The sequence below is a fragment of the Toxotes jaculatrix genome, chromosome 15 (genome assembly GCF_017976425.1).
Source record: "Toxotes jaculatrix isolate fToxJac2 chromosome 15, fToxJac2.pri, whole genome shotgun sequence".
NCBI lineage: Eukaryota > Metazoa > Chordata > Actinopteri > Toxotidae > Toxotes > Toxotes jaculatrix.
This window is the reverse complement of record NC_054408.1, coordinates 9962189-10017550: the sequence shown is the minus strand read 5'-3', so window position 1 is coordinate 10017550 and position 55362 is coordinate 9962189. Positions and strand designations below refer to the sequence as shown.

The following is a 55362-nucleotide window of genomic DNA, read 5'->3' as shown; positions in this document are numbered from 1 at the left end:
TTCATGAACAACACGACCAGCCTCCGCTGCTATAGGCCAACACAAGAGCCCTGTAAACCTAACCCACCACAGCCCCTAGTTCTCCCCCAGCCACTGGTCTGAGAGTAGCTGTTTGTCTGTTTATAGTATTTTGTTAATGTTCTACATATTCATTTGCCAGAGTAATTGTCTTTATTCATAAAATGTATTGTGCCTCCAACCCATCACCTCATCCTTCCTCTCTGTGTCTACAGTGTATCTCACCAGCATAAGACTGTTTATCGAAGCTTTAAATAATGCAGATGGTAATATGATAAGTGAACAGTCAATGTTGGTGTCCTGCTTAAACACACACTCACACATAGATGATGCATGCACACCCACGCATGCAGGAGGTGGATGGGCGAATGTGCGCGCACACACACACACACACACACACACACACACACACACACACACACACACACACACACACACACACACACACACACACACACACACACACAGCATACACAGTACAATAAATATGATTCCGTTTTTCCATTTGTTTTAAAGTAACATTGGGCAGAATCTGGATTTTGTTTTCCCGTTTCCAAAGTATTCTGCGTTAGTCATGCCAGAGAGTTGCAGTGCTGGAGAGCCAGAACATCGACCTGAAGAGCTTTGCTAGTGTGCATGTCTAATGCAACCCAGTCTGGGAATACTGCCAGTCTACTGTTACTCCACCAGTGGGGTTTATCATACACACATGCACACACCCACACACTTACACATACACACACACACCCAGATCCAGAGAGGGAGGGAGGGAGTGTATATGTGTGTGTGAGAAAGAGAGACAGAAAGCGAGACAGAGCTTTGTGTTGTGTCACTGATCTCTGCTAGCATGCACAAACACGTCCAATGTAGCCACGGCCTGCTTGTCAAAAGTCACAAATATGCAACTCTCATCCCATGATTTTGTGTCCTGTGTACAGTACGTCATCCTACAATGCTCATTGCCGTAAAAGGCTTCAGTGTAGCTGATGCTCAACAGCCATGTACAATAAATGCAGAGAGGCATTTGGTATGTTAACACGAATGACAAGAAAGAACAAAAGATAGAAAGAAAGAAAGAGTCTCAAACTAAATAACTAATTAGGTTCATGTGGACATAAAGTATGTCCACATAAATGTAGATTCCTGTAAGTTCAAACTGATAATGACATTAGAGGGGAAACAAGAAGTCAACTAATCAATTTGTTGATCAACATAAAACAAATTGGGAATACTTTAGATATTGAATTAATTAAGTCATTCTTAGGCAAGAATGACCAAAATTCACAGGCTCTAGCTTCTAAAATGTCAGTATTCCCTGTTTTTTCTTGGTCCTCGATGACTGCAAATTGAATATCTTTGGATTTTGCACTGACAAAACAAGCTTTTTAAATATGACAATTTGAGCCTTGGGAAATTGCAATGGACATTTAACACTGTTTTCTGAAGTTTTATAGACCAAATGATTGATCAAAAGAAAACGGTTGGCATGTTTAGTCAATAATGGAAAATACTAGTTAGTTGCATATCTAAATGATCCATGGCCCTGTTGCTAACTCAAATCCAGTGGCAAAAGTCCTCTAAACTGTTGTATACACATAAAACTGTGCTCTCATCCTCCAGACTGTTCTCAGTTTGTAAAAACAACTTCACTTTGAGGGTCTAAATCAGCTATCACTGAGAGAGAAGTACAGGAAAACACACACACACACATGCACGCACACAAACACACACACACAATCAGGCCAGCTAATAATGTGCACACTTAAACACCAATTCATTCAAACCCCAGTTGTCCTGATTATACATTTGGGCTAGATTTGAAATGTATCTTGATTAAATATTGAGAAGGACCACTCTCACATTGCATGTCCTTAATGTTTCACTCTTCCTCTGAGGCATGTGATATTCACTCTCTGAGAAGTGTTTGTATGTTTGTGTGTGTGTGTGTGTGTGTGTGTGTGTGTGTGTGTGTGTGTGTGTGTGTGTGTGTGTGTGTGTGCGTGTGTGCGCGTGTGTGTGTATAGCCAAACATAATTTTAAATATCAAGTGAAATCAATCTATTTTTTAATGTCTTTGCTCATCGTGGACACTATCATACCAACAGTGTACTGAATGACACCAGCTCGAAGAAGACTGAGAAATCCCCCAAGATAATTTTTGTCCTCTTATGTTTTTCCTCTTGCAATATTAAATAAGCAAATAATGTGCATCACCAATGATGACCAACCCCCACTAACATGAACTGGGTGGACAAAATATTGGAAACAGTGTTCAGGACAATGCAATAAAATTCAGTAGCACCACAAACTACAAACTGGAAATCACAAATTCCTAATGTACAAAGGTACATCTTTTAATGAATAAATATTTTGAATAAATATTTTTTTTTCAAAACCTTAAAAATCATTTTGAGACATGTTGAAGACATGAATATACTAAAAGAAAAATATGGAAAGCTCAATGACCTTGTTACAAATTCATACAAACATAATTTTAATTTGAAAAGTGTAACTGCTGGAAATGTCTCTTACGTCACTGAAAAGTCTATTCTTGGTGTAATTGTGCATGTGAAAGTTGTATATTGAACCATAATTTGCAACCAAGCTAGTTTTCTTTATGTCACAAAGAAGCTGGAACTAGAGATAACTGGTGTTTTTGGCTGAAGATTACTTCAAATGACTAACTGATGATCAAAATAATCAGCTGACTAATTAATAAACCAACTACCCAGCTCTTAACACCTGTAATGCTGTTTTAAAATGATTGGACTGATAATAAGAATGGATTATATGAAAATGGGCCCCTGGGCACAAGATAGGTAAAAGGACCCCCATCCCTTAGTGACATCTTTGCAGTCATTTTGTCTCTTTATGGTCGTTTTGAGTCTCTGTGATTGTTTTGCATTTCTCTATCATCTTTTTGCGTCCCTTTATGTCTCTTTGTGGTCCTTTTGAGTCTTAAAGATTGCTTTGCATTCCTCTGAGATTGTTTTGCATCTCTGTAGTCATTTTGAGTCCCTATGTGATCATTTTTCATCTCTCTCTAGTTGTTTTCTGTCTCTTCTTAGTGTCTCTTTGTAGTCATTTTGTGTCTCCTTGTGGTTGTTTTGTGCCTCTTTACCTCTCTATGAGATAGTTCAGCATCTTTTTTTTTTTTTTTTTTTTAGGTCATTTTGTGTCTTATATCTTAGCTCTATTACTTTCAAACAATAAATATTGGCCCAGCCCCCCCCCCCCCCCCCCCCTCCCCGACCTCTCAGACCCCTGGGCCTGTTCCCGGTAGGCCGGTTCGGTGATCCATCCATGACTGATACCGACGTGTAACAGTATCCTGTGAAAAACTTCCACAAGTTTGGTGCTTAACTACTCCCGAGTTCTTTCAAATGGCGAAGTTCAGTGTCACCAAAATAAAAGCAGGTGAATTTTAAACCACAGTTGAGGGGTGCTTTTATATAAGCATATATATATATATATATATATATATATATATGTTTGCCGTGCCACACGGCTGAGGACTCTTGCCGTCTCTCGGCTGTCCGACAGTAACGTTCTCACTGGCACACAGACCTGACCTAGAATTGCTACTTAGAATTCGGGCTAAACCATCGCGCTGAAACGGAGGGGGGGGGGGGAGACGACAGGAAATCTTAACTGGGATGTAATGGAGTAGGACCACTGGAAAGCTCGGGCGAAAGGGGGGAGACACATTTCTATTTTATAATGTTACCGTGATAATGTTGTGATTTGATAGGTGTGCGGTATATATCCGTCGTTTGAGGAAAACGGAAATTAAGCTAACATTCCAGGTGAGTGCTGTTTTTTTTTTCAAATCCAGGTGGAAAGTGTCGGTACCACAGCTCGCCTCCTGGCAACGGGCACACGCGGGTCCTCCTCCCGGGGACATCTCACTCCGGTATCCGTTCTTCTCTGCCTCTGTCCCCGAAGGCTGGCTAGCAAACCCACGTCGTGTCTGGCCTGGCAGACAGTGAGCGCCCTTTCAACCGTAAACGCCGATTTTTTCCAGCGCAACAAAAGCGGATTATTCACGATGTTTTCGGCATGGTGTAAAACCCGCGGAGAAATATTGGTTTTTACCCCATTATACTGGAGGACCGCCCGTGCTTCGTGAAAATGAAAAAAGGATACAATGCAGCATGCATGTTCTGCATTCTTCGGGAGTACCACACCGTCGGTATTGTATTTCCTTTATTAAAAATGAGCTTGATATGATTTATAAACGCGTAGCGAGATTATAGGCCTCGGCTGCTGATTGTGTCGGCCAGCCCTATCATCTGCCGAGCGATTTAATTGTTACATTGTTAACGGAGCTAGCAGAACTTGAAAATGAACGTTTGCCTGAGGAGGGCCTGGATTGTTTTTTTTTTTTTATCGAGAGACAAAGCCTTAAATTTTCACATTTTCTGTGTGGTTTTTTTTTGTGTGTGCTTGTGACCGACGTCGTTGTTCTCGCTCTTAGCCGCCGTCCAGTGCCTCCCTCTTCGGGGAAGACTTTGTTTGCGCTGGCCGAGGCTCCATGAATGCAAGTGCTGAAGTCCTCCCTTCCCCCCCAGTTCTCTGGCGAAACAGGAACAACTTCTTTTAGGAAAAAGAAAAAAAAAAAGTTCCTGGAGTTTCAAGCGCCATGGAATTACTTTGTCCGCCAAGAGTTGTCCAGTGAGGCGCTGAGATTTCAGGGGGGAAGTCTAGTCTCTGTAGTTGTTGAGTGCTTTACGTTTATTTGCAGAGTTTTAGCTTTGTAGATGTCTGTGTATATTTTAGGACGACTTCCTCGAGTAGGCCCGTTTGTGAGAAACTTGTGTGGCATTGTGCTGTGCTACCTTGGCAAGACCAAAGAGCTAAACATGGCAAAGAATGTGTCCAGTCTTTTAGTTTTAGCAATCTTGTGAAACTTGACTTGTGAGTGGAAAAAAATCCACAGGTCCTACAGTGTAAAAAATGTTTAGTAAAAGACATCTGATACCTGGGAATTTTATGAATTTACTCCCCTAATGAATTAAGTCTGGTCTTGTTGCCTTTCATGGGGTTATTTGACAATTGGTCCTAAGTAATTTGTTTAGCTTCTTTTTACATTTTGCAAGGGCTCATCAAATTTACAATGAATGTGTGCCCACCATTATATTGGCTTGATGCTATGTTGTCTCCCCCATAAGTGTAAAGAGAAAATCTCAGCAGCTTTTGTGCTTTGTTGCACTTTGCATTTTAGTCCTTTAGCGGATTCTGTTTTTGAGAGCCACTTCTGGGTTAGCAGGTAGGGGTTCACCATCTTGTCCAAAGACAGTTTTGAAGGCACACATGCCAGTTGCTGAGACTGAACTGCAGACCTTCCTGTTACAGGACTCTGGTCTCTTCAATTGCTAGGCAACACTGCTGTCTGCCATGAACGTGCATCTGTTGCATAGTCTTGAGACTGATTCATATTTATCCTTTGAATACTCACTAGTTTTTTACCTTATTTTCTTTGCATTGTCGACTTCTAAAAAAGGTTTTCAGCTCCCACAGTTGATAATTAGAGGAGAGAGGAAGTCCTCTAGGATGCAAAGAAACAAGGACGCTCTTGATAGAGTATCATATGCTGTCTTGTAGTCCCTTATGTGCACATTGGTCGATAACTGAAGTATAAATGAGTGTCTGGGTTTTAAAAAAAAAGCGAGTGTACACTGTTACTGTACCCCCTAATGACCTAAGCTTTGCACTGGTTATGTGTTTGCTACATGTTGGTCTTGTCAACACGAGCGACTGAGTGCTTTTTCTTGCCATTTGCTTGTTTTTGTTTCACCCTATGAGCAAAGTTCTCTCCCTCTGTTCCAGGTGTGAATGACTTGTGGCTGTAGGGTGTCGTGAGTGGGCCAGGTTCCTGCACAGCCTCCGTGGCTGACTGGGAGGAGTCGAGTGGAGAGCAGACATCAGTGCCCAGGGGACCTGAGGCCTGGTTCTCCATATGAGGCCCTGCTGAAAGGGCAGGGGGGCTTCTGAGGTAACCCAGCTCAGCTCTGGCTCTCTCTCTCTTTTTTTTTTTGTTTCACACTTTATCACACAATTTGTTTCACGCATACATCCAAGACACACTGCAAGTAAATACATTTTGGTCATCCTCATTTCTTTCTTTGCATTACTTCTCTGTAAGTATAACTGTAGAAATGCAAGAAGGAGGTATCATATCATATTGCAGGAACTTATGGGCTGTCTAATATATCTCCCTACTCACTATATATAAAAAATGTATGCACCTTACAGTGGCCTTAAAAATTTCCACAATGCATCCCATTTTATATATTAAAAAATTACCAGTCATGTGACGCTATACTTGTCAGAGATGATGGAAAATGCCACTGCCATGGTGTATCAGTTAAGTATTTGTTTTCTTCCTGCCTAGGAATAAAAAAAAAAAAATCAAATGAGAAAGAATGAGACGTGCGTGTTTTCCAGCTTCTACTCACTAGCATTTCATGCATTTTCAACTTTGGTTACAATATCAAACATGGCAGTAAACACTCCTTTATTGCACTCAAAGACAAACCAGTGCCATAACATGATAGCTTAACACTGCTATGATGCAACAGTAACAAGCCAGGCGCAGGCTCTTCCTAACATCGGTCACTATCTATTTGACATTTATCTATGGAGGTGCCTACATTGATAGCTACACTTTGATGAGAGAGGCCTTGAATTGTGGAGTGGTTATCCTGTTATGTTGATGCTCAGGATATGGGCTTGAGGGATAGAACCTCAGAGCCGCACTGCTCTGGACTATCAGTGCAGCGTTTGGTCTTATTCTCAGATCTGCACATGCTGAGGACACAACAGGGTCAGGGCGCTCTTCCTGAGAACGCTGTGCACACTGTTTATTTATCTGCTATCTAATCCGAAGTGTGTTAACCAAAAACCACAGTGAGGTGAAGGATGCAGGGAAATGGATATTGATGTAAAGCGGCAAAGGATTTATTTTCTCCTCTGTGTATTGGCCTCTCATGTTTCTGTGCATTTGTTTGCTTCATGGGTTTTCTAATTAAAACGCTCAGGGCTTGTGTTGTGTATGACACGGAGGGATGTGTTGGAGGGGCGTTTTGTCTCATCGCCTGTGTAGTGGGTGGCAGGGGGGCTCCCCCCTCCCATTCATAAAGTAGATTAGACCCAAGTATTTTTTTTTGTTGTTGTTGTTGTTGTTGCTTGAAATGTTTATTTTTACTCTGTAGGCTCCTTTCAATATCTTTTGTGATTGTTTGCACCTAACCTAAGTATTTACATTAATGAAACAGCTATTTTCCATTTACCTGGTGTTCAGATTAAGAGATCCATTCACAATTCATTAAGGAATTTATTTTGTCCCCCGAATGACTCTTAAAATAATCGGTCCTCCAAAGTACAGTAATTATGTAGTGTTCCCCAGGGAGCAGGAAAAATACTACTTGGTTTTTTAACGTGTATTTGTGCAATTTTGTGCCTTGAACTACCATTGTAGGTCTGCAAGGTTGCATGCAACTTGTTTGGGAGTTTAAGTGGTGTTGAGTTATTGCTACAGTGCAATAAAGATGTAATCCAAGTGCTTGATCTGCCACTACTGGGGCCTTCAGGGGAATTAAAACTCTTAAACATTACTGAACAACTGGACATAAAATCGTGATGTACAGTTACGTATACACTATTTTGACATCCCCCGCAGAACATGAAAACAGGTTAGTGTAATACCCTAAAAAAGATTTAATTGAAAATTTTATCCATAGAGAATATTTTGCAGTTTTTGAAAAAACAAGAAAAAAAAAAAGAAATAATTTAAAGTCATTTGTTACCAGCTTCCATGATGCAATGGTTTGATAGAAAACTCGGCTTATAAACGATGAAGATTTAACAAAACAAAGTAAGAGTGTAGAATTTGATAGCAGATGAGGGTTAAAATTAAGATTATTAAATAAGCACACATTTCTGGAATGTTCCCCACTAGCAGACATAGTGGACACTTGTCATTCTTTCCTTGTCATTAGAAATAAATAGCGATATGATCTGATACATCGGATCAGAAATGTGCCTATAGTGACTTTATTTGCCTAATGTGACTGATCCATATTTAATACTGGTTATGTCACAAAGTGCTTCACGTGGCAGAAGCAAATTAGGACCCGTAACAAGATAAAATGGGAGACAATAATACACTAAAGTATAAGACATAGACGGATGGATAATCACATGGTGTTATTAGAATAATACAACAAATGTGTTCAGTGGAGTGCTCAATAAATAAGGCTCTGCTGTTTGTAGGAGCACAACACCAGTTACTGAAAACCAAAACTAATGTTAAGTGCTTTAAATGGATCAAATGACAAAAGATTGTTTAGTCTGTTTATTCATTTGATCAGTTTATGTGCTGAGCGTTTTAGAGCAGTCATCACTTAAAAACATTGTAAAGAAAATGATAGGAGGACATAATGTCAAAACAAATCTTTTAGGACTTTTGGGCGGCAGCTCGGAGTATTAAGTCCTAGTGTGTCTTTCCAAACAGTTACAGTTATGGATATGAATTTGTATTTCTAATAGCTGCATTTCATCTCTTTTTAGTGTAGGAGGTCTTGGTCTTATATGTGTTGATCTGTGGTGGGATTGTTGCCCATTCAGGATCCTCTGGGATATGTCTGGCTGAGTCAGAATGTACCTATCAATCTGCTTTCATGTTCCTCCGCTGTGATTGACAGTTATGGCACAGACGGGCTGCTCCTCCTGCTCTGAGGGGAGGGGTCCTCGCAAACAGAGCTGCTCTCAGGTGGAACCTGGGGGCCGCTGTGACCTGCAGTCAGCTCAACCGTTTGTGCTGAAAGCCGCCAGCTCGGCTGAGATCCTCTCCAGTCAGTTGTTACAAAATAGCCTAGTTTAACACAGCACCACGGCACAATGTTAACCAGAAATGGTTTAAAGAGAATACCACATTTTTTTAAGGTTTTCAAAAGCCACTAAACTAGATGCAAACACTGGATGGCTCTCAAGAAAAATCTGTATCCCTCTACCACATTTTGGCCACTACACCTCCTGGAATCTTTATGTTTTCTGTTTTCATTGATTTATTTTTGTCCATGTGGTTTTCCAAAAGGAAGAAAATGAAATTCTTGATATTCTCCACTTTGTCAGTTTACCATAAAACTTGGGGCATGTGACACAATTCAAAGGGCCTGTTTTTAATTTGATATCAGTCTGCTAATTTTATGAGCCAGTGATAAGCATCAATCAGCTGTGTCAAATCTTCATTATAAAGTGTTCTTTGACTAAAATGTCAGCATAAATGAGAGGAAGCCTCTGGTATGTTAAATCGGTGATGGTGTGTATGTATCAGCGCTTTGTAGAACAACTTCTGTCATCTTTTATATTGGTTTTGTGAAAAAATTAGAAAAGCTTTATAGAGCTGAATATTGATTGTAGAGCTGAAATTATTAGTAGTCTACTAATCAACGAGTAGCTAAAATGTTAATTGTTTTAAGTAATTTTAAAGCAATACTGTAGCGTGCCTAGTTTAAGATAAGATGAACTTTATTAATCCCACAGGGTGAAATTTGCATCAATACAGCAGCAGCAGGATATAGACAAGGGTAGGTGTCAAACATAGTTGAGAGAAAAAAAGCTTCATTAGAGGTTTGCTTCTTTGTCTAATGTGATAATAAACTAAATATCTTTGTATTTTGCAATTAGGCATTTAATGAATTCTCTGACAGTCTATTGACCTAATGATTTATTAATTGAGAAAATAGAAGGTGGATTAACCAATAGTGAAAATAATTATTAATTGGAGCCCTATTTTTTGTACACTGTCTCTTAAATATGAACTTTTATGCTTTTTAACTAGAGTTCAGGAGAGGTTCAGTTTGAAACTTTGGAGACAGAGCTTTGCTTGTTAATAGCCCAGTGTCATTGAAAATTGGGGAAAAATGGAAAAACCTCCTGTTATTCCAGCTTAAAGCTTTATTTCAAGATGGCTACTCCCATTGCTAGTCTTGCTGTCACCCCACATAAATAGCCAAAATTAGCTAAATTTATTTTTGCATATTGTTAGTGGTTTGGGAATGAGTGAAATCAGATACAAGCAGTATATCGCTCCTTTTGATGAAGAGTGATGCATGAAAAGAGGAGGCGTTTTGTCAAAATTGTGTCATACAGAACTGGCATGTGTCTGAAGTCTGTAGGAAGGGCAAATCAACAGGTTCCTTCCTTTCTGCTTCTACAGTGTTTAGTTCCGGTACTGAGTTGGATGTGCCGTTGCCACTGTTTTTGTGTGGAAGTCACTGTAATCTTATAAAGATCACTTCATTTTTAAAAATTGTGCCACACAAACTCATTTTTTCTCACTATATAGTAATTTGAGTGGCTGCATATCGTCATAAACAAAGGAGTTGAACGTTTTTTGTTTTTTGCTTCGATTGATCAGTTCTTCCCCCTTGAATGTAGTGAAAAAAGAAAATTATATGCCTCAAACATACAGTGTAATAAATACAAATTCTAGAGTCATTTGAGAGCAGCTACTATAGCTATAAAACCATACTGAGGTGTGACAGTAGGGTGTGTAACAACATTATCGTCTCTTCTTTCCTGAAAAGATAAGGTGTTAAGAGTAAGGGAGGAAGTTCATTGTCTCCAACATTGGGATTAATTGGTATCAGGATTAAGTGGCAGACTGCATTTTTGCCTGGGTTACATGGGGAATATGCTGTATGCTTTCAGCACATTATCCTGGGGCTATTAGCATGGTCAAAATGTCTGGTTGTGAAGCATTCATAGTTTCAGAGTAACCTAAAAGAGGCGCACACAGAAATGCACGCAACTCTGACTCATGGGAACAGTAGATGCCATAAAGTAGCGCAGTTTTCAGTGCATCTTGGACATTATTAGGACAGCTAAGTACTGCCGCATGTGGATAGTTCTATGTGCAATCGTATGAGTATGTGTGTGTATAGTGCTCAGTGCCTGTATATTTAATTGGGCAGGTCTTAGCCAGTGTGTTTAAAATTCCATGGAAATGACACACCAGTGCAAACTGGGGTAATTCAGGGACGCAATCTGGCTCATATTCTCTCCAGGGTGCTAATTTTGTTGTTTGATAGCAGAGAGAAGTTGACACGTGTATTGTATACTACAGTGTTCTGCTCTGAGTTAAATATATTTGTGTTTGTCTGTTGTTATGCCAGGTCAGTAGAGATGCCTGAGCTGTGTCACATGGTCTGACAGGTTACGAAGCCAGTTGTTTCTGTTGCTTAGTGATTTTTAATGTACAAAAAGAACATCTTAACATTTAATTCCTTTCCTGCCTAATATTCTAACTGCTCTAGGTTTTGCACAGCGTGGGTTGCATTGACAGCGGCTTGAAATGTGGATATGTAGTGTTTCTGTGATGTTTGTTGTGAGGTTCAGTATCAAGACATTAATGACACTTGTCTTAGTTTTTTTGCTTGTGGCGCGTGGGTAATATATTGGTATGCGGCTTGCGAAAAGAGCCTGTTGACCGGCAAGCGATTAACACCAGTCTCCCGTACACTTTCCCTCAGTGGGCTGCATGGCCTCTGAAGGGCCTGGCAGTTGGGATTTCCCACAATGCTTTTGGCCACAGGGAGACGTCCTCCCAGCATGAGCAAGGGAGGAATGTGGCCCGAGTGTGGGAGCGACTGTCTGGATGGAAGGAGGGAGTCACGGACCAGAGAGCACGGTCAAGGGAAGGCAGGAAAGAAGGGGTCTGCAGAGAGGGCAGCAGAGTTTCTCTTAAGCAAATGGTGTCTGTGTTTGGCTTGTCATTTGATCCACAAATGAGTGAAACCTACTGTATGCAAAAACTTTGCATACTTTGCATATATGTATGCATTTGCACGAGGAGTGTGTTTTACTGTATACTGATAATATCACTGTACCGTTTATTACGGTGGGCACTATTAACACAACACAGCACTCCTGCCTTATTTAGCCCAATCCAAAAGGGATCTGAACAGTTCAGACCCAGGTCTGAAATAGACCGGAGGATAATTAAGACTGGATTCAAAACATGGTTCATCTAAACAGGCCCAAACAGAGACCACCAACAGTTAATTGGTTGTGCAGCATGATGTGCCACCAATTAACAAGCAGTCGTAGTCCAAAACAGTAGCGATATATAATTATAATTTTCCCCTGTGCTTCAGTTTTCTCTCACCTCAAGAAAACAAATTTTCCTCTGCAGTGTCACACATCCCACAATCAGAGATGATGGCAAATTTGCTAGAATCCATTTGTGTATTCGTCATATTCATTCATAGGCCCAAGACCCTACCCAGACCTGGGAGAATATGTATAATTTGGACCTGGCACAACATGGTCTCGCCTATTAGTGTCTGAGTTGGCCCATGGCGACCTCTGCTTTCTGCCGGTCAGTTACAGGTAGGAAAACCTGCTGCTTCACAGTAGGACAGTGAAGCAGCATCCTTTTCCTATCTAGCTGTAGCTACTGTATCATGGCTTGCTTTTCTAATGTTTCCTAATTAACCTACTGAAATGCAACCAGTTTGTGGGTGCTAAGTTGTGATGTCAAGCAAAAGAGTAGGATTTTATGTGCCTGGCGAGGAAAAAGATATCTTACTGCCTCAGGATGGTGCACACTGAGTAGGAGTTTGTCGCCACTGTTCGCTCTGCCCCTACTAGCAGAGGAGAGTGAGACCAATAACTTACTTGTTGCATGTTTCTAGTGGCAGAGGTGTGGGCAGTGTGAGTGGCTTATAAGAGCCCAGTGCAACTGTGCTATTGTCTGTCATGATTTCATGTTGTGTATGTTTACTGGTGTCATTAAAACTGTCAACACCCAAAAGAAAGTATAACACACAGAGACAAAGACGGAGACAAACGGAGTTTGCTGAATTTAAAGTAACTTCTCGTCAACTGTCTGCTTGTAAGCGTTTACCCCCAATGTTAATGTTCATGCTTCACATCTAATATCTAAAGTACAATGTGGCGTGGGAGAATTGTAACTGTACTGTACAGTATTTCAGGAAAGTGTGAAATGTCATGAAATACTTTTTACCATGATATTTTTGGCCAGAGTTATCCTACTGTAAGCAGTTGATAGTGGCACACCCCTAATTTGCACCCACTCTTGTTGTGTCAGAGAAATAATGGCACATTGTTACGAGTTACCCAGTTTCTTTGTCTGGTATTGAGTGGAAAGGTGTGTGTGTGTGTGTGTGTGTGTGTGTGTGTGTGTGTGTGTGTAAGCAAGACACACCCACTTAGCCAGAGATGCAGAGACAGAGGGCAGATGGACAGAGATGGAAGTGCAGGGTGAAGTGTGTGAGACGGAGATCAGAGCAGGCGGGAGTGCTGAGTGCCAGTCCTGCTGCTGGAGCTGGCCGCCACACATGGCACCGTGCCCAGGCTACGCCAGCAGATGTGTCACTAGTGAGTCAGCTGCGTGTGTGTGAGTCTATGTGTGTTTGTGTCTGCGCGTGCGTGTGTCTCAGACACAGACACTCACACATACTCACTGTGAAGAGATCTACTTGTGTAATAAACCCCCCTCCTCCTACGGGTATATCTGTATCACACCCCTTTCCCATCTTCCTGTTCTCATTGCCTCTTCCATCATTGTGATGGACACGGCAAGGCTTCTGTCACCACGATATGATATGACAAAATGTGACATTACACACATGTCGCCTCCCTGGGGATGGAGGGGCATCGTCTGCCAACCAGAGGAAAGGATGAACTCACGAGGGTGGAGTGGTGAGGCTTGTTGTAGAAATGCAGGACAGTCCAACCAGCGGAGAGACAGCTGAGACTGGGGGTAACAGAGTGAGAGGGAAAGATTTACACAGACTTCAGTGAACAGAGACAAGAACCTGGGTGGAGAAGGACGGAGATATGTAGCTATTGTATTTTGGGAGCAGTTAAGAGTTCGGAGAATGCGGAAAGGTTTGAATGTTCGTTGTAAATATTTGCGCAGCTCGGTTTCAGTAGAAACAAGAGCTCAGTCATACTAGTGCCCTTCCTGTCACAGTAGATGTATTATGTCAAATGTTACGTCTGTGGCGTCACAGCTCTATCTTTAGTGACACTCAGCATTCCTCACATTCTGTGTGTGCCAGGCGAGTCATGAGTGCTATCTGCAGGGTGTGGCCCGTTGGGACATTTCTCTCAGGAAGTTACCTCAACAGGTGAGCATGCAGGTGCTTCCTCAGCCAGGGTGCTATGAGATGACCAGCAGATATATATTTTCTTGGAGGGCAGTGCAAGTCTTGTTTTTGTTTTTTGTTTTTTGAGTAAAGTTGTTGTTCTGTCTGCAGTTAGTTAGTTAGCCAGACATGTATGTGTAGGAATTGTTGTTGTTTAAGTTGCATAAGGAAACCTGCTATGTGGAGGTGCTTTTTAGATTTGATACTGCAGAATAAATATGTGATCATATTAGTGTTTCAGTGATTACACGACTGAAATTTAGAGTTGTAAAGATTAGTTGATTAATCAGCCGATTGACAGAAAATAATTGACAGCTATTTTAACAACCATTATAGTGTTTTTTGAGAAAATCCCAAACCAGTTTCCTGGTTCTAGCGTCTCAGATATGAGGATTTGATGGTTATTAGTCATATATGATAATAAACTGAATATTCATGGGTTTTAAACATTTTGAACAAAACAAACTAAATTAATAGAACACCTCAGGCTGTGAGAAACCTTTCACTGCTGTCTGACATTTTATAGACCATGAATAATCGATTAATTGAAAAAATAATTGGCAGATTAATTAATAATGAAAAGAATAGTTGTGTCCCAGCTCAAATTTAACCTATTGTAAGTTTGCAGTATTGGTATAGTTTTAACAGTTGTACATTTAATGCTAGTCTTTGTTACTTAAGGATGAAGAATAGGTGCGTTTCGTTTTGTAAGTTTTACTACACCCACTGATGTATTATTAGGAGAGTACTGTACTGCAGGAAGTAGTTCTGCATATTGCTATCAGAATGGTGAGAAAAACGCAAGTAACAGTGGAAGACAGACTGGTTGGTCAGAGCTTCATTCTACAGCAAGATAATGACCCACAACATTAGAAGAAAAGAACCAGATGGTGGCTTCACATGGTGGAAGACCAGCACATTCTCTATACCTGAACCCCATCGAGCTGGTTTGGAATGAACTGGGCAGAACGTGAAAGCAGAGCAGTCTACAAGTGCAACATGTCTGTGGGAACTTGTGCAGCAGTGTTTCAATGAACTCTCTGGGCAATATCTGATTTCCATTCTAGAAGCTCCACAAGTGTGTTCAGCTGCTGAATAAGTCAAAACTTTTGATTAAATTTAGGATTTAAGCTTCCATGATTTCTTTTTAAAAATCTTTATCATTTATTTGTTCTATGTTTTCATTTCAGATTACACTGTGACTAAGTTTGAGTAACAGCTGGAAAAAGGAGGTGTACTAAAACCTTTGAGCGGTAGTGTGCAGATGAATCAGATAAAAAAAAACTCCTGCACACTGTCGATCATTTGTCCCCACTTTAATTTCAGTGCTTCAGTCCTCAGGCCCTCATCAGTTAAAATTCATAATTCATATCACAAGAGTAAAACAAGAAGTGAACACACGCACAGCAGTACCTCACAGGAAGATGTGACTACCGTTTCCAGCTTTTGGCCCCGTTACACTTGCTCTCAAGACACTGATGATGGTGTTAAAGCATTCGCTCAAGGGGATTTGTGAAAAGTATGGAATTTCAATGTGCCTTTATCCCATAATTACCACCTGTGGCTTCTTCTCAACAAAAGTTTCTCAGCTTGCCTCAAGATTTTGTATTTATTACTCAGCCTTTGTAAGGGAACAGAGGATTTCAGTGTTAAAAATGACCCGTTCTCTTAGTGTTGCATTTTCAGAAGAGGAATTTGAGGTAGAATTTGAGACTAGAAGGCTACCTCAGACCTGTCAGATTATAAAATCCTCTTTCATTGGGTTTCTGTTGCAAGGCTTTGATTTGAGACTTCAAACATGGTGATTTGATTTGAATGAATATTGGGTACATGTAAGTTGTGCCCTTGTGTAAATCTTTTCTGTTTGAGAGAGTTGGCTGCAGCTTCTTCAGACTGCACGGCTCCTTACTGATGCTGGTGAGTTGTTGTATATTCTTGCAGAAAACTGGAAGGAGAGGTGGAAATAATGTTTCTGATACAGCCCTAAACAAATAATGGGCTAAAGAAATTCTTGAGATGGAGGCCCGAGCAGACGAGCAGAGAGCGGGTAGGGGAGCTAGAGAGCGAGAAAGAGAGAGCAATACTCCTTTGTGACTGAACTGCAAAATGGGATTTGCATAAATAAGACTGAAACATCAGCAGGCCCTTTTTGCAGCCAACAGCAGGGCTGAGATGAGGGAAGAAAAATGGTGTGCGTGTGTGTGTTTGCACTTGCTGCCCCCCCCTCCCTTTTTTTAAAATAATGTCTTTGTAGCTCTGTTGCATTTAAAAAAAAATCTAATCTAGTAGACTAGGTTGGAAGCAGAGGTCAAGGTTTTTCTCTTGTTGATCCCACTCCTTACCAGTGGAATATATCAGTGGATACTACACTGGCATAAATCCTCCCATCTCCCCCTCAGAGGAATTTGGGTGACGTAGCTGGGAAGGGTCTACTCTCTACACTGCACTGAGCCAGCGTACGATGACTGTTACATAAGCATGAAATGAAATGCTCCCTTTTAGTGCCACCCGCATTGGAAAACCCAAATCTAATTGAATTGAACTATTTTCTGCCCTCTTTTCATGTGGAACCTCATATTTATATCAGAGGCAAAAAGCTCAATTTTAGAGCCTCATTATACTGTTTTCCCATTAACTTGAATGCACTGCAGCTCCTCGCGTGTGCTGTGATCGACAGTTCAGCGTCTTTATTGGAGATGGAGAAAGAAATCTCTGTGAATAACTCTGCGACGCTTTGTTGTGTGTGCGTACAGCTGGCTGCAGCGTGCACGCCTGATGTGTTTGTATGTGTGTCGGTGCATTCCTTATGACAGTCATATCAGCAAGGTACCCAATTAGTGTCTCATTAGCGTGCGATTGGAGGGAACAGGTGATTGACAGGTCCTGCTGTTAGTTTCTGAGTGCATGCGCATACTCGCAGCACACGCATTTGTGTAGGATTAGGGTTTAGGTTTAGATAACACCCCTTTAGGCCATACATGATAGGGTTGAATTAGCTGGGAGGCTGGGACTTTGGCATAGAGCAAAGAAGGTTCAGCAAACTGAACAGATTTTCCGGTTGATTCTGCTGGTGTCTCTGGACAGTCATCCCTGCCATGTCTCAGTCAGGGCTCATCTGTCCTCGCTTCTTCATCCCACCTTTGAGTGTGGCCATTCGGAACAGCTATGAAAACTTTTGTCTTTAGTGTTGCATGGCACGTATGAACTAGTTCATTTCAAACATATCATGCGCCCTATCTTTGGACAAAAGCTCCCCCAAAATTAATGTGATAAAAGTGTATTTAAGATTATAATGTCTGTGTGCCACTTAATCCTCACTTCTCAAATGTGTTTTATAAGGAGTTAGAAGCTTTGTCCACACTGTCCATTTTTGTTTCCCTGTGTTTGGCAAAAGCTTAAAATCTTGCGTACTGTTATTGACAGTGTTTTGGTTCAGAGCGGCTCTCTGGCACTTACACAAGCCAGCGCTTCACTTTGAAGAGCAAATAACAGTCAACAGCAAAATCGGACTGCATCTCGCATCTTTCATTTCAACCTCCCTCATACATTATCTTACTTCCCATAATCTAAACTCTGCACTAAGAAAAATCTGTAGCTTGAGCAGAAGCTCTTGTGTGAAGTTTAAGTTCATGAAGCTCTTCTTTTCACAGTTATATATATATAAAAGCATGTTGTATAGTAAAATAGAAACATGTCATTCCACTTAGAAAGGAGATTTTTTTTCAGTTAGTCAGTTCTGTTGTAAATAAATATGCAGCCAAATCACTAGTTCAGCGATCAATAATCAGCCCACTACATCTTCCACTCGTGTAACAGTGTGTGTTTGTTATAGTTAAAGGTTAGTCTAATCAGTGTAATTTGGATACACAAGGCTCCTCTGTTCTTTTCCCCTCTCTGTTCTTGTATAGAAGCCAGCTTCTGCTCGTGAGCAGTAGTGATCTGTGGCCCTGAGAGTTGTAAATCACTTCTACTGTAGACCAGTGAGACGAGAGTGTTGCTGCTGTAGCAGGAGTTGGTGTATTTGTCTGGTTCCCAGTGACACCCCCCATCCCCCTCCCTCCCCCCACCCGCTCCCCGAAACCCCCCAAACACTCCACCTCCCTCTCCCCAGGGGAACTCTGGAGCCAGTTACAATGTTGAGTGTTTTGGAAGAGCTCCTAAATATTTTCAGGATGACAATGTAATCTGACTGACTGGGCTGCTCTCTCAAACAGGATTCTCATGCAATTCTCATGCTCACTCACCAAAACACACACAAACAGCAACACACAGCGGTTGGTTGGTTTGGACCAACCACCACCACAAAACTTACAGCGTAGCACTGGTATTTGTAGCTGATGATACCCCACCTAACCCAGAACTAACTTGATGGATTTTTTTTTTTGTACCAGTACCAATTTTGATGTGTGAGAGGTTAAAATCCAATAATAATATGATAATGATATCAGCCAATAGTGTTTTTTACATGAACTCATAATGTAAACAAAAATGTTTGAATACCTTAGATTCCATTTTTAAATAATATTTACTGTTTTTTGATATTTACTGAATGGGACATTTTGCAGTTGAAAAATAAACTTGTCAGTGCTCTCTGGTGGACAAACTATGAAATGGTGCCACTGTTTCTAATTGACCTCATTCATAAATATCTTTTTTTGTTTCTCGTCTTATTGTTAGCTGATATGACATATCTGCAATAAGCTCCGTCAAAGATTCAGTTGGGTTGAAAGGTGGCTGCTGTAAACTGGCCGATTCTTACTATGCTTCAGGTATTTTTGCCAAAATACACGTTTACGTTTACGTTTTGCTGTTAGCTGTTGACACTGAAAAGCAGATCTCACCAATAACATAAACAATGGCTGTGCCCCATTCAAGTGTCAAGTTTTTTTATTTCATTATTAACAACTGTGCCACCTTTCAAGCCTACACTGGTGGAGTTATACCAAAAAGGCTTTGGGTGGAGTGTTGCTTTAAGTTTGGTCAGACCGTAGTCCCCAGTTTTGTTAACTGTTCTTTTTTCCCCCCTCTTTTCTCTCAACAGTGTGCCCAAGGGCCGTTGAAAGCCCCCTTGGGGGGAGTTTCATAAATACACGCCACACAAGAAAAGACTCCTGGACTATTGTTACTGTTTTTAAACACCTTCTCTCACACACACACACACACACACACACACACACACACACATACACATACACACACACACACATACACACACACACACACACAGACAAGGACATAGAGAGAATGTTGGAGGTCCAAGAGGAGAGGCCAGCGGCGGCAGGTACAGCAGCGACACATTTCAGCAAGAAGGAGCGAGGGAAGAAAGAGAGAGAGGAGGCCAAGGACGGTCGGGGAAACCTCTCGAACATCGGGAATCCTGTTCCTGGCTCAAGGAACGTGCGAGCAAAAGCGCCGCTCACGCACACAGGCAGTCCACACCAGCTCATCACTTCACCCTGTTCTGTAGTCCTGGGAACCCCATCAATGCACTCCAATAGGCTAAAGAACTCCCCGTCCACCAACACACAGAGGTGAGGTGAAAACATGTGGGTCTAATGCAGTGATACAGTTATAAAGCTTGTGTGTGTATGCATGGTGAGATCCCAATGATTGTTTTAACGGCCTAATTAGCCAAACAGTGATCTGAATGTTGATTTAAAAAAGGTGCATTTAGTCCATATTGTCTGTGAACAGCTGGACAGCATTTTTAACTGCACACCAAGCAGAAGTAAAAATTTCCCTTGCATTATGCGCTGGTTATCACCAGTGAGTGACACTAAATCAAGTTTTTATCCTTCATTGTTGTTATGTACGGCTAACAACTGATGACTGAACCACTTAATTGCATTGTTCTACATCAGTAACATATAAACAGACTTAATTGGAGAAGCACAAGCTTCTGTCCAGTACATAAACCTGTTTCAGGTAATTAAAAAAAATTCATCACACAAGATCAAAAATGAATAAACATTAGCTGACAGTGTTTATTAACAGAAGAGAGAAATAGAAACACTCGACCCTCTATTCAAAACAGAATGAACTTAAATAACCAGGTCTCGCTCTGAAGTTGGAAACCCCGAGGCCACTTAAAAAACTGTGTGCCCATTTTCTGTAAAAAATAAATAAAATAAATAAAAGCTCTTACGCAGTTCAACAAAGTACACATGCCAATTTAAGAAGTCTTTGGCTGATATGATTTGTTGCAGTAATCAGTGTGTGTTGGGAAAACGCTCATATCTTACCAGTTGCAAGGTGCATAATGTGCTGAGTTTTGAATTTTGAAAAAGCTGATCAGGAGCAAGTTTACAGAAAACTTCAACCACAGCCCTTATACAGCATTTTTTTTGTCATATTTTATTAATCCCTGTGGGGAAGTTTTACCCATCCCAACTATTCAAATACAGCCAGCAACCATTTCTAAGGCCAGTGGTTTGGTCAGTGGCAGGCTTTATATTACCTAACGTGCATGCTTTTAATTTGCGGGGTGGGGGGGGTCAGACAACTTGGTGGAAGCCCCTGTAAATTTGAGGCGAGGGTGTAATCTCCGCACACAAAGGGCCAAGCCTGAGACCTGCTTGTTTTAAGGTGTTAGTGTCAACCATCTAGCTTAACGAGTGTGTGTGTACATGGTTTGCGATGAGTAGTGAAACTGAGTCTTGGCAATGTGATTAAATGGACACAAACCTGAGCCTGTCACCTTGGCATTACTTGAGTGTTTTATAAAGCAAGTGTAGGTCGGGTGTAATGCAGATCTAAGATCAGCCTCTCTGCTCCGTTATTTTACCTGAAAGGTCTTGATGTGTGATCCAGAGCTGTTCTAGGGTCAGGGAGTACACTGTGCTTGGAAGTTTTCCCTGCTGACTCATGGTTCTGGAGCCTCGGGAAACGGCTGTCTGGACTGCCAAAATTCTGGCTTTGCCTTCTTTTTCTACTAGCTGTGTGTCTGTGTGTATGTACATACAGTGTTCTAGGCTGCGGCTGTGCTTTTTGGACATGTTGGCATTTGTTTCATACTACTTGTACAAGAGTGTGTGTGTGTATGAGGAAGAGAGAGAGAGACAGAGAAAGAGATTAGGGTGTGGTAAGGGAGTTTTCTGCCAGTTGGATGTGTCCTGCTTGCCTGAACTGAACTGCTCTCATAACTAGTAAGCAGCAGTAATTTGTAGATGGCCTGTGTCTCTGCAGTCTCTTCCTTCAGTTTTAACTGTGTGCATTGAATTCCCAATACTTGTAACCTAATCTTATGTTCATAGACATCTCTGCCAACTGTTGGATGTCATAATGACATTGTGTGTAGTAGCTGCAACAAAAAAAAAAAGAGGACAAAAAGAACAATAGCATTTTCCTTTTGGTCTTCTCCCTACCACTTCTCCTAGATACCACGTTGTTTATTAAAAGTACACATTATAGTGGGTAGCTGAGGGATGTCAGACTTCATGGATAGCCAGGTGCCGGAGTACGTACCCCTCCCCTCGTCTGGCTTGTGCCCAGTTCCAGAGCATGATTACTGGGTAACGTAACTTCAAGCCCCAGGCTTTTTGCTTGATATGCCCCATTTCCCCCGTGTTGTGTGGGTTTCATAAGTGGAAACAAGGTCACAAATATATGTCGGAAGACAAAACATAACATTTTGGAAGTGCACTGAATGTCAGAGGCTCAAACGGTTTAAATGGACAATTATATTCAGATTTGTAATATCAGTCATTTAACACTGTTTTAATAAATCAGAAACTGTCTTTTGTTTTTCTCTTAATGCACACTGTAAATGTATTAAGTTTTTCCTGTGATATTTTTCTCTGTCCTTTGTCTGTCAGCCCTAAACCTAAGACGGAGGCCATGGTACGATCACCTCCCGTCATGTCCCCCTCCACTGCCGCCCAGATGGACTCTAAAATGCCCAATCAGGGGAAACCAGGGAGCACTGGCAGCCAATCACAGCCCTCACCCTGTGATCCCAAGACCCTGGGCACTAAAGGGGCTCAGAATGTGGCAGGGGGCATGGGGCTGAAGAATGGCCAGGGCCTGACCTCTGGCCCAAGCTCCAAGGTTAAAGTCAAAAGGGAGAGAAGCACCTCAGTGGAGTCGTTTGAACAGCCAGAAAGCGGCACACCCACAAGTGAAGAAAAAGGTGAGAACCACCATAGCCACTCATTATTGTCAGACTATCTAATACCCAGCTAGTAGCTGTGGTCAGAAATTGTCAAATAGTCCTTGTCAAGTGCCTTAAATCAGTCAGCCTTGAATTTTGGCAGCATGAATTTACATCTCAGAGGCTGTTTTAAATGTTTTTTATTCGTGCTAAAATAGTTGAACTGAAGGTAGGGGGGCAAGGTGCATGATGTGTTATGATGTTTTTAGGAGAGTAATTAGTAGCTGTGCTTTCATACTTTGTTACTGAAGGTTATATCTGTTTGTAATGAAATGTTTTGAACTGCTCTGTATAGAAAGAATAGCTACAGTACTTGATTATTGTCATCTCTGTAGTGCTTATGTTGTAATTGTTCCTATTCATCTGGTGGTTATACACATATAATTTACTGTAGAGGCCGTTTATCAAATGTATTCAGCCCTGATTAATGGAGGAAAGAAAAGCAGAGATATTTCCTAATTGCAGCCCATGTTTGGTTTGTTGTGTCCCTTTTATCGTGCACCGCTGCATCACATAAAAAAAGTGCCCTACATATAGTTAGTTGTTTTCTCTTGGGTGTACTGTACAACACAAGCTGTCCAGAGAAGGCAACAGTTGGAAATCGTGCAAAATCTACTTGTAGTCCCTCATTGTGTCTCACAGTGATAAACCCAAGCCCAATGATGGCTGTGTGTGTGTCCGTACAGACAGTAGCAGGGTGAAGAGGATGTGTGTGGCAGAGAGGAGGCAGCCGTACAGTGGAGCTGACTGGTGCTCTGGGGGAGAAAGTGACGAAGATGACAAAGGATTCTTCAGTAAGTGTGTTAACGTGTTCAACCAAGCATGCGTAGCAGTCCCTCCACTGATTAGCTTGACTTATGACAGCTCCTCAGTAGAACTGCATTGCCCATAAGCCTGTGCTGGTCCTAAAGCCATGATTTTTCCTGTTGTCTACCTGTAGACTGTAACTCCAGTGATGTGAAGCCCCAGGACTCAGTCACACATTCTACCTCCAATGCTGGACTCAGTCGCTCCTCCACACCCTCCCACAATACACTGGGAGGCCAGGGCTCCACAACAGAACCTGCTAGTGGCCAGAAACCAGGCTCAAAACTCGTTTATGTCTTCACCACGGAGATGGCTAACAAGTAAGGAAGCTGAGAATCACAATTTGTATCTTTTGTGGGTAGTATCTTCAAACTATTGTAGCTCAGCCATAATTTGACACCCAAATCCTCAACTTGTAGTGCATATACAGTGAGATCCAAAAGTATGAGACCACTTTCCAGAATGGGAAATTGATATTTTTACATTGTTATTTAATTATGATTAATGATTAGTATTTACAGTTAAACTTTATCTCTACAAGTTATAAATATTAATGTGTTTAGACAGGCTAATTAAATCATCATCTCAGTATGTAGACCGTATATGCAAAACATACACCCACAGAGAAACCCTTTGTGGAATTGCAGTTCAGAATTAAATGGAATTACTAACAATGTCAATTGCCTGAAGTATACCTCTATGCCCCTGTCAGCAGTGGATGTTGTTGTCTTTGATGTTTGTTGCAGATGTTTGTGTGTGTGGCACTAAGATACTTGCTTCCCATCTCTTTTCTTCCTTGCCCCAACTTTCCCAGTTATAGCCTAAATCCATTTTGTGTATCTGCACAAGCATGTGTGTTTCTCAGTGGGAGCATACACTTGGCTTAGATTAACACTCTCTTTTGGGAATTAGAGATCAAAGATGTGGATGCTTGGGGAAGGTGTGTGTGTGCAATAGTTTGCCTAGTCTGTTGACCTTGAGATTACCTTCATGGTCCCATGTAGTACTCATTCATCTGGGCCCACCGTATGTGTGCGTGCAGGCACACAGACACGCACACATGCACACACACATGTATACTTATTGTGTCTGATGACTGATATGTGACTGTCTGCCTTCTTGTCCTCAGGGCAGCTGATGCAGTTCTAACTGGTCATACAGAAAATATCATTGCCTTCCACATGAAAAACATCTCCAACAGCAAGGACAAAGCTCACCTCCTCCTGGTAAAGACACAAAGAGGCTTTTTTTTTATTTCACACATAAGCTTATGCCAACATCACATGAGAGTGTCACAACTTAATCCTATTTCTGTCCCTCCCTGTTACAGAACAATGCAGCAAGCGCCCTCCGAAATGACTCCAAGCCTCCCCAGCAGCCCCCATCCCATGCCCAAGATCAGAGCCACCAGCCTGGATCCAAGCCGTCCTTACCTGGCATGGCAGAGCCAACACCCCCCCAGCCTTCAAACCAAGGGAGCCAATCTGGTGTTCTTTCACAGGAAGGGTCATCCGCTGCAGGCATGGAATCCAAAAATCTTCCTGGCAGTAGCCCCGGCAACACTGCAGCTCCAGTTGACCAGGCCCCTGTCACCCAACCTGAGGCAGGCCTCAACCCTCCAACATCAGGTGAAGGAGGGCAGGGTGGAGGCTCTGGTGGAGCAGGTCTGACACCCCAGCAGCAGCAACAGCAGCAGCAGCTGGCACAAGAGCTGTTGAGCATGGAGGCCAACACAGAGGGTCTGTCCCAAGAACAGCTGGAGCATCGGCAACGCTCCCTGCAGACCCTGCGAGATATCCAGCGCATGCTTTTCCCTGATGACCGTGATGCCCCACCAGCTGGGCCGCCACAGTCCCATGGCGGACCTCATGATGGAGTCCCTGAAGGTGCACCCAGGAGGCCTGAACAGGGGCCCCTACAGGCTATGATGGCACAGTCGCAGAGCCTCGGACCACCAGGTGGGCCAGGAGGCCCTCGTCCGCAGGGTCCACCCTTTGGCCCACATCATGGTCCCAGGGACATGCCCCCATTTCCACAAGATGAAATGGGTCCACATATGGGGGGTCCAGGGGGCTGTGGAGAAGGAGACCAGATGACCCCAGAACAGGTGGCTTGGTTGAAGTTACAGCAGGAGTTTTATGAAGAGAAGAGAAAGAAACAAGAGATGCAACACCGGCCACTTCCTCCAGATATGATGATGCACCCCCATGGTCCACGTGGCATGATGCGAGGGCCCCCGCCTCCCTACCAGATGGGCCCAGGAGAGATGTGGGGAGGACCAGGTGGTCCACCAGAGCACTACCAGGAACGTATGGGCATGGGCCCTGGCCCCAGAGGTATGCCCCCACATATGCAGAGGATGCCTGGCTTCTCGGGCATGATGAATCCTGAAATGGAGGGTCCACCAAGGCCTGGAATGGGCTGGCCTGACGACATGCCCCCCCGGATGGGAGATGCACGAGGTTTCCCTGGAGGACCTGGGGGAATGTTTGCTGGTCCAGGGGGTCGTGGTGAGCGTTTCCCGAATCCTCAGTCAGTCCAAGAGGCAATGTTCCACCAAGGAATGGGTGGAGAGAAGGGCCTCCCTCCTGGGATGATGATGGACATGCAAAGGATGATGGGGCATCAAAGAGGTGGAATGGAACCCGGTAATGGCATGGGTATGTTTCCCAGAATGCCCGGTGATGGTCCTATGAGTCCATCATCTAGGCTTCAGGGAATGGGGGGCAGGGAAATGGGGCCTGAGTTTGGCATGGGTCCTGGCCCTGGGCCAGGACCTCATATGCACCCTTCCAAACTACGAGAGCCTCCCATGAATATGAGTCCAGACGAGATGATGAGAATGAGAGGAGGTGGAGGACCTCCAATGGAAAACATGGGTCCACAAGGCAGGCCCATGCAGGGTCCTGTCTTCCCTGAGCAGACACAGCCAGGAGACTTTCCTATGGGGCCTGGGCGGTCCTTCACAGGGGGTCCTGGAGGAATGAGAGGTCCACATGCAGACCAAGCCTTTGGTCCAGAGCACAGATCTACACCAACAGGAGGTAATGGTCGTATTAACCACCTCCCCTCTACTGGTGGCCCTTCACAAGGTCAGAGGGGCCGGAAGCCAGCAGATCTGAATGTCCAAGCAGGAGGGGGGAACTCTCCCAGTGTCAACCCACTTAAGTCCCCACCTCTGAGGCAAGTGCAGTCCCCCATGATGGGCTCTCCCTCGGGAAACCTTAAATCCCCTCAGACACCGTCCCAGCTGGCTGGCATGCTCACTGGCCCCACAGGCCCCAATGCCCCTCCAGCTCCACCAGCTTCAGCACCAATGAAGTCCCCTCACTCCATGATGGGATCAGCAGGTGCCTCTCCTGTTCATATGAGGTCTCCTTCTCTTCCTAACCCCTCTCCAGGATGGGCTTCCTCACCAAAACCACCCATGCAGAGTCCTGGGGTACCACCTCAGGGTGGCAAGCCTCCCCTCAGTATCACATCACCAAACATGATGGGGAATATGGAGCAAGGTAAAACAAGCTTTCCTCCCTTTTCTGTTTTTATCAACATCTCTGTCTATGATTTTCAATTTTGTTGCAGCTTATATTTATTTATTTTTATTTATTTCATTCAGTAGCTTTTGGGAATTTTTTATTTTTATTTTTTTTTTTATTTTGGTCAAACATTTGGTTTGGTTTCAGTGATTACTTAAAGAATATATATTATAAATATATATAATATATATAATAAAAAATATATATTTTTTAATCCTTTGGAAAATGTCTACAAAAGTGAACAGTGAAACTAAAATAGATTTGGAGTCTATATGAGTCTGTATGAGGGGTGGGGTTGAGTGGGTTATGGTCCAGTGGCTCCCTCTTGTGGCCACTTGCCCATAACCCTGTGGGTTAAGTAACACATACTGCAAGGGGTATCATTATTGACAACATCATCGGAGATAGAAACAATGCCAGAGAACGAAAAGTCTTGACTGCTGAATTTTATCATCTCCTCGTTATGTCATCTCTTTCTCATAAAATCGTCCTCTAGGTGGTAACGGTCCTCCCTCAGCCCCTCCTTCATCAGGGGCTCCATCTGGTTCCATGTCCCTCCCAGGTAACGTTCCGTCTGGCAGTCCATACACCATACCCCCTGAGCCAACACTATCTCAGAACCCTCTTTCCATCATGATGTCACGCATGTCGAAGTTTGCAATGCCCAGCTCCACCCCACTCTACCATGATGCCATAAAGACTGTTGCCAGCTCTGATGACGATTCGCCTCCAGCTCGCTCCCCTAACTTGCCTTCAGTGAACAATAATGGTGAGATATCAGATATATTAATTTATTTATATGAATCTTCCTTTGATATGCTTCTGAACATGTGATCTGTATTTTTCATCTCTTACACATACAGGTATGGCAATGAACCACCAAGGCAATCCACGTATGATGGGACCTGGAAACACCGGACCCATGCCTGCCCTCAGTCCCCTGGGTATGAATCCAATGGGATCCCAGCCCCTCTCCCATGGCATGCCCCCACAGATGCCCTCTCCCAATGCCCCTAATATGGGCCCAGGCATGATGCCTCATGGCATGATGATACCACCAAATCCACAAGACCCTGGTATGGCAAACCCTCAAATGATGCCCCAGGGACGCATGGGCTATCCTCACCGAAGCCAGGGATACCCCCTCACCCAGTCCCCTTCCCAGCAAGGCCCCTTCTCCCCACACAACGGTCCTGGTCCTCAAGGTTTCCCTGGCCATCCCATGGGCTTCCAGGGAGAAGGAGGACCTATGGGGGGACGGATGGGGAACATGCCTCATGGGGGAGGGGGTGATGGGGGTATGTGCAAGCCCAATACCCCTGGAGGGCCAGAGTTCAACAACATGCAAGGTGGATTCAGTGATGCTGACCTTCATGAGGTGATGCGGCCAGGAGCATCCGGCATTCCCGAGTTTGACCTGTCCAGAATAATCCCATCAGAGAAGCCCAGCCAGACTCTGTCTTACTTCCCCCGCGGTGGAGGAGACAACCCTGGGGCAAAACCACCACACCCCTCTGGCTTCCCCATGCAAGGCATGATGGGTGACGGCCCGCCGAGGATGGGAATGTCCATGCAGGGGATGGGTGGGATGCCAGGGGGCCCTGGTGGGGGAATGGGCCCCCAAGACATGCCAATGGGCAACCCTGGTCACAACTCAATGCGGCCACCAGGATTCATGGGCCAAGGCATGATGGGCCCCCAGCACCGGATGATGTCCCCTGGGGGTCCTGGAGGGATGATGCAGGGGAGACAATTGGCCCACCCAGGCCCTGGCGGCTCACCTAACATGATGATGTCACTGCAGGGCATGGGCGGCCCCCCACAGCAGACAATGATGATGGGGGGTCAGATGAGGCCACGTGACATGGACATGGGATTCAGTCCGGGCCCTGGAATGTTCTAATCCAACAGGAACCTTGTATCTAGAATGTTCTTGGACAAAATTCATGGATGGATTAAAGATCGTGCCGTTTAGAGAGTGTTCAGAAAACTCTGATGGACTCAAATAAAGGAAGTATAATACGAAACAGTAATGTCCTGCAGGAACTATTCCAAGGGAAACTCAGACAGGCCCAGATTGGAGTACTTTTGCCACAAGAACATTTAATTTTGACTCATGAACTTCAGAATGTATGGGATTGTTGTGCATCAATTTCGCAAAACTGTTCTTGTGTTTTTTGATTATCTGACTATAAAGATGACTTCATCGTCAAAGAGGAATCAACCTAACTAAAAGTCAGCGTGGAGATGCTACAGTATATGTCTACTTTTTTCAAATTAAAAAAAAAACAAACAAATTTGTCATGAAAGTGGTATGGAACAAGAGAAAGGAATAAGAAGAATTTGTGCTTTGTGAAGACTTTAGTGGAACTCCATCTTGTCTCTCGCTCCATTGTTTTGACTGTTTCTGTACAGTATATACATGTGAGAGTGTGTATGCGTGCTTGACAGACTGTATGTTTGTGTGGTATGTATGTATGTGTCTGTATGTATAGGCATTCTATCAGTGACCTCTCAACTCCTCTTACCCAACTTTCATTGGGGGAGGAATGCCCCCTAAAAATACTGTACTGTTTACCATTGGTGGGCTATTCGAATTTTAGTCTATTTTAATTTCCTTTGTAACTCCAGTGTATAACAAACCAAACTATGACCTCATTAAGATAATAGTATTATTAAAAAAGCACAAACATGGACCGTCTGCAGAAAGCGTCTTCTTTCTCTATTTTTACCATTGAGAGCAACAAATAGTGTGAGAATCCTGGCAGCTTTGCAGCACAATGATAATCTCCAGTCCATTTCAACTTGTGGAGGATATTTGACTTGGTGCTCCAAAACTCTCAGGACTCAACTTTCGCCAGCGTGAATAATACTGCTAATACCCAGATGTGCTATGTGTGTTCTTCTTGTTCCTGTTGTGTTCCTGTTTTGTTTTGACTCTCTTGTTGACTCTGGGTAATAATCATTCCCACAGCAATAAACCCCCAATGGTCAGCAGAATGGGACAGGAGTGGCCAAATGCCACAGCAGGTATGCCAGGTATTATAGAACTAGAGCTAGGTAGATCTGGTAAGACTTTAGTAAGGCAGGTGTGGTGTCCAGAGTGAGACACACAGAAATGTAAACACGTACTGCTTACCATCCAGTTGACTTCCTCTCTTTTCTCTATTGTATAAGCTTGTCATGTGTTTCTCCATTGGCTTTGGTGCAGAATAGCCTACCAGGGCTGTGGTGATGGACTACAAATAAAAGATATTGTTTTGGTATATACATGTTGTCCATGTAGTGTGTGTGTGTATGTTTGTGTTTGTGTATCTGTGTGTATGTGTCCAAGTGGTATGTGGCTATTTACATCTGGTCAGTTGTGCGGACTAGGTGATGTGTCTTTTACCTCTGACGTCTTTGTCATTCTACGCGTCGAACCTCAGCTAGAACAAGTCTTACCAAGACGCAGCATTGCCAAGTTGACATTTTATCAGGGGGTACTTTAGAGAGAGCTATTTTCAGAGGACACCACACTTTCAAAATAGATGCAGGCATGTTGATGCATTTGAACTCTGCTAAACTAGTTGTTTGCTTAGCTGGTTGGAATATTACTGAGCCCTCCCAAAAAAAGAGACTTAATAGTGATCAAATTATTTATTAATTCCTCACCAATCCAAACCAAACTATACATTTTCAGAAGCAGGTTGTGGGAAAGTCCCACAGATGAGGTATAATATGTGTAATTGTAACACAGTAACACTCAGGTCTATGTAATGGGCATGTATTCGTGCATACATTATACTGCGGTCTGATACTACCAAAAAATCTCTACAAGAAGGCAACCTAAAAACTCACTCTTAAACATACAGTTTCAGAGTAAGTCCCTTTCTGCAGATTCTACATGATTTTCAACACATCTACACACTAATGTACAATCCACTTTCTGCACCCCTTTAGTAATAAACATCAGATACAGTACATGAAATGCTTAGTATTCCTCCGAGGAATGAAATGACAGAATACGAAGGATTTGGTTGTGAACACAACCAAATTGGCAGAATAATTGCATCAGCAATTAGATAAAGGCGGTTACGATGCTGTACTGTCCAACCTTTAAGATGTCCATATGTCAGCAATATGCAGCAATAGCTTGAACTTCAAAGAAAAAGGCTGATAATATTATGGACTTTTCTGGTCAACAAAATCCAAAAAGAAGAAAAGCAACAATGTTTCTACTAACAAGTAAAACATACAGGAGCCATGCCATTTCAGTGGGTGACACGCTCCTATAATGAACCTTGGCACAATTTATGCCTTTCTACATTCAAGTAGTGTTTTAGGAAATTACTTTTTAAAATGAAAATATGTACTAGTGATCCGATAGAAAAGATTTCCGATCGTACTGAGAGACGGACAAACAATTTTTGGTTTTCGTCTTTTGGGATTTGTTGACAATAAGAAAAACATGGATTAATGCCACCCTTTATCACTAAACCAAACAATGGACATCTATGCACCAAGCATTGGATATCAGGCATATACTGCATAGCAAAAATTACTCTGCACATACACTTGTCAATGTGCCGTAACCATTAAATTGCCATTTACCTACATGGAGGGATCATGACATTAAAACTCTGATGTAAACTAACCCAAGTAGTCTGACAGTGTGGTATAATGTTGATGGTGGCTGGATGGAGAGGAAACTGAGGACGTAAAAGAAAAAAAAAGAGTGAAATGTCATGGGTAGCACTGTGTTCAGATGTGAAGGTCAGTTGAGGGTTCAGGGCTTGGTTGAGTCCTCTGTGCTGTTACAAAGTGACTGGTAGACCTCAGAGCTTAGCGAGTATGCTGAGAGGGCCTGCTTAAACTCCTGCAGGGGGCAGTAGACTCCACTACAACCAGGAATAAGTTGATCCTGCAGAAAGACAAGCAACTCGAGTAAATCGCAAAGAAAAAAATAATTGCAGCAGCCTATCAAACAAAACGTAGACATATTCCCAACCCTTACCTGGCCTATGTATGACACTTTGACGAAGGCTTCATTGGTCTGTCGGTGCTGGTGCAGCTCCAGAGTGATATCAGCTGCGTACGGGGGCCATCTCATGTCAAAAATCCCCAGTGCCATCAGACAGGGAATCAAAGTGGTGTCATGTGCAGAGTACAAAAACAACTTCCTGTTTGAGAGAGGATTTTTAACAGCGGACTTTTTAAAGACCAAATACAATCGAGTATGTATAAGGATGGGTGTGTTCATCCTGAGGTGTCCAACCTGTTTGGCTCTGATGAGGTGCCCTGGAGTTTCTCCTCCAAGTTGACTAACAATGTGTGCAGGAGTGGTCCCACACAAAGCTGAAGGTTCTCCCTGCCAAACACATAGCAAAAGAGTTAAAGGTGGCCTGTTGAACTTTACACAAAATTGTTTTCCTTATCGACGCTGATAGAGTGTTACTGTTAAACCCTGAATCTACCCTTTCCAAAAGCTCCACCCTCTGCTGACGTTTCATCTAACCTCTTGCTGGGTTCATAGACATGGTAGATCATGTCCACAGCTCTCTGTTCCACTTTATTCCTCCAGGTGTCCAGCACTGGCGGGCAGGGCAGGCCATGTGTCTGGTAATGTGCAGAAACAAGACACAGTCGGTATCAGCTTGTGTTGTGTGGTAGCTTTATTTTCTGTTTTAGTGGAATATGGCTGTATTGAGAAATCTGGTGCTTTGTCTGTTTATTTGAATGAGTTGTAACTGATACCAGGTGTATTTGAACATAATTAGGGCGAGCATTAGGCAGGGCTTTCATGAAGAGTCAGAAAATGAAAAAAAAAAAATATAATCAGTAAACTCAGCAAGGCTCAGTAAAGACGTCCCTCCTGTCTTGTTTCAGATCTTGCAGTGGTCCCATTGTGCACATTTATAAGACTATTATTTGAACATCTAGAAAAATGCCCCCAAGTCTGATATTACCCTTCTCATTCAACTTTGCAAAACATAATCTAGTCTACAGTCCACTAATGAATTTCTTTCACAGACTGAATATGAAGTCTTTAGATTTGACACCTATGCACCTATTTTAAAATATCTTCAGTTATGACCCAGGATTGAACAGTGTCAATGTTCAAACTAGAATCCTGCTGAATCCGTTTTTTAAAATTTATTAAAATCTCAAAAAACTCGAACTCTGTTACAGAGTTTCATCTTACACAACTAGCAGCTTGCTAGGTTGCAGCCTCAGGTCAGGCTAAGTCTTTAATAATCATTGTATGTATTCTGATAGCTAGTGGTGAGACCTAATAAAAGTCATATGAATCATGATGTGGCGGTGTCACCTCTCTGGCAACCATGTCGTCCCTAATGAGGATGAAGTCGACGTGCTGGTGAGCAGCGATGCCCAGTGCGTTCTGGATGCTCTGCAGGTCTGCTGCAATATCTGGCAGAGTGGACGACTCTGCCCAGCGGTGGCTGCACAGAGCACACACAGTGTCAGCCACAAAACACAGATACACCATGACAACCTGTCAGAGGCATCTCAACTCTGCTTATAATTTTGCACAACACATTATTCAAGACTCCAGTTTTGGATAGTGAATACATGGGATGGTCTAAGTCTGACTGTGTGCTTGGTATGAAAATTTACTCTACATACCCGCCAAGGATTTTGAGCAGCTTGCATCCATGATAGTTTGGATACAGGATTTCAGACTCTGCCTCCGTCGTTAATATATGCACAATTTCTTCAAGTAGAACGGAAAATTACACAAACAGATGAGAGGAGATCCAGAATTGAATAAATAACATCATGCACATATGGGTCTCTACCCCACCTTTTTGTTTTTGCTGGAAGAGCCCTGCTACCAGGCACTTGGCAGATTCAATGGTCCTCACAATGTTAGTGGAGCGCACACTAAAAATGGAAAAGAAAAAAAAAAACCAAAACAGGTCATGGAAGGCAGCCAACTTAAAAATAGGAGAGCATTTAGGCTGATATTCTTCGTGCTGCACTCATAAACCCAATGTATCAAAACTGCATAGCACAGAAATGTGTTAGTGCTCTTGCTACCTGTCACAATGTGTAACACTTACTAGACCTCAGCTGGGCTAAAGGTGGAGCTGAGGAAGGGAATCTCCTCAATGTATCTCCTCCTCAACCTCTTGCCGAGCTCATACAGCTGCTGCATGCCCACTGTGGTCAGCTGACCGGGGTACGTGCCACCCTGTGAAATCCGACAAACAGGATCAAGTTTTACTCACAGGTGTGGCCTAACAGACATACACCTGCGATCACATGCAGGAATCCAAAGTGAATGTGTTACAAGGATGGCAGGAGTCCATACTGTGGGATTTAGTTTGCAAAGCCAAATCCAGCGCAGTTAAACCTCTTTAGCAAAGCAGCTAACTCAGCACAAGAAACTGACATTTCCACGGGCACAGTGGCTGGCAAATGGGACACAATATCTCAGTGGGAAGCTCCATACATAGTTCAACAGCATTACAGAGAGAAGGTGAATGAATGAACCCAGTTCAGTGTCGAATGACGTCTTTGTAATGAATCTCAGTGGCCACTAGAGGGGGAAAAGCTACCTGAATCAATGAATGAACATGGGAGTGAAGCGCATTCTATATCCACAGGGTGCTTCACATCTTCTGATTCTATTAATCCAAAATGACTTGTCATTGACCTTTCCCACAGCAGATATTAACCTGTAACAGCTATAAAAGCACAGATGTTGCAAACATTATTGATGGCACTCTGGTCCCAGAGAATGCTGAAGTATGTATTTAGCTATTGCCTTCCCACAAATGCTCCTTAGCCAGGAGGCAGCTACACAGCCACTGCATTCAGCACCACAAACACACCTACTCACGGTCAGTATGTTTCTCCGATAGCTGTCTTCCACAGGAGCTGAGGGCCTGGGGCCACCGTGAAGATCCGTCACTATATAGTTGATGTGGGTGTGTGCGGGAGGCTCCAAGAGCGTTGGTACCCACTGGACCTTTAACGAGACAAATGTGCCCGGGCAAGGAATTGCACAGTTGTGATTTACAGATATTATGTGACACTAGATCTTGTAAAGATACAGAACAATGAGTTGATGATACACAGAAAAAAAAATTGAAAGAGTTATGAGTTTTACCTCCATCACATCAGGTATTGACTTTAGAGGCGTTCTAGCACCATGTCGAAACAGGACTTGGACCAGTTTTAGTTCGTAGGGAGAACTGGGATCTCTGTCTGCAGGGGTGCAGCTGGAGGCAACCTGGTCTGAGTCAGTCTTCTTTTGTGACCACAGCATTGAGCCAAAAGCCATGGACACTGAACCTAAAACACCTGCCTTGGTCCAAAGATTCCTCATGGCTGTGCTGGGAACAAAAAAAGCCAGACTGTCTTAGAGTGTCTGAATTAACTACACAAGCTTTAGAGTTAATATTAAGAGGAAGATAAAGACGTACTTTTATCGTGACGATCGTAACATTAACAGAAATACTCACTTTGCAGGTGGTGTTAAGAAATGCTCAGTCAACCTCAAAGTTTTGAAAGTTTCTAAAAATCAGTTTTTCTCAACAAAACAATTAAATCACTTCTTTCTAATCTACCTGCTCTTTCAGCTATGGGTACATTTAATGAATATTTTATTTATGGAATAAAATGCACATTCTTTAAAAACAAAAACAAAAAAATAATTGATCACTTGATCTGTGAAATATCAAACTATTGTGAAAAAAAAAAGTAAAGTAAAATTCTGTAGATCGACTGACTGTTGCAGCTCTAGTTACCCATTATTTTTCAACCAACAAACTGCTAAATCGACTAATCGTTTTAGCTCTACTTCAAGCTATAATGTGTGTTATGTACTAACCTGCGTCCAGTGATAAAAGTACACTTCTGATGATATTTGTCGTTAAAAAAAAAAGTTAAATAAATACTAACGTAAACGAGACGTCCAGGTGTCACACAGGCTGGTGTAACTAGCTCTTCGGGGGGCGTAACATTACCTCAGTCCTGAGATATATGAAGTTAATTTTTAAAAAAAGATAGTTGTGTCATAAAACTTCCAAACACTGAGAGATTAGGTTTATTCAGTTGGCCAACAAACGTTGCTTAACCCGTTTCAACACAAACTCGTTGCTAACAGAAGCACGATAAGGAAACACTACTCGGCTCACTCTTTCAACACCGGCAAGCTGCAACACAGTATGATAACATGAGGTGAAACCTCATGTTATCTAACTGCGCTAAGCTCTCCGTGATCATACTTACTTGTCTTCTCTTGTCCTCGACAGAAGACACGGTGTTCGGTGAATGATAAATTGCCATCCGGCAAACTCTCACCACCAGTTCAAGCCAAAAGTCATGTCGGGAACCGTAGGACAGCAGATAGCACTCTGAGGTAGAAGTAAATACGATAGCTACCAAGCTAAAACTACATTTCCCGACACCCACATCGCAAGGGTGCCTCTCTTCTTCTTCGTTTGTAAGATTTGCGGTGGTACGTCAGAACCATACAGTCTATGGTCAGAACTCGACAATCATAGATTTATCAATTAGCCGATCATTGTGTGAAAATAAGTAAGAAATATTGGTTTCAGCTCTTTCAATGTGATGACTTTCTCTGTTTTTTTTTGTCATTGTAAACTAAATATCTTTGGTTTTTGCACTGTAGGTCAGATTAAATAAGCGATCTGAAGTTTACCCTCTAGTAACTAGAAATATATAATTTTAAAAAAAGTACATTGTTTTTGGCACTTTCTGACAAAAAAATAAATTCAGTGGTCAACCAAAATAATAATCGACTTGTTAAAGAATCTCATATCCAGAGAGTTTAGTTAGACAGTGTGTGGGTGTGGGTGGAAATGCTCACCTGAACAGGGGAGGAGCTAAGGAAGTGATAAAAGGCTGTGTGTTCTCCACAGATCCCCCTTTGTTCTCAGCCATGCTGCCACACCAGTAAGTCACTCCATATTATCTGCTGGTTTGTTTGCCTCTGCTTATATTTGAATTTCTTTATACCCAATTCTGTTGAGTAACATTTGTTGTATATTAATTTCTTTGTTTAAATAGATTATGTGACAGAGCGTTACTCCTTTTAGACCTTCGGTGGATGCATAAAAAATGTAAGCAGATTATTTCCCTTTGTTCACTTAGCTGGTTGTGACATGTATGGCAGTATTTGATTGTTTTCCTTTATACAGAAAATCATCCATTCGTCCATTCATCCCTTCACCCATCCATCTTTCCCAAATAAATGATTGAAAGGGCTCCACCAGAGGTGGAGGTGCAAAAAGTATTTTTAGATGTTGCAGGAGATTTCGCTACTTCAGTAACATTTTGTCCCACTTCTGATAAAGTAAATTATCTTAATCCTAAATACTGTCATAATACTAACCATAACATGATTTACAGAGAAACTAAATTATTTTATTGAACAGAAACACAGATACCGCTTTGGTTACTGCTTTCTGGTTAATCAGTGTTGAAATGAGAGCAACTCTGGGCAGGAGAAACCACACAAACTTTTATTTGTGTAAAAACTCTACTCCCCAGTTTGTCTCCTACAGGTCCTTTCTGGTGACAACAGGATGAGAAATGAAAGTGGTGATGGGAAACTGATCTAAAAATGCAAGAAACCCTTTATCTATGTATGTTCTTCATCAGTGTACAGATCATATTTATATCTTTTTGTCTTGATTTCCACTTGTTCTTTAGTCCAAGTTGGTCTAAATGTAAATTAACTCTGACTGTTGACAGCTCCATGTTGATATTCAGTCTGTGCTAATCTGCATGTAAATTTTTTTTTTGTAAAATATATCAGTATTCATATGTTGATGTAGTAAACATTGAAATCTAAGATAATTATTTAATAAAAAATAATAAATTATTTTAAGTACTTGAGAACAACAGAGCACACTGTACAGTTGGTGATTTATTAATTTGTGATGGGTTAGTGATGACATTTATTGCATAAAGGTCTGTGTGAAAGAACCAACAACTGCAGTGAATGTACAGTAGGCGGAGCAAGACTTCTGTTTTTCTAAAAGAATGTCTTTTGTATAGATGTGTAGGATAAAACTTCAATCCTCAATTTGCAGGGACGTCCATTCACAAACTTTTTTTTTTTTTTTTTTTTTTAACCTTTCTGCATACAATAAGAACAGACAACAGAAATAAAATAAAATACATTCAAAGACATCAACAAGAACACATTGCATAGGGACAAATTCAGTATTTACACAATGGTTCCAGGAGAAAAACTGAAAAACATAAGTGCAATGTTGCCACCAAGTGGCTGGATCTCCTCATAACCACCATGCAAGCAGGACCTCTTCTTTTTCTTTTCCTTTTCAACAGGAAAATTGTCAAACAGGCTACATTCTCTCACCACTTATGCACACTAAGGCTCCCATCAAATACATGAAGAATGAATAAACTTTTACTCACACTTTTTAACATTAAGTTGTTATTCTTGAGTTATGTTAAATGTTTGTTGACCTGCAGTACTGGTTAGTGCAATCAGGTTAGCAAGTCAACAAGTGGTTTAATTTAAAGTTACTGCTTTACCATGATTTTTGGGAAAAAATACAAAAATGTGTTATGTAGAAATAGATGGGTTTTTTCTTACCCTTGATAAGGCACTTTACCTTGATTCACTGCAAATGTGCAGCAAGCGTCACAGTTTATTGTGTATCAAGTTTCTGTTTTCTCTTATTGCATCTCTTTATTTTTGCAGAGGGAGAAAAAAACCCTCTTGGATGTGTTGTTTAAAGTCAGAGGTTTATCTACAATTAATTGAATAGCTAAAATGTGTGGAATATTTTGCTTTAATGATTCCCCAACTCAGCTCGCACCAAGCACCATGCATCACCATCATTATATTCTTTCACTCAGTTTTTGGATTTAACTGTTTAAGTAAAACATAAAATGTGCAATAGTCAGGTATCACACCTGTTACCCTGTTCTTGTTTCAACATTGTTTTCCTTTTGCAGTTTTGTTGTCAGTTCACTGAGCTCTGGGTTCACAGAGCTCACACAGTTTAAGTTTACATTGCCCACTCACGGATCTCAGTTTATCTTTATCTAGTCTATAGGCCTGACCTTCAAGTGTCAGTCTGAAATGCCAGAGTTTGCATAGTTAGTCCATTCAGAAATAACACATAGTCTCGTATTTTGTGTCTTGCTAAAATGATCTTCATGTCACTTCTCTTTGGTTCTGAAGGTCCAGCCCTCCTCCCTCTCTCCTCTTGTCAGCCACTCTTTCTGCTGTGAGCCTATACCGCCAGGTCATCTTGACGAGCCCGACTGCTGGTCCCACTGGTCTTGCTCAGACGGCGTTTGTCCTTCATGTAGCCTGAGTGCAGCAGAGGTGATGGGGAGCAGCTGTTGGGCAGCTCCATGGGTGCCTGGTCGTATCTCATTCTCAAGAAATCTTCCTCGTCCTCCAGGTTGTCGCAGCTGTGATGCCGCTCGGTGGCCAAGTTGACTGAATTCTGCTGCAGCGCCATCCTGGTGTTGAAGGGATGAGAGGCCATGGATGTCAGGGGGTTCATTGAACTCGGGGCGGCCAGGCATTGGTTGAAGTCAGGAGGTGGAGTGCAGGTGGCTGAGGGGCGAGGTGGGCTGTTGGGTTCCAAGGCTGCAGACACGGCCACTGTCACGGCTCTGTGATTGTTCCTCTGCATCACTTTCTGGCGTATGCACTTTCGAATACTCTTCCAGCCGAGGTGGTAGAGCTCCAACACAGAGAGGAGCAGAGACACACCGGCCACCACCAGCATGAAGATGATGAAGACATTCTTCTCTGTGGGCCGGGACATGTAGCAGTTGACTGGGTTGGGACAGGGCCATGCCTTGCACAGGTACAACGCTTTGAGGAACACCCCATAGATGAGGTACTGCACTACAATGAACGTCACTTCCATCACTGTACGGATCAAGATGCTCAGGATGTAAGTCTGCAGCAGCGCCCCTTTCAGCCGAACTTGGCCAATTCCATCAGACCCAGAGCCCACCTCCTTCCCGCTCTCCCTCTGCTGGAGGTACTCCTTCTCCCCCTCCAGGTCTCCTCCGCCTTCACTTCTTGCCTCCCTCTCCTCCTGCTCCTTCTTCCTCTTTTTCTCCTCCCTGCGCACAATGTGCATGGCGTGGCCCATGTAGATCAGGGACGGCGTGGAGACAAAAACAATCTGCAGCACCCAGTAACGAATGTGGGCGATGGGGAAGGCGCTGTCATAACACACATTGGTGCAACCAGGCTGCTGAGTGTCACACAGGAAATCGCTCTGTTCGTCACCCCAGGAGGACTCGGCCGCTGTGCCCAGCACCAGGATGCGAAAGATGAAGAGGATGGTGAGCCAGACCTTCCCGACTGAGGTGGAGTGTTCCTGGACCTCCTCTAGGAAATTCCCCAGGAGACTCCAGTCCCCCATCACTGCTCACAGACCGAACACACACCTGAGACACAAAAGTTGGAGAGGGAAGAGAGAAAGGGTGACGATAGGGTGTAGTAGAGGTGAAAAGGTGAAGTCACTGAGGTGGACAGAGCAGGTGAGAAGTGTAAAAAGGGAAAAAAGATAAATACAGATAATCAGTCATAGACAGCTGTAGGTCCTCTATATTCCTGCTGAAGAAATGACCTTAGTGTGTTTGTTTGTGGCATCATATGCATAAAAATAGCTTCTCTGCCTGTGAATTGCTGGAGGACTGGACACCGTGGCATGAGAACAACCACTTTCCCATGAGAGAGAGAGAGAGGGAGAGAGAGGGGGAGAGAGAGAGAGAGAGGGAGGGAGAGGAAGTTCAGGAGCCATGTAAAAGTAAATAATGAGGTTGTTTCAAGAAAAATGATTCAATATTATGTTCTGTGTGTTTACATTCCTTCCCGTCCAGTTCCAAATTATATATAACAGAGAAACAGAGGGTAACCAGCTACCATGGGGCCAATCAGACCCAGGAGACTTTGTCCTTTTAATGCTGTGACCTGACCTAAGTGTCACCGTCTCCATCTTGCTTGTGGCACATAACCAGCAGACGTCACTCACAACGACAGAACAGCAGTTTTGATGTCCACCGCCCTCTCTGCAGTGATGAAACCCTCCTACGTCCGATTTCTCCATCTTTCCACTGAACATGTGTCTGCTTGTGAGTGTGTGCTTTCACCTCTTGACTCAAGCATTAGTGAGAGTTTGGGAAAGACCCAAACATGGCAGCGACAGGCTGGCGAGTCTCAGCTGAGAATGACCCAATAAGGTAGTTCGACGGACAGCTTTACGGGTGCCATGAATGACCCCCATCATTGAGGGGTTAAGAAAACCCATCAAACTCCATTGAGGGGGTGACCTACGACATCTATATGCACTAGGTTTGTATGTCTATTTCCAGCTTTTACTATGCAATTAGAGATCAAAGACAGATGAGTTATAACATAAGGAAGGAGGACTGAAAGTAACAGTTTGACAGGTTTTTCCAACATGTCACATATTTTTACTTTACGTTACTGCCCTACTTGGCAAGGTTATAGAAAACATATACATTCCTAAATAGCTGTGTGTTAAAACAAACTGCTACTTTAATGGTGTGCCAGGTAGGAAAGGATATACAGCATAATCACTACAATCACAGAGAGTGAAAAAAGCCAAACACAGAGCTGATGTTCTCTCTTACCACCCCTCATCTCCCTCCATGTGTAATCCATGAGGAGTTCCTTCCATTTCCCCACAGAGATAAGTTACTTCTACTGCATAGTCCACTGTGCAGGGTTTTGAATTGCCTAGCTGACACTGACACTGGTTATGTGTGAGAGAGAAATGGTCTAAATGACCATGACCATCTGTCCCTCTGTCCGTCTCTCCCCCTCCCTCAGTGTCTCTATGAAGTATATATATGGCAATAAAATGGAAAATCAGACCGTCAGGCTCTTTATCTGTAAAGCATGGGGAGGCGGGAAACAAAACACCCCCACGAGAACACTGGGCAGAGGAAATGTTCAAACTTTATCCACGCCCAAGGCTGACACACCAATGCATAGCACAGGAAAGTCTGTGTTCTGACACTTGTTTTCCAGCATGCTCCTAATACCCGCAAACGTCAGACTGGACACAGCTGGAGACCATTCGGATCATCAGTTAGTGAAACAGGTCCCCGTCCCACTGAGGGAACTGGCTCAAAGCCTTGACTGGATAAAGCTGATGATCTTTACTGGAAGTAAATCACAAACAGACTGGGAGTTGGAGGAGGAGGGTGATAGTCCAGCCAGAACAACAGCAGGAGGTAAACATTAAAATGGCCATTTTTTTTATCAGCTAATACTGAAAGCAAACTTTCATCACCTGCGCAAACCCTGGTAACAATACATCTCCCCCTTGACAGTTACTAATGTGGTCTGTAAGTCTGTTTACATACATACAAAAGAATACATCCAGTAAATACACACACTTGTGTTCACAAACAGTGGTGGGACTGGAAGCTTTCCTTTTCATAGTAAAGCAGACAAACTGGAATTCAGATCTGCCAGTGAAAGGCAGCGGTCTTAGTCTCTGTCTCCTTCCCTCAACTACCTCTTCCTGTTCTCAGAGGAAGCAATCCCAAACTATGATTTCCGAAGGACAAAAGGAGCAAGGTACTAAAAGGAGTGGGAAGGGGGGTGGGAAGGGGGGGGGGGGGGGGGGGGGCAGAAAGGCTACAGTGGAGCTGTTCCAGTGCACTTCTCTACTCTAAAAGCACTTCTCGCCGCCATTGGCTTTTTATGATACCTGTGCTCCTGTTGGCTTTCTGGAAGCATGGCAATAACCAGGAGTTTACTGAGATACATTGTGCCCTTTGCTGAGTGGTCTGGTTTGCCTGTAGACCGTCATGGCTGTCATATTTGTTTATAACCTCTGTGGCAGAGTAAGGGAGAAGTAATGGACAATCTGGTTATAAAGGAATTCAGAATGGTGAACTGCGCAAATGGAGAACAATGCACCTCTGAGTTATTTCTTTTGACGTTGATCAAGGCGTCAGGGATGATCTCAGTAGTGTGTGTGTGTGTGTGTGTGTGTGTGTGTGTGTGTGTGTGTGTGTGTGTGTGTGTGTGTGTGTGTGTGTGTGTGTGTGTGTATCCATGTGCGTGTGTGTTTTGCACCAAGGAAGAATGTTGGTGAGTTAAAATTTCCATGGAAACAAAGTCTAGAATAGGTGTTGCAGAAATATTATGATAAATTAAGGGACAAGGTAGGCTCTGTGTGAACTACAGCCAAGAACTACGGTCATTTCACCACTTCAGGGTAAACTCAAACTCAAACTGGACTAACTGAACGTGTCTGTATTTGAATCTCCAGTCAGATGTGCACGCACTGACACTGAGCTGGTCTGGATAGAAGCCAGGCAGCTCAGAGAGGTAAAGAGAGAAAGAGCAGCTACTAAACTGCATCAGTGTGAAGTGACGGCTGCTGCTGTGACTCGCTGCAGAGCAACAGGAATAAAGGCTGTGTGTTTTCTCTACCCTGTAACGCAACAATAAATCCTCTGGCCTGTTGGACCAGCCTCAGTTTTACCTTAGAGGGCAGTGACTCTAGTTCAAGAATTGGTGTGGGATGAGACGGCACCTCAGGCTGGAGAAACCCCCCCTGTCTGAAGTTTTATAGGACCATCAAGCTATGTTTTTATTGCTGTATGGTGACACATGGAGCAATGGTTTCAGATTTATGTCTCTCACAGAATCACTGAGTGTAATTTTTAGTTGCATCATAATATAAGCAACTTTACTTTCCAACTCTCAGAATAGAAAGACAGAAGTTCAGAACAAAGGAAGAAGCTTCCAATGAGTTTAAAAATGTAACTCTTCTAGTCTTTTTCCATCATGTATCAACAAGAGCTGGTTCCTCTCAGCCTGCAGTGTATCCGCAGACCAGGAACAACAGGGGGCAGGGTTGATTTAAACATTCCTTCTGTGATCTGCACCTTTCAGCACTAAGCCATGTTTGACAGACTCCGGATCCTCATAGAGAACCAGGATACACTGCCTTCTCCACGCTGTCCTCATAAACATAGGCAATTAGATGTTGGGGTATACGTTTTCTTGGCCTGCTTCCCTTTAATGGAGCATGTTTAGGCTAACATCAGTGGAAGAAGAAGTGTTTACATGGTGTTGTGCATTAAGCACAATTGTGTTATTATGTGTGCCTGAGAGGATTTGCTGGAAATGAAGTAGATTTTTCTGCAATCTTACACAGGATCTCAGCACGCTGGCTTAAAAACCACATTACCTGACAAACTAAAGTATAGTTTTCATTAGAAAGAAAAATACGGTAAGAAAACTCATTTATTTCCTGCAAAAAGGGCTACAGTATTTGACATATTCTAGAGGGAAATATTTGGCTGCGAGGGCCCCGAAGTTGGATTCTAAAAATATTTTAGAGAGCCAAATTTGGCCTCAGGAGATACTAGTGTGGACCACCTCTAAAAATACATGTTCATGTTATTGGCTCTGGCTCGGAAAAAAACTAATTTATTTGGACATTTTTCTGCATTTTAGCTAGTTTCATTGCTGTGCATTGATTATGATAACTAATGTAATGCCTGATACATTTCTAAATCATCTGTGGTGACCTACATTTTTGTTAACTATTACCAGTGACGCAGTATAACCCCTCCATGCCCCCATGCCAGATTCTTTAAGTTCCCTTAGAGATATCAAACCTTTAATATTTGATGTTTTCATGAGTTTAGTAATATCTTTTTTTTTTTTTTTTTTTGTAATTCTATTTGTCTGAATGTATTTGTTGTTTCTTGTATTTTGGTTGTTAGGTTGTGTGACAATGAATGTGTTTTGCTTTTGGGTCTGGGTCTGCACGCTGCAGCTTGTATTAAATGACCCCAAACTAGGAACCTCTGCCAGGAGCTCTATAACAAAAATACCTTTGCCAGTAACAGTTAATGTTACAGTGTTGTGACAACTCAGCAACGTTTCAGTGGAGCCGCAACAGTGGAGCACGAGGAAAATGTCAAACCAAACCACACAACTGCGCTGCGCTAGCATATTTATACACAGGTTTCGTCAGTCTCAGTTGAAATCAACAGAGCTGCACACAGGATGCCAAACATACCCAGTTATTCAGCTCAGTGATGGTTATTTTTACTCAGAGAGGGATTGAGACTGTTTTACGAGGTGACTGAGGTATAATAGAGAGATTAATAGAAATAAATATGGCTTAGTTATTTTATTAGGGTACTCCCACATACGTGTCATAGTTCAAGTGGTACAATTTAAGCATCGCTTTTGAACTTGAACTTTAACATGGGTGCACAGTCAATCCCAGCATGCACTGTAGCAGCTGTTAAACTGCGGGGGGGTGGCGTGCGCGTCACTCCCCTGAGTGCCGGGATTACGATCAAGGATGAGCATGTTTAAGTTTAGCTGTATTGGCTTGGTTGAGGGGTGAGTTAGGGATAGTGTGACCTACAAAGTGGATCTGATGCGGGTTGAGGGGGAGAATATTTCCCACTCATATGAGTCACCTGTTGTCACCACTTACAGGCCGGCATGGATCTAGGCTGCCATATATCAGTCACACCAGCAGAAGCCAGCGGCCCGATGTGCTGCCTGCTACCTTACATGGCTGTCTGGCTCTTCATCTGCCCACTGCTGTACACAGACCCACAGCCCTGTTATGATCTATTGTTTAGCTGCATATGGCATTACATTGGAACTGTCAGGCCAGACAGCTGGAAGGTGTTTCATGGAGGAAAATTCTGACTAACATACTCCTGATTGAAATCCCTGAATCGCTGCTATTTCTGGAGGATGACAGATTAAATGTTTATCTTTTATCACTTTGGTTTTTATCTTTTGAAGTCTATCCCAGCAGTTAATGATGTAAACTCATTCTTGGTTATGGCTATAGTATCATTTGATTGGTGAGCCTGTAATCTCATCTGTTGTTTTGCTTCTGCTGAAATATAAAGTCTTTTTTATGACTGTGCAGGGAGTTAGTATTCACACAAATGAAACAATGCTGGTTATATTTCAGTGTTGATGTGTCTTCAGTGCCACTCTGTTCTTACTCATCAACTCATCAAGTGACTCTTTTGACTCTTTTGTGTTTTTTTTCCATGTTCATTTGTAACTTCATATAAAGTTACAAATCTGCTTTCTGAAGAAGGCATGATGTGCCGAAACACAGTGGTGGATATCAAACCTTTAAATGACTTTAGCAATAGTTTAGAATGTACGTGTTGTTTCTTGTATTCTGGTGGTTTGATTGGGTCACAATGAATGTGTTTTGCTCTTGAGCATCTTGAAAAAGAGACTCCTTGATTGTGTAAAGTTACTAAGGTAGAAAAACTGCACGCTGCAACTCGTCAAGTGACACTTTTGACTCTTTTTTTTCTTGTCTAGATTCATATCAAGTTACAAATCTGCTTTCTGAAGAAGGCAGGATGTGCCGAAACACAGTGGTGGATAGTAACTAAATGTATTCTGCTAAGAATACTTCTCCTGCTACGGCTTCTTTACTGTCAGTGAAGTAATATTACGAATGCAAGATTTTATTTGTAATGAAGCATTTTACGCTGTGATATTGATACTTTTACTAAGATTAAGATAATGGTTCTTCCTCTTTGTTGAGACAATGGTTAATAGAATTATACAGAATTATATCTGTGCGTGGCTTTCGCCTCTTCAGTTTTCTGGTATTTTTTGCGTTTTTGCTTGATTAATTAACAGATTGTTGCCAATGCATTTTGCCAGTTCAGACTAATGAAGAATTTCATTAACATGTATGAATTTGTCAGAGCCAAAAAAACACCTTAATATTTACTACAACTCTCAAAAAAAGTAAAAACAACTGAAGTGATCAGTAATTAAATTTTTCAGCATTTAACAGTTACGTAGCAAATGTCCTAACTCATGTATTTTTAGTCATTTCAGTACAGAGACAGGAAATGATTCCTCAGAGTCTTCATTCAGTATGCACACAGAGACGGTGGCTCTGTGTTTAAAGTCTCTAATGCTGCACTTTGTTTGAACGTATGTGTCTCTTATGAGAGTTATGAGGAGAGAAGAGAGAGAGAGAAAGACAGATGAAAGGAGTGAGAGCGAGAAGGATGACAGCTGTACCTGCCCGGGATGACAGGGATGAGACTAACACACACCAGGCCTCCCGCTCCATCATTCCCAGATCTTTGAGATACACTCTCTTCCTTAGAGACGGCATTGCTTCCGTTACTGTAGTTTTGAAGTAGGATGCTCACAGCGTTTACCCAAATATCTGCATCCTTTTAGTTTTTCATGTAAGTAAGTAAGCTGTTTTGTGATGTTCATTTGGTGGCTTACCTGCTGATTTGCGTGCGGATGGTTGTCTGGGAGGCTTCTTCTAAAGAAGTAGGGTCTCCTTGTCTGAGCCCTGGTGGGACATGTCTTCCTTTGGACAAATGGCAGGTGAAGATGCACAGATAAGCACACGACTGGAGGCTCAGTGTGACGGTGGGACCACCTTCTTCTTTTGAACATCAACAGAGGAGCTACTCCTCAGTAACAGCATCTGAGCTCAGTGTTGTCACAACACCAAACTGTTAGTCCACACAGGGGGCACAAGAAGAAAAGCAGGGGCATCACGAGAGTCCCCCACCCCCCCATGGCCCTCCCTTCTGTCTCTCCTCCTCCTCTTCCTCCTCCTCTTCCTCTCCCCAACCTCCCCTTTCTTCTTACATCCCTGGCGCTCTATTTTTTGCTGGGAAGCATTGTCCGGCAACAAGAGGGGGAGTGGAATTTCAAGTTTTCTGGGATCAATGGCAATTCCACTCAGAGCATACTTCCACCTTCCACCTTTACAGTTATAGTTCTGTTGTCTCTGCTGTGTTCAGTGCACAGTTAAATTCCTACAGATCAAGGTTTAAAAGAAAGTTGACCAAATAAATGATATTCTGTCTGTTATTTTTCAAAAAAGTTGATGAGGAGTTTACTCAGGTTTTGATTGTTAATTGAGTTCACATTCAAGTTAAAAGTCAAACTGATGAGTGAATGGAACAAATCTATTAAAATGTGATTTTAACATTACTACAGCTGTTTTAATTTTGCCCAAATGTGGTTAAAACTAAAGCCTTTGAAGACAGAAGAAAAAGGGATAAACTCAGATAGTATCTTAAAGGCTTTGGTGGAAATACTGTACCTACTTTGTTCATGATCTCTTCTCTCTCTGGTTTCACTCCTCCTCCTCCTCTCAGAGCTCGTGCTGGTCTGAAACCACTTGCTGAAGTTAGGGATGCAAACAAAGAGTCACAAGCAAAACTGAAAGCGCTCATCCTCCTCCTCTTTCTTTCCGTCCTCCTCCTGCTTTCCTCTCCTGCCGTATGTGGTGCGAGTTTCAGCCGAGGATTATCTCTCAGCTCCGCAGCCTGCCTGCAGATGCACGCTATTATTATATAATGGGAATCTTTTAGGTTTGATTCCTCCTTGCTGAAGGGCCAACATGCATTCAAAGGCATTCAAATGGCTGTAATTGTGTGGTGAGGGTACATACGTACAGATGTGGCCAAGTCTTGGCCATCATCATATTTCTCCTCTCCTTGAGGTGTGTCAGATTCTCTTCCTGGAAGGATGTTAGCACTCTCGTGTCTTTAGGGTAGCTTTACTCCAGCGAGCAACTGCACCCGGCCAAGGAATAGTCCATCATGTAGCCCCCCATAAAACCTTGATGTGTTGTTTTTACACTTTTGTACAGGTCAAACAAATGTAATATGAAGTGTTACTCAGTGTAGAGGTGTTTTGTACAAAAATGCACTTACTCACAGCTTCATATTTACCATACAGGCATGAGAGTGGCATCAATCTTCTCATCTAACTCAGTAACAAAGGAAATACGTGTACTTTCCAAACTACATCTTTCAACAGTCATTTCCATTTGTCATTTCAGGAATGAATTGTTGTTTAAGTGCAATCAAAGATACCAAACATTTTTGCTGTTGTTCATTGACTCAATTTTCTTCGTCCTGGCAATGTCATGGCCTAATCAGAGATCTAAATGGCTAAATTCTCCTCTGCAACAACTGCGCCTTTGACCACGAAGCAGAGAAAATGTTTTTGCATGTATAAATAGCAGGGGAGACCAAGTAATAAGGATCTCATGACAAACCCTGCTAGACCTCTGGCCAGGAGCAATGACCCTGAAACATCATCTCTGCTGTATCCCTCCCAAATTATTTCATCTGTTTATGTCTATGACTTGTATTAATTCTGTCCTTTCTTACTCTCACAAGACAAAACAAAACCTTATTCCCATGCAAACCGTCTTTGCAAGGAGTGTGTCAGTGCACTTTCTGTTAATGCTACTTCAAGTCAGACTAATGCTAAGACTAAAACTCTGTTTTTCCCCTCTGCATCTTGAAAAGATTGCTGGTCATAATTTCACTGTGATTTGCGAGGTTCCTTAAACAAAAGCCCATGGAGCATTTAACATCCCTTCAGGCCTCAGTCAGTCGTTTGAAGGGACGGAAAAGCTGTTGCAAATTCCTAATTACGTAGCTTTCCTCAGTTTAAAGGCTTCTCTGACGTTTCCATTGTGCTGCTCATCAGGATGGATTTAGAAGTGGAACAACATTCACACAGAATAACAGAATGAAGTGATTTGTAACAAAGAAATGATGTTCCACGACTTCACTTAATCTCATCACTTACAGCTTCTCAGTGGTGCCAGGATGAGGACGGAATGTGTGTGTGTGTGTGTTACCGGGAGATCAAGAGCAAGAAAAGGGAGACGACAACTGCACGTGTTTATGTGTGCCTCTGTGATGGAAAAAGCCCACACTGCCAGGATGCATTAGTGTAACCCTCCCCATCCACCCACCAGCCTGACCCTTGCCTGCCCGTGACACAAACCCATTTCGGCCCTGCCTCACCCGAGTCCGAGGGAAGCCAGGCTTGATGGACACAAGCTCCTGAACGGCCATCACAACCTCACATACACCCTCCGACTCATCACCGTGATCCACTGTTTGGCTGTCTGAACCCCAGCCAGTGAGTGTGACAATAAAATGTAGCGTTAAAATTCAGTGGGAAAGGTTGAAAAGAGGAACACACAGAGTACGTGCACAAACTGTGCGACTCACATTGTATACGTCAGCATCAACCTTGCCTGAGTTACTGACAAACATGATCCATCGCAGTGGCACGTTGTTTTGCCACAGACTTCCTGTCAATCAGACCCATTTACTGCACTTTGCACATCCTGTAGCCACGTTTGTGTTTTTGTGGGTCTTCCTCCAGACCTTTTTTGAGTTTCATTTATTTACTGTTTTTTTTTTTTTTGCTCTTTTGTGATTGCATGTTTGCCTTTTTTCCTTTTTCCCTTTAATGTAATATTATGTTGTATTAATGAAATGCTGATATATACTTAAAAAAAAAAACAATAAACAGCCAAGAAAAAAAATTGGATGTGGGTTAATATACATTCTGTGCATTAGTGAGTATTTAGAGGAGCAGAATGGTGTATGTCGCTTTGACATAAATAAAGTACAGTTTCCAAGGTCATTGTTATGAAGGAGCATGTCTCCAAGTGCAACAGTGTGGCTCATTTATGTGTATTTCTAATAGTTTTAGGACAACAGTGAAGGTCTGTGGTACAGAGGACTATAATCAGGCTTTGGCTACACAGGCAATACTTATTGTAATATTCATTCGCTGTTGGTTTTGGTCTTTTTGTGGGGTTTTTGTTGAAAATAAAAAGTACCTTATTTTTAATATTTAACATCTAAACGATGGACTAATAGTATTCAAATCCATTAGTTTAATTTCCTAACCCATGATGTTTCCAGGCAAGTAACACAAGTGTTTGTTTCTCAGCGCAAAAGAACAAACAACACCATCAATCCTCGCTCTCATCTCATCAACATCTTCTCTGTAGAGATCTGTAGGTTATTATTAAACCAGTGCTGCTCTGCTGACAAGCCGACCCAGAGAGGAGAACACATGGTCGCAGGCAGTAAATGATTAGCTGTTTGCTCATTATAGAGTGACAAAGCTTTGAGCCAACAGGTGAGGGATTCTGAGAAGCCAGCATGGCAGACAGTCAGTTATCACGTATTTTAGACTTCTGTCACTCACAACTCCATCTGTTTCCAACACGCTTTGTGTCTACGCATTTAGACTGAAGCTATTCTTAACTATCTGGTCTCTGACCTTAGCTGAAATGTTACCCAGACTGGAGGCATTGATGGTGAGTAGGTTGTGGATGCATACACTCTATGGGTAACACATTATGTGTGTCAAAGATGGCTGTTTCCATGTTGGTTCCTTATTCAGCTCTTGCCACAAAATCAGTAGTCTGAGTTTGTGATGTCGATTGAAAAGAAATACCTATATGCAGTAACGCAAACATTAGCCAAAATTAACCACCAAAATGTATTGTAAATAACTAGTAGGACAGTTTGGGATATGTGTCGACTGTTAAACACGAAGAAACAGCAGCACAGAATTAAATGTATGATGTCCCATGAAATTTAAAAGATCCTAATAAAAGATAATTATGTTAGGTATGTCTTAATGTTAAAAAGAAACAGGGGCTGATATATATATATATATATTTAAAGCTTTAAAGGATTTGGGCTCTGACCATGGAAGCCATTTTGACACATCACAGAAGGAAAAGCACAGGTGTAAATGATGAAGACTGATGACGACTGAAGTCTACATTGCTGATGTGGTTGTTAAGTCAAAACATGCACTGTGAAAAAGGCCTATTAGTCTCAAATATCAAGTATCGGAGAGCACCATTGTTAAAATCCTCTATCAGTGTTTTTATTCCAAAAGTTTTTATAAGATTACTTTATGTTTCTTTGTGCAGAGTCAGTAACTGGTTTGACAAAATGAAAGCAAACAAAACTCTACTAAGAACAAGGTTATCAAGATGTGGAAAAAGTCTAAGGAAACATGGACTCTTAATGCCATATTTTCCACCCGGCACCACTTTGGAGTCTCAGCATCCAAGTGTGCAGAGAAGGAGCAGCATAACAAACGCAGGAAGAGGGTTATCTATAAGACCCCTCAACCAAGACAACCACTGAACTCAGACATGAGGACAGACGGGTGCTGTGTATGTGTGTGTTTGTGTGTGTGTGAACAGATTGACTTTGTCCAGTGTATATGTTTTATGTGTGTATGATGACTGAAGACAGACGAAGGGCGTATGTGTGTTTATATGCGCACCATACATCCCTGAAAATAAACATTGAATGAAAGGACGGTATTGTTCATCGAGTCCAGTAGACGTGCGACATGCAGTCACCGGCCAAGTGCAACGAAAAAGACATTCAGGCTTTCAATTCAGCCTCTTCCTCTCTGCTGACCCTTAGCAGGAATTATTTTGAATCAAAAGAATAAGAACGAAGGGGCAATTTTACAGCCAATTTGACAAATTAAATAAAATCATGAATGGTTGTTTTGTATTTTTTCTTTTGGGTTGGGGGAGGGGCTAAACATGTTTTATGTCTTAAACGTTTTACTATGGCAATATTTTATGACTTCCTGTTCATCTTGGTCATTGTTAAGGTGACTCGGCTTCATTTGAGGAAACAACATTCAACTATAAATCATCTCTGTTACCCACTCAACATGTGTGAGAAACTCTTGTGGGAGTTTGGCTGCGGATGGCTGGCCATGTGTGCTGGCACTCCTGTCTGTAGATAACATTGTGTTGGGCGGCTGGCTGATGGGGGGACCTGGAGGTATGAAATCATCCTGTGTTGTGCCATGTGTTCACCTGATAGAGACATCACAGAGGGTGTTACCCTCCTCTGAAATCTACCTCCAGCCCTTGAGGCAGCTCTTCCTGCCCTGGGTGATACGAACACCCACAGTGTTCGCTCTCCTTCTTACACTGCATTTCTCAGAACCTTAGTCACCCGTCATGAACTTTTATCAAGACAAAATCTCCTAACTCCTTTTATCCTCCCTTTGTTTTGTTTCCTTAGAGAATTATGACATTAGCAACAACTGGCTGACTCCCAGGTCCAGTGTGTTGGGCACCATTACGTGCTAAAATTTAACATATTAAAGCACCTGAAAACTTGCTCTCAAATCCCGGTTCTAATTAATATACTTTAGTAACAGTGACATGACTACTCCTATGTGAAAGGTATTACCAATAGTGAGGAACACAGAGAATTATGACTTGACTTTGAAGTTCCCCTCAGATCCAAAGAGCGTTTTAGTGCCTTTCAGCTTATTGTTTTGGTTTTACACCGGCGTTCCTGTTTTGGATCTCTCCCACCGCATTTAGTGCGGCATTTGGTAGCTAAAGAAATGTCCCTCTGGAATTAGAGGTGTGCATGTGTAGCCGAAGGACCTTCTCCCTCCCTGCCACTACATGGCACTGTGCCAACTGTTGGCACACGGAGTCGTGGGAGGCGCGTTGCGCCCCTATATAAATGCAGGTGTGCCCATCGCTCGGTTGCTCCTCCCGTTCCGCTCATACCCTGTGGTGGCTGTGGTCTGGCGTGGCAGAGCATTTTGTTTGGCGTGGCTGTGACTTATTTCAATCGGACGCAATAGTTGTTGTTTGTGGCAGCCGTCGAGGCACCTGTTTCCACGCAGTCAGCGCACCTGGTTGCTGGCACTGTGGGAGACGGATTGTGCCGCTGGATTGCTCCCGGGTCCGTTCTCGTGCCCGTTTGCGTGGTCGATCCGTGGCCTTTGAGGTCCAAGCCCTCTAATTCTTCGCGTAGTCGCGCCGTATGCCCAGGCGAGAGTGCGTCCTGGCATTTCTTGGCCTGCCACTGGCTGCCAAAAAGTTCAACATATCAATATCATATAAATGTGATGTCAGTTTATTTCTGCCCTACACAACGTAGCCAAAAAAAATGCATGTTTAACACAGCAAAGATCACAGGAACTCACATTTCTACACAGTTAAGTCTTTCTGTTCTGCTCTTCATACCAACAATCAATGTTAAAATCAGAAAAAAAGAAACCATCCTAAAGTGTTATTTAATGAGACTTAAATGCTCAAAAACAATCTGCTTAATTTGAGCAGAGAAACAGTGGCTCCAGTGGTGATAACTGAATTAGCACAAAATACTACAAACAACTGTCTGGGTGTGCTACCAGTTAACAAGCCTCTCTCTACCCTCAGCTCACATGAGCAGAATTAACCACTAAGTACCTGAAAATTAAATATTGAAAACTATCTCCTTAAAAGTTAACTGAATGGTCCACTTACTTTCTGCCACCAACGCTCACTACTGTGGGTTTATTTTGATGAGGTCCTTTCACAAGGACTGACTGTTCTTCAGCTCTATGACACATGGGATTTCTCCCACCTGTCAGGGTCAGCCTTTTCTACACATTCACTGGGTTCATATTAAAACAAGGGTGAGCAATTTTGCTGCAATGTCATTCAATGTTGTCAGAATGAGAAGAACAGGAACACCCCCCCCCCCCCCCCCCCTTTTTTTTTCCTATTTTGGGGAGTTTAGGCCTAGTGCTAACCTTATAGCCACAGCCTAAATTTGGTTATATACTTGGAGCAGTTTGTATACCAAGTGAAGCCAGATACTAACACTAGTTCCGATCAAATTTGCTCAATCAACTGAATTAGTGTTAATACTGGATTTTATTTTGATGTAACTTCCAGCTGTGGTGCATTTGCAACCATTCTGCCACCACTGGTGACCACTGGTCTGGTTTTGCTGAAGAAGGTGAATGTGCAGCTACGTGTTTGTGTATTTTTAGAATTGGTGTGTGAAAATATCCATGATAACAGTGTTCATTTCGGACTCGCTCGTATCAGAAGATATTTTCATGGACTTTAACCCTTAATCAAATTAAATATGATAACCAAAGTAGCATAAAAAATTCAGTATTTCTTGCTTAATTGTGATTTTATACTGATTTCAAATCATTTTAAAGGGAGAAAGAATCCAGTCTCTAATAGAGGGAAATGACGAGAATGTAAAGTCACATGTCCTGTTGCATTCGAGGAAGACCGTAGTCAGGCTGTGGGTGCACCCAACAAGACAAAATAACATTACACACACACAGGAGACCGATGACTAGACTTTTTTGGAATTTTCTCCAACTTCATCTCAGCCCTACAACATTCATCCAAAACTTCAGTCCCTCTCATCCAGCCTCTCACATCCAGTCACACACAGCACTTACATCCTTTCTCCATTAACGCCTCCTGTCTGCCCTCCACCCAACCCTTCTCCATTGTGTGCACGTCGATTATCCTCTCCCTCCCATGGTGCCCGGCGTTACACAGAGAGGAAGCTGCCCTTCCACTTCCTTCTGCACTAGTGAGAACAATTCATGCCACGTCACCCCTGTCTCTCCCTCTCTCCCAGGGCCAGACTACATGAAGTTGCCAGGTTAGCTGGTTTCCTGATGCAGGTCCTGGTCCTACAGAACTGCAGGGGAATCTAACTACAGGTCTCAGACTGTCTGTGACATGTACATCCACTCTGACTCCAGAGAAGAAAAAATAGTTCAGGGAAAGTGAATACATATTGTTAACTACAGCAGCTTTACTACAAGGGTTTTTATAAGTTTTATAAGTTCAGCCTAAACAGGTTAAACCCCCCAGGTGTTTCACAAAACACTAATATAATGGATATAATGAATTTTGTTATTTTTAGAGCCTTTTAGGATCTCTATGAAATTCATGTCAGTAAAAACAAACGCTAAATTGAAACCATTTGGTGCGAGAGAAACTGATTATTTCAAAAG

At 42.6% G+C, this 55362-nt stretch overlaps 3 protein-coding genes across 7 annotated transcripts; 1 reads left to right on the top strand and 2 right to left on the bottom strand.

The window, feature by feature from the left end:
• The first annotated feature begins 3686 nt into the window (after nt 1-3686).
• bcl9 (BCL9 transcription coactivator) lies at nt 3687-29943 on the top strand. 3 transcript variants are annotated; one of them, XM_041057252.1, is made up of 10 exons: nt 3687-3824; nt 5848-6013; nt 19240-19729; nt 22013-22326; nt 23034-23141; nt 23288-23474; nt 24284-24380; nt 24485-26666; nt 27187-27459; nt 27554-29943. In XM_041057252.1, exons 3-10 carry the CDS (start codon nt 19443-19445, stop codon nt 28591-28593), a joined length of 4488 nt encoding a protein of 1495 aa, XP_040913186.1. In that variant the 5' UTR covers nt 3687-3824; nt 5848-6013; nt 19240-19442; the 3' UTR covers nt 28594-29943. The 3 variants fall into 3 exon arrangements, with proteins under 3 accessions (XP_040913186.1, XP_040913188.1, XP_040913187.1); XM_041057254.1 differs by lacking the exon at nt 3687-3824 and adding an exon at nt 3947-4206; XM_041057253.1 differs by lacking the exon at nt 3687-3824 and adding an exon at nt 3947-4210.
• Nucleotides 29944-30320: 377 nt separating this feature from the next.
• Nucleotides 30321-36056, bottom strand: acp6 (acid phosphatase 6, lysophosphatidic). 3 transcript variants are annotated; one of them, XM_041058119.1, is made up of 11 exons: nt 35931-36056; nt 34807-35032; nt 34537-34665; nt 33755-33885; nt 33496-33575; nt 33318-33405; nt 33001-33133; nt 32188-32288; nt 31948-32040; nt 31687-31852; nt 30321-31593 (listed from the first exon to the last, which is right to left on the bottom strand). In XM_041058119.1, the coding sequence occupies exons 2-11, from the start codon at nt 35023-35025 to the stop codon at nt 31459-31461; spliced, it is 1275 nt and encodes a 424-aa protein (XP_040914053.1). In that variant the 5' UTR covers nt 35026-35032; nt 35931-36056; the 3' UTR covers nt 30321-31458. The 3 variants fall into 3 exon arrangements, with proteins under 3 accessions (XP_040914053.1, XP_040914054.1, XP_040914052.1); XM_041058120.1 differs by lacking the exon at nt 35931-36056 and adding an exon at nt 35601-35906; XM_041058118.1 differs by lacking the exon at nt 35931-36056 and adding an exon at nt 35530-35554.
• A 2879-nt stretch (nt 36057-38935) lies between these two features.
• On the bottom strand, nt 38936-40093 carry gja5a (gap junction protein, alpha 5a). Its single transcript, XM_041057359.1, has one exon. The coding sequence runs from the start codon at nt 40091-40093 to the stop codon at nt 38936-38938; it is 1158 nt and encodes a 385-aa protein (XP_040913293.1).
• Nucleotides 40094-55362: the final 15269 nt, after the last annotated feature.

What these genes read in the sequence shown, in the direction of transcription:
- bcl9 (XM_041057252.1), top strand. Translation starts at nt 19,443, where the DNA reads ATGTTGGAGGTCCAAGAGGAGAGGCCAGCGGCGGCAGGTACAGCAGCG. An exon ending in CCGTCCACCAACACACAGAG is followed by an intron (nt 19,730 to 22,012) that starts GTGAGGTGAAAA and finishes TTTGTCTGTCAG; the next exon opens with CCCTAAACCTAAGACGGAGG. An exon ending in ACAAAGCTCACCTCCTCCTG is followed by an intron (nt 24,381 to 24,484) that starts GTAAAGACACAA and finishes TCCCTGTTACAG; the next exon opens with AACAATGCAGCAAGCGCCCT.
- acp6 (XM_041058119.1), bottom strand. Translation starts at nt 35,025, where the DNA reads ATGAGGAATCTTTGGACCAAGGCAGGTGTTTTAGGTTCAGTGTCCATG. An exon ending in CAATACCTGATGTGATGGAG is followed by an intron (nt 34,666 to 34,806) that starts GTAAAACTCATA and finishes GTCTCGTTAAAG; the next exon opens with GTCCAGTGGGTACCAACGCT. An exon ending in CTGCTCAAAATCCTTGGCGG is followed by an intron (nt 33,134 to 33,317) that starts GTATGTAGAGTA and finishes TGCTCTGTGCAG; the next exon opens with CCACCGCTGGGCAGAGTCGT.
- gja5a (XM_041057359.1), bottom strand. Translation starts at nt 40,093, where the DNA reads ATGGGGGACTGGAGTCTCCTGGGGAATTTCCTAGAGGAGGTCCAGGAA.